This window comes from Dipodomys spectabilis, unplaced genomic scaffold, assembly GCF_019054845.1.
Source record: "Dipodomys spectabilis isolate Male_0828 unplaced genomic scaffold, ASM1905484v1 ptg000363l, whole genome shotgun sequence".
Lineage (NCBI taxonomy): Eukaryota > Metazoa > Chordata > Mammalia > Rodentia > Heteromyidae > Dipodomys > Dipodomys spectabilis.
The window spans coordinates 3,510,557-3,581,187 of record NW_024871040.1 but is presented as its reverse complement, the minus strand read 5'-3'; the positions used below and the strand labels follow the sequence as shown (position 1 = coordinate 3,581,187).

The following is a 70,631-nucleotide window of genomic DNA, read 5'->3' as shown; positions in this document are numbered from 1 at the left end:
GGACAGTGGGAACCCTGAGCTCCCTTAGTTTCTCTTTGAGCAACAATGTCCTCCTTGGAGGGGTCATAGCTACATGTCATAGGGGCACTGTGGGTGGAGCATGGCCAGCAGGGAAAAAAGCCCTGACCTGCAGGGGCCTGCTGGTGGTGAGTGCTCTCAAATTTGCCAGATTCTTGTCTTTCCATTGGTGGGGCTATCAGGAAGGTAGAGAGAGGTGCCTGACTTCCTCACCATCCCCATTCTGATCCAGGTGTCTTTGACTGCACACTGTAGGGGGCTGGGCCTTTGGCGCACAGTGGAAGCGTGTCAGTGGATGCTCAGAATCCCATCCCATCTTGGGGACTCAGCAGAGGCATCATGCATTCTGGGTAGGGTAGGGCCTGTGGGGAGCATGGAGATCAACCCCATTGTCAGGGCTGTACAGATGGGGGCCCACTGTTACAGTGCCCAGGTGTCTGGAGCCAGCAGGAATCTGGCCCTCACCTTCATCTGCCCATCTGTACATGTGAGTGTGGGAGTCATTGCTAGCATACATGGCCTGCACACAGCCAACAGCGCCCCTGAGTACGGGTGCATAGGAATCTACAGGGCACACATACACCTGGCTATACTGCCCCCTGTGGATGTGAGAAGGATTTTACCTGAGCTGGCTTGTGCTACAGGAGGACCCACAAGTCCCTTTGAGTAAATCTCCAGAGCTGTGGTTGGGGACACTTCCAGGTTGAACTGGGTTCCCAGGAGCTGCCTGGGCACATCCCCTCTCTCAGATACCATCCCACACCTTACATGGGTGTTTTTTTTTCTGCCCAGTGAGATGGGCAGCAGACCCAGCCTTCTGGCAGAGCAGCCAGAAGTGGTCATGCTTCCTGTGAAGCAGTGAGTTTTTCTGTGTTCACTAGACACAGAGGGCCAGTGGCCCGCCTGTTGCTGGCTGGGTTCCCACCTCTGCCCGTAAGTGCTTGGGAGCAGACTGGCTAAAAATGTCCCTTGGTCGGGCTTCCTTCCTGACATCTTACAGGCTCTCTGACCCGCACCTGGAGTGATGAATATCCTTGGCTGAATCCTGGAGATGTCTATTCATAGACCCCACTTTCCCCCGCGGCCTAGCCGATGCCACTGTGGCACTTGCTTTGAGCTTTCTGTTGCCTGTAGTCTCCATGCCACCGCCACCCTCCGCAGTGCCTAGCCAACACTTCATGTCCCACGTGCCCCAGAGGTGTCTAAACTACCCAGGAAGTAGACCAACTCTCATTCTGGTCTTCATGAGACCACCCCAGCTGGCTTGGTCCTGTTGGCCTGACAGTTGGTTACTAGGAGAACTCAGTGCATCTCACAGGGATTTGGAGGTGACATCGCTGAGAAGAATGGGGCTTGGTGGGCTAGCATGAGGGCTATGATTCCCTCTGCATAGGCAAAAACACTACCACAGGGAGTCCTGTTGGGAAGATGGGACTATACCTTGGTCTCTCTGGCCCCTTCCCCTGAACCAGTGGGTCTGTATGTGCAGACATGATTTGTGTGTATGTGTGGGGGGGGCATATTCCCTCACTGCTGGGCTTACTGCAAGCCTGCAGCCTCCTGGGACTGAGGTACAATGCTGTCTCCAGGGAGGTGAGATGAGCCAGAGAAGCACTCTACAAGAACAGCAGGCCTCTGGCGGGGCTTATAGCCATGTCTCCTAGATGGAAGCAGAGGCTCAGATCCAGGTTAGGGTGTGGGGATACGTATGCTTGCTCAGCATGAAAATCTTTTGTATTTTGGGTACACCGGATCCCAGGAGATGATTCGCCTGCAAGGTGCCCAGGTTGTGCTTGGGTACAGAGTAGGGCCAGCCCTGGCAGGTAGGGATTGTGAGCAGGGTGCCCTTGCTGCCCACTCTACTATTCCACCACCCACCCTCCATGCCTCTCCGGAATTTCTCCCCAGGATCTGCATCTTTGAAGCCATCGCCTCCCAGCCTGCCGCTTCCCAAGGCAGATACTGACAGAGGATTCAATGAATCGAAGGTCGCCAGTCAGGGCGTTGACAGATGCCTAGCCATGATACTATTTCTGATTTAATAACCGAATGGGAGGCTGGCCCTTTGTAATAATTAGGGCTAATTACTGAGGAGGTGTTGACAGACAGGCTGAGAGGAAACAAACTACCTTTATCCTGTGGCTTAGAGTCAGATTACTGGCCCGGTGCTATCTGCCCCTCAGAAAGTAGATGCTTCAATCACTCAACAAGGCTTCAAAGGGGAAAGGGCCCTTACAATGCATGGGATTTGGAAAGCAGCTATGAAGTGCGCCTTTGACTTCCAATTGCCAAACGGAGCCCCACTGTAGAAATGGATTCTTTGTGCATCTGAGTTACCACAGCCAGACCTACTTCCCGCGCGCCCAGGCTGGGGAGGGGGCTGTGTGGGCCTGGCCAGGCTGTGGCTGTGGCAGGTCCAGCCTCCTCAAGGCCTAGTAGGCTAGACCTGTACCAGATGACGCTAGCAAAGACCTGCTGCCCTTCATGGCTGACTCTGACAGCATATGACTCCAAGCAGGGAGGACCATATGTTTTCCTTGGCCCAGGAACATGTTCAGGTCCTTGTGGCCTCGAGCAGCAGGTAATGGGATAGGGAGCTTGCTATCCCAGCAGGCTTCACTGTTTTCATCTGGAGCACAGCTTTTCTGCAGCCCACAGGCAGGTCCTGCCTCCCTGGGAGGGGGCTGTGTCCTTGCATTATTTATGGCAGGATCTCTTCCCTTGGGGGCCTTGGCATTTCTCCACCTCCCATCTTGGGCCCAGAGCCAAAGCCATGGAAGCAATACTGACCCTCGAGCCTTGGCAGGCAGACAGCATGGCTGAGAGGGAGATGATGCTGAGAAGGGTGCTGGAAGCTGGTTTCTGATGCACAAAATGTGAGACCACTGACTTGCCCAGATCTCTCTGCTTTTCACCCAAGGAAAAGGCTGTGCTCAAGACCTGGACTTCCTGGTTTAAAGCAACAGCATTGGGCAGTGTGTTAGTGGGCTTGCCTGGACAGCCCAGGGATTCTGCTGTGATCTGGCTCCATAGAGTAGAGTGCAGGGCTGGTTGGGAGAGCCTGGATGCTGCTAAGGCCTCAGTATATCAGGGTCAGTTTGAGATTTGAGCCTTGCTGCTGTCCTCATCAAGAAGGCAGGGGTTCAACTAAGAATACTTTTCTCAGAATATACACGTCTATGGAGTAGTCTTTCTTGTTTTAAATGTAGCTTAAAAGGTGCTGGAAGAGCAGAAACTGAGAGGAAGCCTATTTTGTTTTGTTTCATTTTTGTTTTTTGTTTTTTAGTTTTTGCCAATCCTTTGGCTTAAACTTTGGGCCTGGGCATTGTCCCTGAGTTTTTGTGCTCAAGGCTAGCAGTCTACCACTTGAGCCACAGCTGCTGCTGCTGCTGCTCCTCCTCCTCCTCTTCTTCTCTTCCTCCTCTTCCTCCTTCTTCCTCTTCTCCTCCTTCTTCCTCTCCTCCTCTTCCTCCACCTTCTTTTGTAGTTTAGTGGAGATAAGAGTCTCACAGACTTTCCTGTCCTGACTGGCTTCAAACCTCAATCCTTAGATCTTTGCCTCCTTACTAACTAGGATTATAGACAGGAGTCCCTAGCACCCATTCCACGTATATTCCACCTGCATCCTATTTTATGCCTGCCCTGGCCTTGTGGTTTTGGTTTAGTTCCCACTGGCCTACAAGACCAGTGGATTGAGTCTTCCTATGGCAAACACAGATAAGTGGGTCAGACTGGAAGAAAACAGTTTTGACTATTTTTCTTTCCCTAGTGTGCTACTCTGCCTATGTCTGAAGAAGTTTCTTTCTTTCTTTCTTTTTCCTTTTCTTTTTCTTTCTTTCTTTCTTTTCCTTCCTTCATTCTTTCCTTTCTTTCTTTTTTTTGTGCCAGTCATAGGGCTTGAACTCAGGGCCTAGATACTGGTGCCCAGCTGGAAAATTCCTTTTGAAAGTAGTGATGATAATATAAAAAAATTATACTAGGCTTTACTAAATACTGACCAACTTAAATAATAAAATGATCACTTATTTTAAATGGAAGAAACATTTAAAGATTGGTGTAAAGTGCCAGGCACCAGTGGCTTATGTCTGTAATCTTAGCTATTAAGGAGACTGAGGTCTGAGGATTATAGTTCAAAGCCAGCCCAGGCTGGAAATTTCATGAGACTCTAATTTCCAATTAACCACCAAAAGTCAGAAGTGAGGGTATGGTTCAAATGGTAGAACACAAGCCTTCAATGAAAAAGTTAAGATACAACCCCCAGGCTCTGAGTTCAAGTCTTAGTATTGGTGCGTATACACACACACACGCACACACACACACACACACACACACACACACACACACACACACAAATGGTGTTAAGACTATGGAAATGCACACCTATAATTCAAGCACCTGGGAAGCTGAAGCAGGAGGATCATGAGTTTGAAACCAGCCTGAGTTACTTAGTGAGACCCTTTCTCAAAAAACAAAAGATGTTAAATCTTAATAGTCACCTTGAACAGAATTTGCAATTGCCTCTAAAACTAGAAATATCTAAGTAAGATCTGAGTTTTCTTTGTGTATGTGTGTGTGTGTTGGTCGTGGGACATGAACTCTGGGCCTGGGCGCTGTCCCTCAGCTCTTCAGCTCAAGGCTAGCACTCTACTACTTGAACTGCAGCACCACTTCTGGCTTTTTCTGTTTATGTGGTGCTGAGGAATCAAACCCAGGGCCTCATGCATGCTAGGCAAGCACTCTACCACTGAGCCATCTTCCCAGCCCCAAGAACTCTGTTTTCATAATACAGGAATAATAAACACCATTCACTATAGCATAGGAATAATACAACACACAAATGTATAATATATTTGTTAGAATATTGACTTTTTAGAAAGTTAAGAGAGCAGGGTTGAATGCATTGTTCCATTAACTTGCGCACAGAAGCATGTCTGAGTCCTCCCTCTTGTTCTAGACATCTTAAGTTGGGCAAATGAAGAAATCAGTGTCCATACATTGCTTAGATTGTATTGTGACTTCTCGAGGTGGTTTAGTTTTGTTGTTGTTTGGTATGTTTTCAGTTATGAGGCTGGAACTCAGGCCTGGGCACTGTCCCTGAGATTTTTCACTCAAGGTTAGCATTCTACCACTTTAAGCCACAACTCCACTTCTGGTTTTCTGGTAGTTAATTAGAGCTCATGGACTCACCTGAGTGACTTTTCTGACTTTAAACTGTGATCCTCAGATCTCAGCCTTGCAAGTAGGTGGGATTACAGGTGTGAGCCTTTGGCGCCCAGCTTCTTGGGTTTTTACTGGACATTTCTGTTCTGAGATCCCATGCTACATTATTCTCTTATACCCATAAGCTCTTCCTGGCTATAACATTTTCTTAAGTTTTCCTTTTTGACAATTTTGAGGCACAGTGGTCTTGTATTTTTAGAATGTCCCTCAGTTAGGATTTTCTCATGATCAGGCTGGAGTAGTGGCTTTTTTGGTTGTTTTTTTTTGGTTGTGAGGCTTGAACTCTGGGCCTGGGCACTGTCCCTGAGCTCTTCAGCTCAAGGCAAATGCTCTATAACTTGAGCCACAGCGCTACTTCCCATTTTCTGGTGGTTAATTGGAGATAAGAGTCTCACAGACTTTCCTGCCTGGGCTGGCTTTGAACCACGATCCTCAGATTGCTAGGATTACAGGTGTGAGCCACCAGTGCCTGACTGTTGTTCTGTTGTTGTTGTCCTTTTGTTTTAGAGAAGAAGACATGATGTTCTTCTATATTTTTACATCATGCCTTTGGTACGTGTCTTCCATATGACTTGTCATCATTGATGTTGACTTTGATCACTTGCTGGAGGTGAAATGCATCAAGTTTCCCCTGTAAAGTAACTCCTTTCCCTGTTGGACTATTTGGAGGGAAGACATTTGCAGAGCATGCACTCTTCTTTGAGAGTGGAGTGTATCTCCCCATTTATTGGTTCAATGTATTCAGTTTTCCACCATTTATTTATTTATTTGTACATTCAATCAATCATTCCTTTATCTCAGTGCTAACTCAAATATTTTATTGTTATTGTTTTTATGATTATTGTATTGTGTATGTATATGTGTGCATTTGTGTGTTTGAGTGATGGTACTAAGGCTTGAACTTAAAACCCTGGGTGCTGGGTTCTTCCTTTGGGCATTTTGAAGTTCTGTTGTTAAATATATACTTACAATTTTATGTCTTCTCTTTTTTTTTTGTTAGTCATGGGGCTTGAACTCTGGGCCTGGGCGCTGTCCCTCAGCTCTTCAGCTCAAGGCTTGTGCTCTATCACTTGAGCCACAGCACCACTTCTGGTTTTCTGGTGGTTTATTGGAGATAAGAGTTTCACAGACTTTCCTGCCTGGGCTTGCTTTGAACTTTGATCCTCAGCCTTCTGAGTAGCTAGGATTACAGGCATGATCTACTAGTGCCTGCTGATTCAATTCTTTTTAAGAAGCTATTTCTATTTTTTCCTTCCTTCCCATGCATTTCTAGTATGTCTACCTATGTCTCATGGCACATAATTAGAAAAACTACTTTAAAGTCTGTATCTTGGAGTTGGGGATTTAGCTCAGTGGAAGAACATTAGCCTGGCAAGTGCAAGGTCCTGAGTTTAGTCCTCTGGGAAAAAATAAATATCTTTCTTTTATTTCTAACATCTTATTCATCTCCATGCTTCCTTTCCAGGACTAAGTATGTGATAGGCTTGATGAAAAATGCTGTTTTGTTAGACTAACCAGGTCTGTCTGCATCATAGTAATTTCTTCTTCTCCTTCTCCTTCTCCTCCTCCTCCTCCTTCTCCTTCTCCTTCTTCTTCTTCTCTTCCTCTTCCTCCTCCCTTCTCTTTCTCTCTCCCCTCCCCCCCACATGAACACACAAGCACACACAAGATGTAATCTCATTTCCATTTTCAGATCTTTTGCAGTTCCACTTTAGTTCTGGGTATGAGCCAGGTCATTCTGTACATAAGCAGCTCAGAGCTTTTGGAGGTTCATCATGATTGTGGAACCTTGCTGGCTTAAGTGAAAAGTACTTGCCTAGCAAGCATGAGACCCTGAGTTCAAACCTTAGTATCATAAAGAGATAGATAGATAGATAGATAGATCTGGGAGGACTTTTATTTAGCTTTTCTCGCTTCAAAGTCACATATGCACCCTCTCTATCTTTTCTTTGATTCTTCAGGCCAGAAAGACAGAATACAGGGAGAGTCATCTCTTTGAGGTTCTGTGTCTGTGGTGTCCCTGTGGCAGCACCTTGAAAAAGTAGAAAAAGGCCATTCGAGTCCCCGCACCCACCTTGGACCACATGAAGACTTTTCTCTGTACCTCTACACGGAAGGTGGAATTTCTATTCATGTTTTCTCTGTTACCTTCAAGGCAGTGCTTAAGACAGACAGACACAGACAGACAGACACAGACAGACAGACAGACAGACACACACACACACAGACACACACACACACACACACACACACACATACACACACACACACACACACACACACACACACACACACCAGAAAACTCATCTCTGTTTTGTCACTACCCCAAGCTTTTGCTTGCCTCCAAATGTGGCTATTTACTTTTTAGGTACAAAGCTGAGCATGGGTCAGCCTCAGATTTCTTGACAACAATGCTAAAGCAATCAATACACATCCAATCAAAGCCATATTTCGGCTTGAATTGGCATCTTCTCCCAGGCTAGTGAGCTCACCAGACAATGGACGGTATTGAGCCCTCAGTTCCCAGGCTACTATGCCAGTCCAAAGGGTAAACAGCCATTATATTGTTGTTGTTGTTGTTGTTGTTGGTCATGGGGCTTGAACTCAGGGTCTGGATGCTATCCCTTACCTTTTGTGCTCATGGTTAGTGCACATGAGCCATAGCTTACTTCTGCGTTTTTGGTGGTGAATTGGAGATAGGAATCTCATGGACTTTACTGCCCAGGTGGCTTTGAACCAAAATCCTCAGATCTCAGCCTCCTGAGTAGCTAGGATTATAGGTGTGAGCCACTGGTACCTGGCTTCAATGTAATTTTGTGTTTGTTTTGATAGAGTTATTGTTGTGTTGCCCCAACTAGTCTTGCCTTCCTAGATTCAAGTGATCCTCCTGTCTCAATTTTCTGAGTAGTTGGTACCACAGGCATGTACTATCATGTTCTAGCTTTCCTTTCAGTTTTTTTGTGTGTATGCCAGTACTGGGCTTAAACTCAGGGCACTGTCCCTTAGCTTTTTGTTCAAAGTTGGCCTTTATAACTTGAGCTCTACTTCCAGCTTTTAGTGATTAATTAAAAAGTTTCATGGACTTTTCTTCCTGAGCTGCTTCAAACTGTGATCCTCAGATCTCAGCCTTCTGAGTAGTTAGGATGACAGGCATGAAGTGCTTGGCTTCAGGGTAGTTTTTTGTTTTTATTTCCATTTTCTGGAGTTTGTTTCAATAAAATTTTATATAATCAGCTGCACCTAGGCATTGTGTTCTGCTCCTAAGAATATTCTCATTTGGTCTCAATGTGTGTGAACGTGGTGTCTAGAATCCTGTATTTATCATGTTTTATCTTGTTTCAGTGTATATTAGATAATTTATCATGTTCCAGTGTATGTTAGCTCTAGCTTCTGCATATGAGAGAAAAACATGCTCCATTTGTCTCTGAATTTGGCTTATCTCACTTAACATGATTTGTTCTAGGTCCAACCATTTCCTTCAGGATTGTTTTAATTTTCATTTTGCCATATGTGAGGTTGAAATTGAGCATGCTTTGATATTTTCATACCTGTTTTCTGTGAATTGTAGTCAGATATTTTGTCCCTTTTCCTATTGGGTTTTAGTCTTTGTGTATATGTTAAAGACACTAGTTGTTTGTTTTGTTTGTTTTTTTGTTTTTTTACTGTCCTGGGGCTTAAACTCAGGGCCTGAGCACTGTCCCTGAGCCTCTTTGTACTCAAGCCTAGTTCTCTACCACTCTACCACTTGAGCCAGAGTGCCACTTTCGGCTTTTTCTGAGTAGTTTATTGGAGTTAAGAATCTCACAGACTTTCCTAACTGGGCTGCTTTGAACCATGATCCTCAGATGTCAGCCTCCTGAGTAGCTAGGATTATAGATGTGAGCCACCAGCTCCCAGCTTAGATTTTTTTTTTTTTTTGGCTTGATGTGAAGAACTTTTAAACTTTGAAAAATGTTTGGCCAGGTGTTGGTAACTTATGCCTATTATCCAGGCCACTTAGAAAAATGAGTTTTGGGAATCTTGGCTTGGAGCCAGCTTGGATAGACAAATCTGAATTTTATCTCTAATTAATCAGACCAGCAAAAAGCCAGAACTGGAGACATGGCTCAAATGGTAGAGCAATAGCCATGAGTAAATAAGCTAATTAAGAGGTACGAGGCTCTACATTCAAGTCCCAGTACAGCTGCACACACACACACACACACACACACACACACACACACACACACACACACACACACACACACACACACACACACACACACACACACAGAGTTTTATAAGTTTTTTCTATCACATCTAAATTTTGAAGCATAGCAAACTTTCTCTATAACCATGTTAATACAACAGTTCTCTCATGTTTTCTTCTGGTGTTTGAACAATTTCAATTTTTATATGCTGGTCCTAAGATCTCCTTTCACCTAATGTTGTTTAATTGATACTTTTTAATTTTTAGTTAAGGGAGTAGGGGCTTTTTTATTTCTGGTATGGGGCTAGTACCAGGGTCAAGTGCTTACTTGGCCTTGTTCACAGCTGATACTCTACCACTTGAACTACACCTCAAGTTGCGGATTTTTGCTCACAGACTTTTCTTCCTGGACTGACTTTAAACTAAGATCCTCCAGATCTCAGCCCCTAAGTAGCTTAGATTGTAGGTCAAGCCATTTTCATCCTTGCACTGTCTTCATGGAATCTGAGTGTGTGTGTGTGTGTGTGTGTGTGTGTGTGTGTGTGTGTGTTGGTAGTGGGGCTTGAACTCATATTCTTGCTTAGCTTTTTCACTCAAGTCTAGCACTCTACCACTTGAGCCACATCATTTCTACTTCTTGTTCTTTTGCTGGTTAATTGAAAATGAGTCTCTTGAATTTGTCTGCATCTGAGCTGGCTTCAAATCACAATCTTCATATCTCAGCCTCCTGAGTAGCTAGGATTATAGACTTGAACCACTGGCACTCAGCTAGAATCTTCTTTATAAGTATTTCTGACCAATACATAACCAGTGTTTACACACATTACATGTGCTCATCGGAAGGTGATGTAGGTCTGGATAATTCACAATCTCTGCTGTTGTGTAGTTTGGTAACCCCCCTTCCCTCCATCTCTGTGGTGGTACTGGCGTTTGGACTTGGCCTCACCCTTGCTTGGCATGTGCTCTACCATTTGAGCTATCCCTAGACCTGTTTTGCTTTCATTATTTTTTAGATAGGGTCTCCTGTTTTTGGTTCAGACAGTGATCTTCTTGCTTTGGCTTCCCACACAGCTGGGATTATAGGCATGCCCCACCATATCTGACTTCTTCTTTTTTTTTAATTTTTTTTGCCAGTTCTGGGGCTTGAACTCAGGGCCTGGGCACTGTCCCTGAGCTTCTTTTGCTCAAAGCTAGCACTCTACCAATTGAGCCACAGTGCCACTTCCAGTTTTTTCTGTGTATGTGGTACTGAGGAATTGAACCCAGGGCTTCATCCATGCTAGGCAAGTCACATTCCCAGGCCCCATATCTGGCTTCCTGATTGAGATTAGGTCTCGCTAAATTTTGCCTGGGTTCACCTCAAACCATGATCTTCCCAATCTCCACAGACATGTATCATCTCACTGGTCATCTCCTTTTTATTTTAAAGAAAAATTTTTTTTGATGGAATGGATTTTGAGCATAGGACCCTGCATTCATCAAGCAGATACTTTACCATTTGAGCCATATCCCTATCCCTTTTTGCTTTAGGGTTTTTTTTTTGTTAGTTTGTTTTGTTTTTTTCATAGCTTAGGACCAAACTCAGGGTTTTGCACTTGACAGTCAAGTGCTCTTTCACAGAGCTAAATCCCCAGCCTCTGCTTTAGGTTCTTCTGTTTATTTGTTTTTGTCGGTCTTGGGGCCTGAACTCTGGGCCTGGGCACTGTCCCTCAGCTCTTCAGCTCAAGGCTAGTGCTCTATCACTTGAGCCACAGCTCTGCTTCTGGCTTTTTCTGCTTATATGGTGCTGAGGAATCGAACCCAGGGCCTTCCAAGCCCCTGCTTTAGGTATTTTTTAAATAAGAGTCTCACATTTATTCCTGAGCAGGCTTGCACCTAAGTCCTTCTATTCATGCTGTCTGCATAGTTGAATAAACTTTTTGCCTTGGCTGGCCTTAAACCTCAGTCCTCTAGATCTCTGCCTCCTGAGTAACTAGTTGTACAGGTGCAAGCTACCAGACTCCTGGATTTTTCTTTTCATCTTATTCAACTTGGTGTAATCTTTAGTCTTAGAAGATTTCTTTCTGTGGGGCTGGGAAGGTGGCTCAGTGGTAGAGTGCTTGCCTTGCATGCATGAGGCCCTGGGTTCGATTCCTCAGCACCACATAAGCAAAAAGAAAAAAGCCAGAAGTGGCGCTGTGGCTCAAGTGGTAGAGTGCTAGCCTTGAGCTAAAGAGCTGAGGGACAGCGCCCAGGCACAGAGTTCAGGCCCCATGACCGGACCAAAAAAAAAAAAAAAAGATTTCTTTCTGTGACCACTTGCATTTTTGATAGCTTCTACCTTATTTTATTTATTTATTTTTTTGTCCATCGTGCAGCTTGAACTCTGGGCCTTGTTGCTGTCTCTCAACTCTTCAGCTCAAGGCTAGCGCTCTACCATTTGAGCCACAGTACCCACTTCTGGCTTTTTCTGTTAATGTGGTGCTGAGGAATCGAACCCAGGGCCTCATGCGTGTGAGGCAAGCACTTTACCACTCATCCACCTTCCCAGTCCTATAGCTTCTACTTTATAAGAATGATATCTGTTATTTAGAGCATTGGCACTGTTCTCTCTTTTTGTTGTTGTTGTTGTTGTGGAGCTTGAACTCAGGGCACTGTCCCTGAGCTCTTCAGCTCAAAGTGAGCTCTCTGCCACTTGAGCCACAGTGCCACTTCTGGTTTTTTCTGGTGGTTAATTGGAGATAAGAGTCTCATGGACTTTCCTTGCCTGGGCTGGCTTTGAACTGGGATCCTTAGAACCCAGCCTCCTGAGTAGCTAGGATTATAGATGTGAGCCATCGACGCCCGGCAGAACTGTTATATCTTTATTTTGGAGTACAATGAAGTGCTTCAGAGTTGTCTGGCTTTGTCAAGTCTAATGCTTTTTGGCCAGAATTCAACTTGGTCTAGTTTTAACATTTCAACCTTTGTTTTTGCACTGTTTCTGTGTACATTTGTATACCTTTGCCTATAGGCCCTTTTGGAACCACTGCTTTGCATTTTTCTTACTGACATATTCTTAGGCAGTGGGTATAATCTGAATATGAGTCCTTTAACAGATTTGTGGATTGTGAATATTTTCTCCCTGTCTGGAGCTTCCTTTTTTATTTCCTTTATGTCTTTTTTTGATGGGGAGAGGGGAGTCAGTCCTGGGAGTTGAACTCAGGACCTGGGCACAGTCCCTGAGCTTTTGTGCCTAAGGCTAGTGCTGTACCATTTGAGCCACAGCTCCACTCTGGCTTTTTTGGTGGTTACTTAGAGATAGTCTCATGGACTTTCCTGCTTGCCAGGCTTAGAACTGAGATCCTCAGGTCTCAGGATTAAAGGTGTGAGCCACTGGTGCCCAGTTTACTTAGTGTCTTTTGATCTTGATTCAATTCAGATTTTTGAGTTTTGTCCTTGTAAGACTGGAACTTGTTCATTTTCAGTTCTGTGGAATGAATTTACCAAATGTGTCCCATTCTGCAGCTGATAGTCACTTGGGCTGATTCTAGTTTTTGTTCCTATGCACAATTCTGCTAAGAACATTTTCATACAAGGCTCTCTGCACCCCTGAGAATTAGGGTGTTTATATTAGGCTTGCTGAGTCATGAGGTGCCAGATTGCTTGTAAAATGGTTGTTTCAATTTAGCTTCTTTCCAGCATGGGAGAGGGGTTCCGGTTACCCCCCATATTTCTCAATGTTTGGCAGGCTTAGTATCTTGCTAGTCAGCCAGGAGGGTAATTATATCACATTGTGTTTTTGATGGGTATTACCAAGATTATTAATGAGGTTAAACATCCTTTCATATATTTATTGGACATTTATATTGCTTGTGAAATATCTGATCAAGTCTTTTGCTCATTTTTTTTGTTACTCTTTTCTGGGGCACAAATCCTGGGACTTGAATTCAGGGCCTAGGTTCTGTCCCTGAGCTTTTTTGCTCAAGGTTGGCAAACCTCCACTTCCAGCTTGTTATTGGTTAATTGATGGTAAGAGTCTCACAGACTCCTACCCATTGTGGCTTCAACCACTCACCTTGGATCTCAGCCTCTTGAGTAGCTAGGATTACAGACACAAGCCACCAGCTTAGTGTTTATTTTTGAGACAAGATTTCACTCTGTAGCTCAAACTGGCCTCAAATTCATGAACCTCTTGCATCAGTTTCCTGAGTGCTGGCATTATTGATGTGTGGTACCACATGTTTGCTTTTTTAAAAAAACAATTACATTAGGTATTCTGGATACAAGTCTAATGTGAATTTATTTACCTCCCCCATCCTCTGGCATTCTGTTATATATATAGTTTTTTCTTTTAAAATTGTTATTGTTATTATAAAGGTGATATGCAGAGGGGTTACAGTTACATAAGTCAGGTAAGGAGTATATTTCTTTTTGGACAATATCACCCCTTCCCTCATTCGCTCCCATTCTGTTATAATTTTAAATATATTTTTATTGTTCTTATTAAGGTGCTGTACAGAGTGGTTACTATTTCATAAGTCAAGTAATGAGTACTTTTTTGGACAATGTCACCCCTTCTTTTGCTCTGTGTCCCCCTCATGTCCCTGCCCACAAGTTGCATAGTTCATTTTCCATATTGTGTACGACTGAAGACCGTGACTTCATTTGTCCCCATTATATTTTTAAACTTACAGAAAAGTTGCAAATGACTGTCATAAATGCCTGTATACCCTTCACCTACTTTCAGCAATGGTTAGCATGTTGCTTTACTTCAGTGTTTCCACTGACTACGTATAGACATTTTTCTTGTCATCATTGTCTGAGCAATACCTCATAACAGCATTTAGGTGTCATTTATATGATACTAGGCATTATATAGTCTATAGAGATGATTTAAAGTTTATTGAGAGGTGTGCATAGATTTTAAATGAACACTACACCATTTAATATAAGGAACTTAAGCATTCTTGGATTTTTTTTGTATCTGTGGGACGAGATGACCCCTAGAGCTGACCTCTGTGGAAACTGAGTGTTGATTGTAGTCATATGTGGATAGAGATTAAGAGAGACAATGTTTTTTTCTGAAACATTTTGAAAATAGAGTGCTGACAGGTTGACATTTTGGCCCTAAATCATTTAGCATTTGCCTTCTAGGAATAAAGACATTCTTCCAAGACAATTAATAATGTCCTATGATCTATAGTTCATATTCAGATATTTCCAAATGTCCAAACAGTGTTCTTGGCAGCCCTATTTTTCATCTAGGATGAAATTTAATGTTCAAGATCTCAGGTTCCATGCTGGGTTCACCTGTGATACCTCTGAAGTGTATTTCAAGATAGAAGGTTCTCCTGCCTTTTGTGTAGCTGTTTCTCTAGATCTTGCCATTTTCATGAGTATAAGCCTGGTCCAGCACCCTGTGTCCCATGTCTAGATGTGTCTGATGGCTTCTTGGCACGTTTGAGTTGAACCTTGTTGGCATGGCCATAGAAGGACGATGCTATGGCATTGCATCAGAAGACAAGTGATGCCGGTTTACTGTTTGTGGTGCCAGCTTTTATCACATGTGGCAACAGCCACATGTTTGCATGGTAAAGACTTTCTAGGCTCTCATGATGAGTATTATCTGGAGAGTAATACTTGACATAACGGGAAGAGGACTCGCAGCTACCATTCACCAAATTAGATCCTTTTCAAATCTGTGGTGACTTTTACATCTCTGACACTCTACTTGTGGCTTCAGTTCCGTTTTTATTTCCTTCAAAACATGAAACATCCTCATTTTAAATTCCTTGAATACTTTGCTCTCTGGGTCTAGTTCTGCCTCCCATTCTTTTTGACAGCCCTTACTCATAGTGTTATGTTCCCTTGTTTTGGTAATGTTTATTATTATTACTTGTTTTAGACAGGAACTCCTTATGTAGTCTAGGCTGGCTTCAAACTTGATCCTCCTACCTCAGATTCCTGAATGCTCAGATAACAGCTGTGTACTACCACACCTGACATTTTGTTGTTGGTGGTCATAGGGCTTAAACTCAGGGCCTAGGTCATGTTCCTGAGCTTTTCTGCTCAAGGCTGGCACCCTACCACTTTGAGTCACAGCACCACTTTCAGTTTTCTGGTGCTTAATTGGAAATAAGAGTCTCACAAACTTTCCTGCCTGGGCTGGCTTTGAACCTTGATCCTCAGATCTCAGCCTCCTAAGTAGCTAGGATTACAGGCATGAGCCACCAATGCTCTGCTCTGATATTGTTTTTGAGCACTTACTTCATTGATACCTTGGCAGGAAGGAGGTTCCTTCTAAGAAGAAGAAAGTTTGGGGAAGCTCCTAAAATGGTGTGAATTGGGGCTGAAACATGTATCTGGTATCTTTCTAGCACCTAGGGTGAAGGCTTAGTTCTGGTTCAACCTAAGAATGAAGTAAGCATAATGAGACAAGGCATTTTGGGAGGACCCTAGTTTTGTCTTTCATACTGGAGGCCATCAGAATTCAAATTCCAAATCAGTAATATAGCAAATCATCTCAGAGAAGGCATCAAGCTGCAAGCTACACAGACCTCATTTAGTGTTTGGCCAGAAGGTTCTAAATATTTTTTTCAACTTAGTGTTGCACAAAAGATCTTTTTCTTTTTTTCTTTTCTGTTCTGGTAGTTGGGCTTGAACTCAGGGCCTGAGCACTATCCCATAGCTTTCACTCAAGGGTAGCGCTCTACCACCTGAGCCACTACTCTAATTTCTGATTTTTTGGTAGTTAATTGTCACAGACTTGCCTGCCTGGGATGGTTTGGAACCACAATCCTCAGATCTCAGCTTCCTGAGTAGCTAGGATTATAGGTGTGAGCCACTGGCACCCACCTGTTTATTTTCTATTTTATCAACATTGTTATTTCTTTTCTGGGAGATTCCTACAAAACATTCATCTTACTGGAAAGTGACACCTGCCCAGTCTGTGGGATCCCAGAGGGTCTAATCTTATGTGAGCAAGGAGCTACTAGGTGCCCTGAGAGGTTCTCCCAACAGCCTGTGCAGCCTGTGTGGTGGTGTTACATACAGGCGTGTAGGCTCAGTGGACTAGGATAGGCAAGACAGTGTTAGGGAGTCTCCCTAACAGCTCCCCTGCTTCTGCTTCTTCCCAGGGCTCTTTTCTGATTTCTAGAATTTCCCAGTGACGAGTAGTCAGATTGTAGTAAGATGAGAGGATTTGAGGACAGGACAGGGCAGATGTATAGATCTGACCTTCAGCCTCTCTGTGGGTCAGGCTGTGGGATATAGATCAGTGCAACCCCTAGCAGCCCTAAAATATCATAGATCTTTTGGCACCAGCTACTCCCATGTAAGCCCCAGCCCTGAGTCATCTGACTTGAATTGCATATGGGTTCTATCTGAGCTGAGGCAGCTCAAGACTGGACTACCCAAGGTGTAAAGCCCCAGCACACCCAGAAGGGTTGAAGTCCCTCTCCATGAGGGCAGTTCTGAGGGGCACTTGGGCTGCTGCTGCTGTGATTAGCCCCAGGGAGATATTGTAGTCCATTTGTGGGTAGAGCCAAGGGCCTGTAGACTTTCAGGATGTGTACAGCACTCGTAGGAAAGACTGTCCCTTACACAAATTGTGTCAGATTGCCTTGCCTTTCAATTTTTGAAAGAATCTCTGTTGTTTTGACATCTCCAAGAACAGACAGAATCAAAGTTGTGCTCTGGATTAGGCTTCTCTTTTCTTCACCCTCTTGGAGGTAAAGATGAGAGGTAGAGCAGGGCAGCATGGGTAGAGCGGGGCAGCATGGGTAGAGCGGGGCAGCATGGGTAGAGCAGTACTACATGGCTGAGGCTGTACATGAGCTGTGTGCAGAGGCTGTGGCCTCCACCCCAGATGGCCCTGTGCCAGGCGAGATAGGATAATACGATTATTTTCAATTAGATTAATAAAGAATAATTAGATGTCATAAATCAAGTAATCATAGGATATTGTCATGGGAAAACTATGTAGGTAGAATTAATTAGTTTTAAAATAAAGCGTTTATTTTAATTGCTTGAAATGATGGAGCCCTTAATTGCCAATGCATCATTCTGGCCTGCATATTTCGGCTGTTGTAACAATGTGACGGGTTTGTTCCCTGCATTTCTGGGGAAACAATAGAGGAGAGTTGATTTCATCACCTCACAATGAGCCTTCTACTGTGAGGTTCTGGAAACTCCCACCAGGCCGCAGGCAGGTGGCAAGTGTGGGCTGGGCTTTGCCTGGCCCTGCCCATGGCCTCCCTGATGCTGGTGTATGTGTGTATCTTTTTTTTTTTTTGCTGGTCCTGAGGCTTGGGCTCTGGGCCTGGATGCTGTCCCTGAGCTTCTTTTGCTCAAAGTGAGTACTTTACCACTTGAGCCACAGCAGTATACAGCAGTATCACTTCTGGCTTTTTTGAGTAGTTTATTGGAGATAAGAGTCTCATGGACTTTCCTGCCCCTGCTGGCTTCAAACAACAATCCTCAGAGCTCAGCCTCCTGTGTAGCTAGAATTACAGTATGTTGGGTATCTTTTAATACATGTATGTGTATGTATATATGTGTATGTCCCTGAGTATATGTGCATGCATGAGTGTGTATCTATATGTGTGCAAATGTGTGCACACCTATATGCATATATGGGAATTGTGTATATCTGTGCACTCTGTGGGTTTGTACCTGAATGTGTGTATGCATGTATTTGCATGTCTGTGCACATGTGTGTGCATGTGTGTGAGGATTGTATGCATGTGCATGTATGAGTTGTGCATGTGTGTGTGGGCATATACCTGAGTATCTGTGTGTGTGCATATGTGTATGAAGCTAGACTGGCATGTCTGCATACATATGTGAATTGCATATGCCTGTGTGTCTTAAGCATGAGTTGTGCATCTGTTAAGGTGTATGTGTGTCCTCATGGCTATGTGTGTGCCTGTATGTGAATTACACATGGCATCCTGTGCAGGAATAGTCTCTCAAACTCTTTTGCCTGGAGCCATGTGATAGGAAGGACATGCTACCCTGGTCTTGATGTTTCCTGCTGGATTGAGGTGCCAGGCTATTTTTCTTGGCTCTTGTGGCAGGCCTGTAGTTCAATATATGGCAGGTACAGCATAGGCTACAGTGGCTTCTGAGGGTCCAGAAGCTGCCCAACTTATTCTCCAGGCTAGCCTGCCTGGGCAGGCCTAGGCAGTCTTAGGCATCTGAGTCCTATCAGAGCCCAGAGCAAGGGCCTAGGCCTGGGAGCCATCCCTGTCCTGCAGGAGCTACCCCTGCATATAGGAATAGTTTGTTCAACTTTTAACTAAACACCCTTCCTAGCCTTGGGGGGGAGTGGGGGAAGATGGCAGAATATAAAATGACTTCATTTACTTCAAAGGCTCCTGAGAGGCAGGGTCCGGTCCTGAAGCTGATGTTTGAGGTCTGGAAAGGTGGATCCTTACCCTGAGTCAGCCCAGGGAAGACCTGGCCCAATTAGTACACACACTAGGTCAATAGGGTCTAGGCCTGAGCACTATCCACCATCCACTAGCATGGGCACAGGCCTCACAGGCCTCACCTGGACCATGGCCTGGTCTTCCATCCTCCCCAGTCCATCCTGCACAGGCCTGGAAGTTTCCTAGGAGCCTGGCTCTCGCTGCTTTCTCTCTCCTTGCAGCGTGTGACTTGAAACACACTTTTGTGTTTCTTATGACAAAGGGGAAAAGGGAAGGTATAGGTAGCTTTAGGGGATGCCACAAGGCAGCAGAGTTGGTGGTGGAATGCATGGCTAAGGAGTGTTTTAGAAGGCCTTGTTCCTCTTCCTCCTCTTTGCCTACCCCTTGCTACATGGGCCTCAGCCTGGGCCCCTCTCTCCACACCCCATGTAGCCTCACCCCACCCAGCCAAAGTTCCTTCTTGGATGAATCCTTCCTATTGCCTTTGTTCTTGCCCTTTGCCTGTTATATTTTTCTGGTGACTGTAGCTGTATCTCTCCTGGTCAGGCTGTGCCTGGCTACAGGTGGGTTGAGTGGGAAGGGTAACTAAGCCAGTGGACAAGGGATTGTGAGAGGCTGCAGCAGCACCAGGTATCTGCTCTCCTAGATATGCCCTTGGCTTTTGGAGCAGCTCCCTTCTGCCTCTGGGGTCACCATTGCCTGTCAAGAGCAGACTCCTGTGAGACTGAGGTAGTGTGGGAGGTCTTATAGGTGGGATTGGCTCTGAGAAGATGCTGGAAGCTTTCTTAAACACAGGTCCTACGGTCTGGGGAGTGACTCTCATCTAGGACAGTAGCCTGTGAGGAGAAGCCAGGTGACCTACCACCTCACTGCTGTTGCACCCTTTGGTGATGGCTTGCAAGTTCTAGAGCACTTCATTTGTCAGCCCAGGTGCCTGGGGAAGTCCATCTAACATTTCCTGCCTCAGTTTCCCTAAAGTAAAGAAGGGTGGTTGTGATCATTAGAAATTGTGCTGTTTGCGGTGGATGTGAGGGGTGCACCATTTATTCAGCACCCCAGGTCTTCACATGATTCCTGCCTGTCCATCAGGCATCTGCCGAGCAGGTGCTAGTGCTGGAGGCTGGGCTGGAGAGAGCAGGTCAGCTTGGCTCCTATTCCTAAGCTAGCCTGGAATATCATTACTGTGCTGCAGAGAGGAGGGAAGAGGGGCTCTTGAGGGGAGACTGAACTTGCAAGGAGCGAAGAGAGGGCAGGGCTCCTAAGGGAGACACTGGAGCAATACCTGCACAGGTTGGACCCAGTTAGTGGCAGGAGCACTGCAAGTGTGCAGGGCTAGGGCTAAAAAACATTGGCATGGACAATGGGACCTGGGGAGCAGAGGACATGGCTGGTGTTAAATCAATTCAGTGACACTAGTTAAAGTAAGCACAGTGAGGAAGACTTTGTTCAGAGCCACAGTGAGAGAAGCAGGAACGGAGGCAATGAAGTTTTTCAGTGGTTAGAGATGGTGCTCAACTGCGACATGGATGGCTGAAGAGAACTTAGGGCCAGGGAATATGGCAAGGCAGTGATGGAAAGTGAATTAGAGGAGACATCAGGGTTTGAGGTAGCTGGAAGCAGGCCAGGGGATTAGACATCACCTGAGGGATGATGGAGGCTAGGAACATGACTAGGAGGGAGGGTGGGCTGTTGGGGGAGGGATGGTAGGGGGTGGGACTTGTGCTAAAGGACTTGGCAAGGTTCTTGCTAAAACTGGGTTTTATAGAGAAATGTATAGATGGGCCTAGAAGAACCATTAGGAGCCTGAATTGTTTGGCCAAGACAAGAATCATTTTTGGGTTTGTTTGTTTTGGGCACTAGTGGGGATTGAAACCAGGGCTTCATACATGCTAGGCAAGTGTTTGACCAATGCGTCCCACCTCCAGCCTCAAACAAAAGCTCTTTCTCATCGCGGTGATGGAAAGCTCTAGAAGCTGCTTGGCGCTCTGAAGAGGATAACCAGGGCCAGAGGAGCTGGTGTGAGAGCAGGGATCACTGTGATTGCCCAGAGAGGTTGGGACCTTGATGGTGCCAGCTGGGTACACAAGCTCTTAGAATGGAGGGGGGTACGTGAAAGGCAAGTCTTTTGTACACCACCTTCTAGAAGCCCACCCTGAGCAGCAACCAGAGAGGGTCCCAGCTGGGCCCTTATAGCTCATGGAGGGGCCTGGTTCCTCCACCGTCACCAGGCCATTCAGAAAGCAGAAAGTCTCCTCTCAGAAGGTGCCCAAGGTGAGAACCCCTGCCAGGATGCCTTTCTGGAGGAAGACACAGGGCTCTGTCACTCACCTATCCTTCCTTGATCCCCAGGTGACTATGCCCTGCCCAGCATGGCAACCCCCCTGCAGCCACCTCCAGACCCCCAGTTTGTCCTTCGAGGCGTACAGTCAGCAGTGAATGCGCTCCATTTCTGCAGAGAATCCCAGGCTCAGGGGAGCTCACTTCTCTTCTCAGGGTAAGTAGCAACTGCTTCCACCCAAGCCCAGAGGTAATGTTGGGGTTATGGGCTAGCATGATGCCCAGTGTTTACTTGGGGCACTAGAAGAGGGTTTCAGGCGACTTGGCATCTATGTTTATTGCACAATCAGAGCCTGCTTGGCAGTGTCCTTTTGGGGCCTCTATGGAGAAGCAGGGGCGTGCGTCCCTTTGTTATAGACCATGAAGCGTATGTTTCAGTGGTATGCGCCCCCCCCCACACACACACTCCAGAACAGCACCTGCTTTCCTGCAAAGGTTCCCCAAGCTCAATCTATTTCCTGCCCTCACTGGGAGGGAGGGCCATATATTTTGTGTGTAAGTTTGTCCATCCTGGGGCTTGAACTCAGGGCCTGGACACTGTCTGTGAGATGTTGTGCTCAAGGCTAGCACTCTACCACTTGAGCCACAGCTCCAAGTTCCGGCTTTTTGGTGGTTGATTGGAGATGAGGGTCTCACAGACTTTCCTGCCTGGGTCGGCTTCAAACTGTGATCCTAAGATCTCAGCCTCCTGAGTAGGTAGGATTACAGGCGTGAGCCACTGACACCTGATGGGAGGGCAAGTTTTATCCTGGGTTTAAGGAACTATTGGCTGAGGATCTGGAGTCACCATCAGCTTTGTGTGGGGTCCCGGTGGGCCAAGATGGGCTAAGCGTGGTCTCAGAATGGCCACGTGACTCCAGCACTTCCCTTCTCTCCTGTACTTGGCTCCTGAACAGGTCTCAGAGTGGCCTGGTACACATCTGGAATCTGCAGACACGGAGAGCAGTCACCATCTTGGATGGCCATGGAGGCCAGAGCGTGACCTGGCTGCAGTCACTGCCCCAGGGTTCCCAGCTCCTCAGGTAAATCATGATCGCAGTGAGTACTGTTCCAAAGGAGGTCATAACGTGGCCTCCCACAGAGGCTCTCATGGCTTTAGCTGGCTGTCAGAGCAGGGTGGAGGTGACTGAAGAAGTCAAAGCCATCTGGCTAGACTAGCCACAGCATGTGGAGGACACAGGGCTTAGCCCCTGTCTTGGGGAGACAGGCAGATCTGGCCTCTTACCTTTGCTGTCTTCGTGGAGACCTGGCAGTGCTCTGTGGCAGGGCTGGGAGGCACCACTTCAGGAGGCCAGAAGATGGGGCTGGTGACATTTGAGGGGCTGCTGCCAGCCCCGGTGTGAGACAGTAGCAAAGGCCAGGCTTCATGGAGTCCACAGAGTTGTGGCTGGGAGGTGGGTAGAGGGAAGAGCACTATGTACTAAGAGGAAGAAAATGGACTGAAGCCTGGAAGCACCTGGCAACAGCCAAGTCCTAGACTAGAGCTCTGGCATGTGTCCTAGCACTGAGTTCAGAAGCACAGTGTGTTTGGAAAGCAGGTATAGGATAAGGTTTTTACCTGTCTAGTCTCCTTCCTTCAGGCCTTGGCTGTGTGTTTGTGTGAGTATATGTGTGCGCATGTGCACACATGTGCACATGTATAAATGTGTCTGCTTTCCATCCCCCACAAATCACTTGTGCACCACCTACCTGGGCTAACCCCCATCTGGAAGGGACCACAGAGGTGGTTTATCCCCATCAAAGTGTTGGATGTGCAGAGGCAGAGTCTCCAGTGCTTGCCAGCTGCCAGACCTGCCCCCCCCTGCCCTCACCAGGGTGCTTTTTGGGCAAGTAACCTCTTGATAAGAGCCTGGTGGAGGGACAAAGATGGTTCTTTCTGTAGCATCAGCAGAGGTGGAAAGTCTATCACTCCTGGTGGTGTACACCCACCAGTGTCACCAGTGGCCTTGAGGCACTAGAGGCTGGACAGCCTGCGGGGATCCTGAGGTAAGAACTGCCTGGTAGTGGTGACAGATCCAGGGATACCAGGTGGGCCAGGAAGCATCAGAAAGTGGAGAAGACAAGAGACTTCTCTGTTTCACTTTAGAAAGGACATGGCAAAAACTAGGAGGGGGGGGGCTGGGAAGGTGGCTCAGTGGTAGAGTGCATGAGGCCCTGGGTTCGATTCCTCAGCACCACATAAGCAGAAAAAAGCCAGCAGTGGTGCTGTGGCTCAAGTGGTAGAGCGTTAGCCTTGAGCAAAAGAGCTGAGGGACAGCACCCAGGCCCAGAGTTCAAGGCCCATGACTGGCAAAAATAATAATAATAATAATAATTCAGAAACTAGGAGGGGATAGCATGGTAGGCCTGGCCATAAGCCTTCCTCCAGGGCCACCAGGCTACCAAAGCACCCATTATCCTCAATCAAGGAACATCAGTCCCTAAGCATGGACTGCTGTCTCCAGCACAGGAACCCAAAGTGCTGCCTGCCTGAGCAGCCCTGCCCCTATCCAGACCTGCAGTTGCTCTCCTGATGCTTGGCACTCTTTGTGTTTGGAGTATGCCTATGCCACTACCTCCAAGGCCCAGAGCTCTAGAAGCACAGGTTTGTGCTACTCTAGACCTGGTACCAGGGCTTCTTGGGCACAATAGAGTCCAGTCCCCAGAGGACAAAGCTCAGTCTGGCCCATAACAGCATGCAGATGAATTTTATGTGGAAGTATTCAGTGTCCACTACTCCAAAGATGGCTGGCAGGTAGCTGAGGGACCAGAGTTGCCCAGGAGGGTGGTAGCCCTAGCCTTGGGTGCTTTTAGAGCCTTCTCTGAACCTTGCTTCCATCACACCCTACCCTTGTCCTTCCTGGGGTGAGGTCTGTGTGGTCTTCCTTGATTATCAGACACTGTTTTCAAGTAATCCTACAGAGCCATTTGCATCCAGAGTTTGTACACCTTCTCTGAATCTCCCACCTAGCTGGGAGGTGCTCAGAGGGCAGCCTTGACCATGGAACGCAAGACTGGTGGTACAGTGTCCAGGTGTGCAATCATGTTGCACTAGAGATCTAGGGTGCTGAGGCTGCCTGCATTCAGACTATGCCCAGCTGTGTTTGGAAGCTAAGTTCCAAGGGCCCTTAAAGGGGCTGGGGACTTTCATGTCTAGAAGGACTGGAAGACTGCCCACTCCCCCTCCACCCCCCCCCCCCGCCCCTGCTCTATCTACACCTGGGCCCTATCAGCCCATTCAGCTGGGCATTTCTTTACATTTTTCACTGTGAAATATGACATACTTACAGGAAAGGGAGGCACAGAGCCTTGTACTAGCACAAGTAGCACCTGAGTAATCACTTTGCAGTCAAGAAGGCAGTATTACTGGCCCTCAGCCCCACCTGCCTTCCTCACAAGTACCACTTGCCTTCCCTAGAGGCAGATGCTGGCTCCATGGCTTATTCTTGTTTTACTGTCTTTTTTCTTTTTCTTTTTCTTTTTTTTTTTTTTTGGTCGGTCATGGGGCTTGAGCTCTGGGCCTGGGCGCTGTCCCTCAGATCTTCAGCTCAAGGCTAGCGCTCTACCACTTGAGCCAGGCACTACTTCTGTTTTTTTTCTGTTTATGTGGTGCTGAGAACTCGAACCCAGGGCCTCATGCATATAAGGCAAGCACTCTATCACTAAACCACCTTCCCAGCCCCTTACTTTTTTCTTTCTTTCTTTTTTTTTGGTCGGTCGTGGGCCTTGAACTCTGGGCCTGAGCGCTGTCCCTCAGCTCTTCAGCTCAAGGCTAGCTCTCTACCACTACAGCGCCATTTCCAGTTTTCTGGTGGTTTATTGGAGATAATAGTTTCACAGACTTTCCTGCCCGGGCTGGTTTTGAACTGGGATCCTCAGATCTCAGCCTCCTGAGTAGCTAGAATTACAGGCATGAGCCACCGGCCCCCGGCTTTACTGTCTTTTTTTTTCTACTGGGGTTTGAACTTAGGCCCTTGCTACTTGCCAGGCAGGTGATCTACCTCCTGAACTATGCTCATATCCCATATTGCTTTAGTTATATTTTTGAATAAGGTCTTATTTTTGCCTGCTGTTAACCTAAAACCACTATCCTACTACCTTCCGCCTCCTGCATAGCTGATATCTCAGGCATATGATACCACAACTAGGTAGGCTTTACTGTCTCAAAAACATATATTTCAGGTGGGCCCTGGTAGCTCACACCTGTAAACCTAGCTACTCTGGAGGCTGAGAACTGAGTATCATGGTTCAGAGCCAGTCTGGGCAGGAAAGTCTGTTGAAACTCTTATCTCCAATTAACCACCAAAAAGCTCCACGCTTTGGCTTAAAGTGGTAAAGCACTAGCTTTGAGCAAAAAACAGCTCAGGGACAGCACACCAGAACCTGAGTTCAAGCCCCACAACTGACAAAAACAAAAACAAAATAAGACCATACATTTCACTTAACCTCTGTGAGGTGCAGCAGGGATTGCACAGCCACAATTCCTTTCTGTCATTGGCCTCTTTAGTGTGGTGGCCACTGGATATGCTGCTCACCTGCACTGCGCTTCTGGCTTGCCCACTTGAGACTGTTAGAAACAAAGCTGCCAGGAGGTCTCCTGTCAGAGCCTCCTGGTGCCCAAGTACATACATATTTGTAGTTTGAACCCTGGACCCAGATCTGGGATGTCTGGGACACAGCATATGTGCATATTGGACTTGTCATATGCCATGAAGCAGGAACACCCACCTCTGGGGCCTGGGCTTCTGAGTGTGGCTTGATGTGAGTTTTCTAAGCATTGTGGACCCACTTGTGCTTGTCAGCCAATTGGATAAACTCTTAACTACCTCGGACCTCTTGCCCATTTCTTTTTTCTTTTTTTTTTTTTTTTTTTGGTTGGTTGTGGGGCTTGAACTCTGGGCTTGGGTGCTATCCTTCAGCTCTTCAGTTCAAGACAAGCGCTCTGCCGCTTGAGCCACAGCACCACTTCCAGTTTTCTAGTGGTTTATTGGAGATAAGAATCTCAAGGACTTTCCTGCCTGGCTTTGAACCACGATCCTCAGATCTTAGCCTCCTGAGTAGCTAGGATTACAGGCGTGAGCCACTGGCGCCCAGCTTGGCTTATATTTCTTGATTTGAACTCAGGCCTCATGCTTGCTAAACTGGCACTCTATCACAGAGCCACGCATCTAGCCCTATTTTGCACTGTTTTGTTTTGTGCTGATACTGGGGCTTGAATTTAGGACTAAGGCACTCTCCCTTAGCTTTTTGCCCAAGGCTAGCACTCCACCATTTGAGCCACACCTTTACTTCCAGCTTTTGCTGGTTAATTGGAGATAAGACACCCATGAACTTCTTTGCCAGGGCTGGTTTAGAACCATGATCCTCTGATGTTAGCCTCCTGAGTAGCTAGGATTACAGGCATGAGACATAAGTGGCCAGAATACTGGTTTTGTACCACAATCCTCAGATCTCACCTTCTTGAATAACTAGGATTACAGGTGTGAGCCACCAGCACCCAGGTGCTGGTTTTTTGTTGTTGTTGATGGTTTGTTTTTGTTAGTTCCTGTATGATCCTGGCCAAAATGAATGGACTGTCTGGGCATTATTATTGTTGTTGTTATTAGTATTACTGTTATTATTTGGGTACTGAAGATTGAACTCAGGACATTTCACTTGCTGTGCCTCTGAGCTACGTCCCAGCTCTATTATTATTAATTTAGTTGTACAAAGGTTACAGTTTCATAAGTCAGGTTGAGTATAATGCTTCTAGGTCAATGTCATTCCATCTTCCTCCCTTATTTCCCCACTTCCATCCCTACCATCAAATTATAGTTCATTTTTTATATAATGTACATTGAATATAATGATTATATTTTGCTCACCCTTCCTCCTCCATTCCTGTCCTCCCCACATTACCCACCCTGAAAAACATGTTTTCACTGCTGCTGTTTATTTTTCTTCCCGCTCAGGCACACACCCAAGTTGTCACCTGCCGACCATAGGCTTCCCAGTGTGTCTGGGATGACAGGTAGAGGCCACTATGTCTAGCTGAAATTTGTCACTGTTGTCATGGCACTTCCAATGAATAAAGTTCGTTATCTTAACGGAGCCACACTTGCCAGGCTATCCTCTGTGCTCAGTGTTTCTGGGTCTTATAGGGCTCCTGACACTGAGGTGTGGCCACACACCCCATCTCTCAGGAGCTCACTGTCATTCCTTTTCTTTTTTTTTTTTTTAACCAGTCCTGGAGCTTGAATTCAGGACTTGGGCACTGTCCCTAAGGGCTTCCTGCATGCTAGGCAAGCACTCTACCACTAAGCCACACCCCCAGCCTGTCACTCCTTTTAGCCCCATGGTTTCACTGGAACTTCCTATGGTATGGGATGTAGGCTGTGTCCACAGGAAATTTATTGGTTCTATCGTCCCTTCCCTCCTCCGCATTCAGCCACGCTGGTATCTGAAGTCGTGAGCAAGAAAGGAGATGTTGGGCAGAGGTGTTGGCAGCAGTGTGCCAGGTCTTTAGTCCTCTCTGAAATAATTTCTCTGTTTCTTATTTTTCATGATATGACTAATTCTTTTCTTTTGTCGGTATGGGGCTTGAACTCAGGGCCTGAGGCACTATCCCTCATTTTGCTCAAGGCCAGTACTCTATCACTTTAAGTCACAGTGCCACTTCTGTATTTCTGGTGGTTAATTGTAGATAGCAGTCTCACTGACATTCCTGCCTGGGCTGGCTTTGAGCCATGATCCTTAGATCTCAGCCTCCTGAATATCTAGGTTTACAGGTGTAAGCCACCAGTGCTTGGCTGATTCAACCACTTTTGAAGAATACTTTTCAGATGGCTTGTAGAATGTGCTAGGTTGGACTTGTCTGATATTTTCTCAGGATCAGAACAAGGTTTTGAGTGTGGAGAAGAAACCCAGAGAGGTGAACGCCCTTCCCATCTCATGGTACTACAGGCACATGCATCCCTGTGGCTTATTATAGGTGAGGCTGCCCTGGACCACTTAAGTGTCTGTTGGGGGTCCACAGTCTGTTAATATCTATCAGGTTAAACATTCCTAAACTGAAAATCCAATCCCCCAAAATCTGGAAGGTTTTTAATTTTTTTTGGTGCTATTGGAATTTGAACTCAGGGCCTCCCACTTGCCTGAGCCACATCCCCAGCCCTTTTGGCTTTAGTTATTTTTTAGATAGGGGCTTGCTTATGCCAGGCTAGCCTGGACCACCATCTTCCTGTAGCTGGGATGACAGTCATGGGGGGGGGCATCTGTACATTCCACCAAGATGGAGCAGAAAGCCATATGAATGGTGGATGATGGGAGCCTGGTTTCTCCCTCACAGAAAACGGTCACCAAGAAATAAAGAGCCAGAGGGAGCTGTGAAATTGTGCAGAGATGAGATGATAGGCATTCCACCACATTCAGCTTGTTGACATGGGAACCTTGCTAACTCATGCCCCGGCTGCCCTTGGACCACCATCCTTCCCAACTCTGTCTCCTAAGTAGCTGCCCTTGCAGGTACTGTAGCTGATTGAAATTTGGAATGTTTTGAGTGACATATCAGTTTTCAAAAAGCTTAGGATTCTGACTCATGCCAGTGGATCACGCCTGTAATCCTAGCTATTCAAGAAGCTGAGATCTAGGAACTGCACTTTAAAGCCAGCCCAGGTAGGAAAGTCCGTGAGACTGTTATCTCCACTAAACCACCAGAAAACTGGAAGTGGCACTATGGCTTAAGTGGTAGAGTGCTCCCCTTGAGCTGAAGAACTGAGGGGCAGTGCCCAAGCTCAGAGTTCAAGCCCCATGACCGACAAAAAAAGGAAAGCCTGGAGCTGGTGGCTAATACTTGTAATCCTAGCTACTCAGGAGGCTGAGATCTGAGGATCACGGTTCAAAGCCAGCTTGGGAAGGAAAGTCTGTGAGACTCTGATTCCAATAAACCACTAGAAAACCGGAAGTGGTGCTGTGGCTCAAGCGGTAGAGTGCTAACCTTGAGCTGAAGAGCAGAGGTACAGCGCCCAAGCCCAGAGTTCAAGCCCCATGACCAACCAAAAAAGAAAGAAAGAAAAAAGTTTAGGATTCTGGAACATTTCATACTGCAGATTTCCAGATTAGAGATAATCAACTGGTAAAGTCTATGCACATATTCCCAAATCTGAAAAACTCCCAAACCTGAGATACTTCTGGTCTCACATAGTTAACCCATTGCTTCCTGGGCTCTTAGGAAGCAAGTCACTGAGGCCTCCTCACACCCAGGAGGAGAATTAAACCTTGCCTCCTGATGTCAGGAGCCCCAGGAAAACTGTGTTAAATAAAGCCAGCACAGCAGTGAAGAAACATGAGATACTTCAAGCTGTGCAAATGCCCTTTTCTCTTTCAGGTTTCCTTCATTTTTCTCAGCATCTACAAGGGCTTCTGCCTGCAGTGGTTTGTCTCTGTGCTGTCCTCCTGGGGAGTTTATATTTCCCTATCCCTCCTCATTGTCCTCTTGGTGGAAGTCTTCCTTGAACTAAGGCATCTTCAAGAAGGGCTGACTCTTCTACTTCATCCACAAGGATGAGCCTAGACTCAAGGAGATTCACTTCCTTCTTCGGATTTGTATCTAATACTACTAGTATTTATCAGTAAGAGTGTTCTAGCTTGTGTCCTTTTGATGTGCCTCTACCCTTTCCTTTGTTTATTTTGTTAAGTATTTCCTTAGTCTCAAGGAAACTTCCCTTGTTTCTTTTTTTTTTTCAACTGAGTCCTTGAATCTGCCATTTCTCTGATACCTACTTGTGTTTGGAGAATGGGGTGATTCTAGCTCTGGGCACTAGATGGGCTCATTGCTTCTTGGTGCTTGCAGTGGGGCATTGCCTGTACTTTTATACATATCTTCATTGATCTCATACGCATTTTGTACTAACCGCTTCCAAAATGAGAGGCCAGCTCCCTCTGGCCTCCTGGCCTCTGATCCTGCTTGGCGGGTTGGTAGGATGTTTTTAACATGCACACAGTGTGCATACAGGTGGTCTTGCCCCTGCCTCCCCAGGGCCACATGGAGCAGTCTGTTGCCCTGTCAAGATCAGAGCTGCTGCCTGTGGCAGTTTTCCATGTGATTCTATGTCCCTACATTCATGGCTGTTTTAGCACGCCACTCAAGTGTTGCCTTTTAGACGTGGCTTTTTTTTTCACTTAGTAGATCACATCTAAGCTTCCTACAGACTGTCACATGTGTCAGCAGTCAGCCCCTTTCTGTCACTGGTGGTGTTCTGTAGTGTGGATGGCTATACTCCTTTCAAGGACAGTGGGATTGCATTTGCATGTTTGTGAGTAAATATAGGTTTAAAATTCACCGTGGAAAAGACCTGAGTGAGAATACTGGGTAAACCTAAGTCACAGGGAGCAGGAGGGGGACAGGACTTGGCTTTGGTGGTATGGGGAACTACAGAAATGTGATGAGAGGCAGGCCAGGGACTTGCGCTCGTGCTCTGCTGAGTGTCCTGGCACCAGTGCCTTGGATACCCACTTTGGTATGAATACAGAGACAGAGAATCCTTGGCTGAGGCTTCCAATCTGTAACGATCTGAAGGTTATCAAAGCCACTCTCTAGAAATGTAGAAACCGTACTTTGGGCTGGCGTGGGCCTGATGCTTGTCCTAGTAGTGCTCAGTGTTCACTGGGTTTCTCAGCCTCTTCCTTTTGCTTTGTCAGTCAAGGCCGGGACCTGCAGCTCTGCCTGTGGGACCTGGCAGAGGGCAGGAATGCCATCGTGGACTCTGTGCGCCTGGAGAGTGTAGGATTCTGCAAGAGCTCCATCCTGGCTGATGGACAACCATGCTGGATGCTTGCTGTGCCAGGGAAGGACACTGATGAGGTAAGGACCAGCCCTCCTGAGACTCCTGTTTCTGCGCATTCTGCCCCCTGGTGAGGAAGCAGACCATACCTAGGAGACCATATGACGTTGCTTGTTGAACTCTAAGGTCTGCTCATATGACTGCAGCTCCAGAGGCCTTGGGCCAATGCATGGCTGGTTCTACCTCTGGTTATATGTGAAGTAGGTGTGCCCATGAGCCATCCTCCCAGGACAGGCATGCCCAGAAGATGGAGAGCCAAAAGGTCACTGTCTGGTGGTGCCAGTGACCAGAAGTGTTGGTATCATAGTGACTGGTCAGGCTGCATTAGGGTGCCCGTGACTCCAGGGACAGAGGAAGAGAAGCAGTGCCTAGGACAGGGGGTGGAAGCAGGAATCCAGGGCAACAGCTGGCACAGATGAGGAAGACAGAGCTATGGCTCAACCCTGGGTCTGCCAAAGGTAAAGTAGAGATGAACCAAGAGTGACAATTGTTGGGCCTTGTGAGTGTGCAGGGCAGTTTGCCCCAGGGAGCTGTCAGTCAGGGAGGAGGGGGAGGGGGCCTCCTGTCTTCCACTTTGCCCCCCGCAGGCCTGGGGCCCTTTGTGGCTGGCAGCCCTGGGCAGGGCGGCTCCTGCTGGTGCTGGCAGATGAGGCCCATGTACTACGTTAAGCTTGGCCCCCACCCAAGAAAAGTCATTTTGTCTTCGAGCAGATCTAGTTCATAAATAATGAGATAGGAACAGGCATTTATTTGTTCATGATTGCATTTAAATCACCAATTAGGAGCTACATACATTTTTCTTGCCAATTTGCCAGAAACCTGTTAAAAGTTTTTATTAATGTGAATGGGAGGAGCCTGCTTCTTCCTGAATGGCAGTGTCATCCTGAACTTCGGGAGGATTTGTTCTGTCCCTGAGGGTAGTTGCTAAACAGTCCTTCATGTGCCCCCCTCTCGATACCCCCAGGCCACTGTACTGGCCAAGATCAGCCTGTCACCTCCTTCCCTCGAGGCCACAGGTCCCCGCCTGGTTTTAAGCCACTTCCTGGCCCTCAGCTCTCTCAGAACAGGCGACATCAGTATTTTACAGGAGCTGCACCCTAGAGACCTTGCACTTCTTGGGAAAATTGTTGTTTTCCACATTCCCACCTGGAATCTGCCTAGACTGGGCCCTGGAAAAGCATTGCTGGCCTGTGCCCAAACAATGCCCGGGGAGCATGCTCCCGCCCTGCTCGGCCGTCTGGGTGGCCACACTTGCCCAAACCCAACATTTTCCTTCTGGAAACAAAAGTTGTAGTTGGGTGCCAGGTGGAAAGCTGGTGTCTGTAGGAGGCTGGGAGCACAGGGAGGCCAGGAGCTCCTCCTCCAACCCCCACAGAGGCCTGTGCAGGGAGCCTGGGCCAGGCAGTCATGGGTCTGGCCTGTGCTCTGTTCTCTCGCACATAGGGTAGGATTGAAGTACCACAGCTCCCTCCTCAGGTCTCCGGGGCTGCCCTGGCTTTTCACCCCATCCTTCTTCCCAGACAGAAAGCAGATCTTATCAACCCCCCCCCCCCCCCCCCCCCCCCGGCCTGCCTAAGACCCTTTTCCTTGAGCCCCTCCTTACTGCCACCAAAGGGGTCTTCCTGAGCTCACAGAGGGCCAGGACTCCATTCATCTGTGGACTGGGCAGACTTGTGACTTGGGCCTCCTCCAGTGCCACCCTCACCCCCAGAAACATGTCTGTGCCCAGGGCAGCTTTTCCTCTTCAAGGTGTTTGGGTCACCGCTCAGCCCTGGTTTGCTGTGCTGTGGTCATGCCTCGTACCTGTGGCTCTTCTCACAATGGTGCTGGTGGGACCCGCAAGGAGATCCCTGCAATGGAGTTGATGTTGATATTACTCTGTGTGTGTGTGTGTGTGTGTGTGTGTGTGTGTGTGCGCGCGCGCACGCGCGTGTGTACGCTAGTCCTGAGGCTTGAAGTTAGGGCCTTGGACACTCGCCCTGAGCTTTTTTTCTCAAGGCTAGCACTCTACCGCTTGAGCCACAGCTCCACTTCCAGCTTTTTGGTGGTTATGGAGATAAGAGTCTTATAGACTTTCCTGCCCAGGCTAATTTCACGAATTTCAAACAGGTGAGAGCCACTAGGGCCTGGCTTGCTATTACTTCTATAGAAAGCGGCAAGGATCTCAGAGCACTCTGTCTTTTTCGGATTCCCCATGTTGCTCTGGCAACTGGGACTCGATTTTTAGACGTCCTTTTACCCATGTTTCTTTCCACTTTGTTAAGTTTTTTTTTTTTTTTTTTTGGTCGGTCATGGGGCTTGAACTCTGGGCCTGGGCACTGTCCTTCAGCTCTTCAGCTCAAGGAGAGCGCTCTACCACTTGAGCTACAGCGCAACTTCCGGTTTTCTGGTGGTTTATTGGAGATAGGAGTCTCACGGTCTCTCCTGCCCGGGCTGGCTTTGAACCACGATCCTCAGATCTCAGCCTCCTGAGTAGCTAGGATTACAGGCGTGAGCCACCAGCACCCGGCTTAAGTTTTTTTTAATATATAATTTTAAAATGCATTGTAGCCAGGTACTAGTGGTTCATGCCCGTAAGCCTAGCTATTCAGGAGGCTGAAATCTGAGGATTGAAGTTCAAAGCCAGCCAAAGCAGAAAAATCCCTGTGAGACTCTTATGTCCAATTAACCACTCAAAAACTGAAAGTGATGTTGTGGCTTAAGGTGGTAGAGCACTAGCGTTGAGCAAAAGAGTTCAGTTAGAGAGTATCTAGGCCCTGAGTTCAAGCTCCATAGCCAACAAAATAAGTAATAAAATACAATGCATTGTGGAAAAATATACATAATTTCATTATTATTATTAAAGTGGCAAGTAATGAGTGTATTTCTTTTTTTTTTTTGGACAATGTAATCCCTTTCTTTGCTTTCTGCCAGTTTTCCCCTCCTGTCTCAGCCCACAAGTTACATAGGTCATTTTCCACTGAACAGTATAATTGTATTTGTTCACCCTTCTTCTCTTTCTGTGTTCCCCCTTTTGCCCTCCCCTAAAAAACTCAAATGAAAAAACAAACACTACTACTACTACCAACAATAACAACAACATTAAACCATGTTTCCATTTCCTGGAGTTCATTTCAATAAATAGTATTTTAAATGTGCAGAAAATTTCATCTTTGAGTTTCTCTCCTAGGTCTGACTGTTGGTGTGTGAATGCCTAGAGTCCTGTGTACGTTACTTTGTCCAGTTATATTTTAGATCTAGCTTCCACATGAGAGAAAACAGTTGCCGTTTGTCTTTCTGAGCTTGGCTTGCCTCACTTAGCATGATTTGTTCTAGGTCCATCCATTTCCTTGCCATTTTACTAGAGGTTTTTGAATTTCTTTTCCCATAAGGAGTCCTGGTATCCATACCTGCCTCCACACTTGCCATCAAATTTTCTTGTCATTCCCCCTGACCTTTAACCTCCGAATTCCAGCAGTGTTTTCCCTGTCCTCATGGCTCCTTGTCTGGCAGCCCCTCCTTATTCTGCTTCCATTACTTAAGGTTTTTTTGTTTTTTTTTCTGTTCTCTTCATCATGTCACTGGATTGGTGCCCCTGCTGCCTCTTCTGTCCTGCTGGCAGCTCACCTGGAGGCTCCTGGATTCTGTGAGGGAAGCCTTCTCTGTGTACACACGTGTGCATATGTGTATCATGTACATATGTGCATATGCCTGTTTGCTCATGTGTGCATGTGTATAAAAAGGCAGGGACTCCAAGACTCACTTCTGCAGCAGAGGAAACTAAGAACTATGAGTGTGCACTAGTGCTCAGCAGAGGCAAATGCCTGGCCATTTGCAGCCAAGCCACATGGGGACGCTGGTGAGAGCATCCTGCTCAGAGAACACCACATTTTGGTAGAGTAGGTGCCTCTGTCAGAAGTGGGCCCATCAACTGGACACTCACCAAGGACCAGACCATGTCCCTGGCTAGAAACTGCCCCCCATAACTCATGTGGCTGAGTTAGAATTTGAACCTGAGTACCTGGGTATGCTCTCCAGTGTGAGTTAATGAGGGCCTTGCAGCTTTTACCTGCACAGGCACTGGCTTCTCAGACTCTGTCCCTCAGCCTACACAGTCACACCAGCTAGCACATCCAGTAGACACCCCAGCCTCTCTGGACCTCTCATTTCTTATATACAAATTGGGGATTCCTTATGTCATGGCCTCTCTTTCCAGGCTGCCTGTACATCAGTGTTCTTGTGGGTGATTGGTAGAAAGCCACTCCACTGATCAAGGCCAGCAGAGCCTCTTCAGTTCTCAGCCATAGCAGAGGGCACAGATTGGTTAGCCTAGAAGCACTGGGGCAGCATAGACTCAGGGCACAGAAAACACTGAACAGGCCCTGCAATGCAGTGTGTCATGTGGGAACCCTCTACTCCTCAGCTCAAAGGAGGGGTGCTTGCCCTCCCTGGCAGCCCAAGCACTCAATGTATAGAACAGCTAGGGGCCCAATTCTAGCTTGTGGTGTGGCAGCCTGGGCCATCCCCTAGGGTTGGTGCTGAGCTAAGCCAAGCTAGTCACCGGATGAGAGGCCCACTCAGGTTGGCAAGTTGGCATGAGAGCTGGACTATAAGGCATATCTCCAAGCCAGGCACAGAGGAGCCCAAGGCTAAAGCAGCCTAATTATGTGGGCCAGACACTTGAGCACTAGAAAGCCAGGATTCAAACATGGCTGCCTCAGGCCTTGTGTGCTATGCTCATATCTTAGGCCACGGTGGGGCTGGGTGCCATTTGATATATTCAAAGTAGCTTCTGTGTAAAACCTATACCGGGAAAGAGACAGGAGTGAGAGAAAGAAAGGGAGCGGCCAAAGTCAGGTCCAAGTGCTCCAGGCCTGCTCTGCCCAGATGGCAACACAGGAAGGGGCCAGAGGCAGCCACCAGTTGGTGACCAATGGTCACTCACAAATGATGTGAGCATTGATTTCACAAGTCCCAGCAGCACCCAAGCCCTTGAGCCTATGCAGCCTAATTAGGAGACATGGAACTCTATAGGGAGAAGAGCAGACAGAAACTCGCAGCAGCCTTGGCTAATCGTCTTAAAAGTCTCTTGTTTGTGTAGCAGAGACTTGGCTTGGCATGGGCCCAAATCAACTTGTTTTCTCACTGTCAGGTTCAGATTCTGGAGATGCCATCCAAGACGTCAGTGTGCACCCTGAAGCCGGAGGCAGACGCCAAGCCAGGCATGCCCATGTGCCTGCGGCTGTGGCAGGTAAGGTGAGCGTGCGCCAGCCACGCCCTGCGGCCACGCCTACTAGGCCCTGAGTCATGCCCCACTCAGGGTTTGATTTGTCATCAAACCAATGGGTAATAGCCCTTCAGAGGACATATGCACACTGCTGTCTGTGGCTCCAGTGGCCCTGACTGGGCTTCTGTTTTCCCCTCACTGCTGCTGCTGCATCTAAGGAGCTCCTGTAAATGCCCCCCAAAACCTGGCTTTGAGGATTTTCCTCCATAGGCCCCACAGGGTCCCCTTTGGCTGGTGGCAGTGAGGAGGGGACAGTCAGGCCAGCTGCTTGTCCTCCCCCTCAGCACCCTGGTTCCAGACTCCTCTGGAGCTGGGAGGGACATGGTGACTCACCTGTGCAGGTTTGAAGAGACAGGGCAGGATCTACAATTTGGAAGTGTTTGCTCCCAAGCACTAGGAGAAGAGCATCCCCCAAGGATCCTGGCCCAGGCTTTTTTTTTTTTTTTTTTTTGGTCTGTCCATATGAATAGAAAGATCACTGGCCCTTATTGCTGTCTGTCTCTGTTTAACCTCGCCCCCCGCCCCACTCCAATTTCTTTTTCTTTTTTAACCCCAATTTCTTGACTGAAGTTTCAGGATCTTCAGTAAGCTGATCCTGGGGTGTCACCTCTGCCACTTCAGCCTCATAGCGAGAAACCACTGGGGAGATGGAGGAGGTGAGGGCTTCTGAAACACCAGAAACTACAGAATTCCTGGAGCAGCAGCTTGGACTCAGTTGGGCTTCAGAGGCAGAGCTTGGGTCCTTGGCCTCTTTGGGTCCAGATGGGGCTCCCCTGAGGGTTCTTGGCACTTCCTCTGGGAAATGAACATTTCCCCTCCTTACTTCCTTAGCCTATCCCTGCTGGAGTGTCTGAAGGGGGTGAGCACAGTGCTCCCACATCCTGGGACAGGACTCCCATGGCGGCCAGCACCCGCTCCTATTCTGCTCCCAGGGAAACATGGCTTGTTGCGCAATCGCGTAGAAATTCCAGCAGAAAAAAGTGTGTAGAAAGGGATGTACAAACTTGTTATGGTAATTAATCGAGTTGACAGAAGGACAAATCAGTTTTGATGGTGCTCTGGATCTAGGTAAAGTGCTTAGCTACAGTCACCTATGGTAACTAGGAAGACTCCTTTTTTTTCCCCTCCCTAAGGTCTGGATTGTAAGTTATTAATCTGAATGTAGTGATGGTTTGATCTAGTATTTTTTTCTCCTTGAAACACTCAAGTACATTTTTATTTTGCTCCTCAAAGTAACCAACCTACATTGTTAGAAGCATTATTGCCAGGACTTAAGATCAGGATCTAAGTCACACCTGAGGTCGCAGTGTTGGTGTGAGCCTTCAAATAAAGCTTCCAGTCCCTGAATCTTGGGGCCACTTTAGGAAGCCCCAACTCTGGCCTGCTGTGGTGCATTTAGCTGTACATAAAGGAACAAGAAGGGCTTCAGAGCAAGTCCTTGCCTCTAGATCTCAGCTGAAGGTCAGGAGAGATGCCAGAGACCAGATCAAGGATTTAGGGCACAGGTAGCAAAGCACAGGGTGACTAGCCAGGTGCTGGGCTATTGATGGCAGCCTGTAAGGACTACAAGTACCAGCAAGACCCTCCTGACTAGGCTGGTTCCTCCTCTGGTCACTCCATGGCACTACCACACATAGCCCTCATTGCGGAACTCAGAGGCCACAGGCTTCATGCAGACTGGCCAGAACCATTGTTCATGATGAGAGGAGCCCATTGCCATTTCTCAGTAAAACTCAGCCTCAGCTTCTAACACTGAGCCCTGGCTCCTGTGCTATTAGAGTTGCTTGTGGGACACATGTTATAGGCCTGCAGCTAATTCAGACCTCCGTGCTCAGCCATGTGAACTAACTTTCTCTCTCTCCCTCTCTCCCTCTTTCCCTCTCCCTCTTTCCCTCTCTCTCTCTTCCTCCCTCCCCCCCTCTATCCACCCCCTTCCTTCCTTCCTTCCTTCTTCTTCTTCTTTTTTTTTTTTTTTATTGCTGTTGTTGGTTGCGGGGCTTAAACTCAGGCAGGGCCTGGGCTCTGTCCCTGAATGTTTGTGCCCAAGGCTAGTGTTTTACCACTTTGAGCCACCAGCACCACTTCTGGTTTTCCAGTGGCTATCTGGAGTTAAGAGTTTCATAGACTTTCCTGCCCTAGCTGGGACTTTCTTGCCCCAGCTGGCTTTGAACTGTGATCCTCAGATCTCAGCCTCCTGAGTAGCTAGGATTAAAGGCATGAGCCACCAGTGCCCAGCATGAAGTCTCTCTTAAACCACTGCTCAGTGCTGGGACTGATGGCTGTATCCCCTAGGATGATTTGGATCCTGCAGCACTCTTCTGTAGTTATTCCAGAGGCTAAATAAACGAAGCGTCTGCCTGGGGCACAGAGCCCTCTGACCCTCACCCTCATTCATCATGGTAGCAAAGGCTGCTAGAGTCTCACACACACCAGGCTTTCAGGGGTGGGGGCTTCTGCAGACACGCTGACAAAGCCCAGAAAGTTCATTTTTCACCAAGTTAGAGCTTGTGATTTTCCTGCCTGGGAGTTCTACAGGTGACCAGCCTCAACAAGGAGTGGCCTTGAGTCTTGGCCCTGGGGAGCAGGCAAGAGGATGGATCCCTGGCAACCCAAGGGATGATGGGTACCCAGGGCTTCCCCTTGGCTCCTGTGCAAGTGGATGTAGGTTCTCAGAGCTGGTAAGAAGTGCTACAGCCATGTGAGTCTGGGGCTCGGCTGGCCTCTCTGGGCTGTGCCCTCCAGCCCCCCAGCAGCTCTGCCAGACCAAAGCTGATGGTGTCAATCATCAAAGGAGATGTGTGGGAAGGCATTGTGGGGGGAGAGGGGGTGCAGAGCAAGCCTTAAGGCTACCAAGCCATGTGGGAAGCAAAGGAAACTGCTCCCTGACAGGGCCATGCTGCTCCAGACCTGGCAGAAGATGCAGCCCAAGGCTTGTCTCCCCAAAATACACTGGAGTCAGGGCCCTTCTGGAAGCTGTTCACTCTTCTATTCTCCACAGGCCAAGTGCAGTACCCGGCCCCTCCTTCTGGCTGGGTATGAGGATGGATCAGTGGCCCTGTGGGACATCTCGGAGCGGAAGATGTGCAGCCAAGTCTCCTGCCATGAAGAACCCGTTATGGGCCTTGACTTTGACTCCCAGAAGGCCAGGGGTGTCTCGGGCTCTGCGGGCAAGGCTCTGGCTGTCTGGAGCCTGGATGGGCAGCCATCCCTGCAGGTCAGTGCACGGGCCCTGGGTCTCATTTATCCTGCTCTGCACTAACAGTCTGATAGGCTGAAACAATATTTAGGCATGAAGAGGAGCTGCCGCAGATCCCTGGCTAATTAATCACTCGGAGGTGGTGCTGGCGGGCCTGTCCTCAGCCAGTACAGGAGGAAGGGCATGTGGGCGTGGCCCTGCACTCACATGGTTTGGGTTTCTCCCAGACCACGAGTTCACAGATGACATGTCAGTCTGTCTGGAGAAAGGCACGTAGAGTCCAGGCAGATCCAAACCCCTTTGTGAAAGCTCAGAGGAATTGGGTCAGTAAAGGAACTGATTAATCAAAAAACCCTCCACTATGGAAAGCACAGAGATCTAGCCCCCCCAGTGGTAGGCTTCGAGCTAGCTCTAGGGAAGTTGTTACTCAGGGGTAGCAGGAAGGTACCCCCCTCAAGGCAGGTGTGAAGCCTCAGAGCTGTGGGATTACTAGAGGTCTCCCCCAATTTCTTGTGCTTTATCCAACTGGTATAGCTGAGAATTGCTAGATATCCAGGCCTAGGCCTGTGGTTGTAGTGTGCAGTTACAGGGTTGTCAGGGTGGCAGTTTTACCCAGTAGGGTCTGGGGCATTGGTTCAAGGTGGGGCAGTATGACACATATCCAGGCCTTGCTTTGGTGTGAGTCTATCATGCTACAGGCCATGGGGCCCTCAGAAAGTGGCCTGGTGACTTAGGGAGTCTGGTGTAGGCACAGAATAGTCATTCGCCTCAGAAGATAGATTTTGACCTCCCAGTGCCACTTGGGAAGCAGCCCTGGTAAGAGAGGGTGGCAGGTGGGAGTTGTGGCTCCTGTATGGTATCCAGCAGCAGAAACCACTGCAGGCCCACTCCTGGCCTTACTAGGACTCTGGGCGACAGCTCTGAGGAAAGGATCTGGGTGTGGTGGTCCACATATTCCATATACAGCCTTTCCCAGTAGCCTTGGCATTCTCTAGCCTGGACCCTGCAGCTGGGAGGGTGGGTGCGCCTTACCTTTGGCTGATCAGATATCCTGAGTGGGTACCACTTGAGTCCCTGAGGCATGTGATGGGTTAGTATCCTAGGTGAAAGTCTGGACTTGGGTGGTACTGAGCAGGACCTGGGCCCTGTGGATGTTCACAAACCCATGGTACAACGGAGACTCATCATAGGGCCATGCTGTGAGAGGGACAAGTAAGGACAGTGGACAGAGGGGGCAAGGATTGCAGCAGAGGAGGAGTTCTGAGCAAGAGAGAAGAGCTAGAAGGGGTGCCTGAGAAGATGAGACACATGTCTGGGTCTGCGCACTGAGGAGGATGGAGTGGAGGCAGACCCTGAGTACTCCAAGTGTCAGAGAACAGAGGTGAGAGACACAGCAAGGCCTCAGCATGGAGGCAGTGAGGCTGGCCGGGTATCCCTGCCAGGGTTTCTGCAGAGCCCAGTAAAAAAGGGGAAGAAGGGTAGTATGGAGTCTACCAGCCAAATAGGCATCCAGCACACCTCCTGGGCATTGACTAGCCTAGGAGGCAGACAATTGTTTACCAGGCACACAGTAGATTGGGAGTGGAGCTGTCCTGTCTGTCCATCCATCCTTCCATCAGTGTGTAGTGAAACCCACAGAGACCCTGTTGGAAGGAACAGTTTCTCACACCTCTACCCAAGGCAGGTGGTGTCTCTCAGCCCTTGGATCTGTGGGCTTTAGTGTGAGAGGGGGTGGGGTGAAAGCCAAGATGCTTATAGAACACTGGACGGAGCCACTCTGGGTGCAGAATCCTGAACTACTGTGTCTAGATGCTAAGCCCAGCCAGTGGGCATGGGCGTCTCCCTCATACCTCTTCCTTCTACTCCTCAAGCCTGATGTGGGGACACAGCAGCACTGACCCATAGGGTCCAGTGTTGGTCCCCCTATGGCTTGACCCTCATCTGTCTGACTGTGAAAGGTTGAACCCAGGCAACTTTCCCAAGAGAGCTGTGCAGTTCCCTACCCAGGCTTCCTGTACCCAGCACAGGCTCCCTGGGAGGGGGCTCTCCTGGCCTAGATCTGTTTGGTCTCTTCTGGAGTGTTTGGGAAACAGCTGCTGGAACTTAAGATTTAAATTTATGAGGCACGTTGCAGTCCAGAGATGAACTTTTACTCCACTAATGAATTGAAAAGTTAAAGCAGAAGGGAAAGCAGGAATTGCAGCCTGGAAGTGGTTGGGGTGATGGCTGGTGCTGGGTAGGGTCTGGCTGAGCCATACACATCAAAGGGGAGGGGAACCCTCCCCCCTGCAGCTGAGCACACTGCTGTTGGGAGGGAGAGGGTGACCCTGCAGATTGGATAAAGGCCTGGTGTAGTTTCATCCGGTGTCATGTCTAGCCCTAGTCCCAGAGACCTTGGAGATTCCAGGTTCTGTAAAACCCAGGCCTCTGCGGAAAAAGAATTGGGGTATGTTGCCAAGACAAACCATCTGAGGGGGTTCTTGATTCTTGGGGCTGTTAGGAAACTGAGTCACAAGGATATTGGAGTAAAGGAAGAAAAGAATATAATCTCAACAGACCAGATCATCTTTAATAGAGTTAAAGAGGGACTCCATGGTGGCCTGAGGAGAGTCAGGAGACATGAGGCATAAAGGTTGGGGGGCAGGGTCACAGGTAGCTGAGTGTTCAAAGAGTCTGAGTTTATTATGGTGTAAGTTTGGCAGGTCCAGGAAAGAAATCTAATGTTTGAACAAGTCTCCTACCTTGTTTGCAAGGAGCTTGGGCACTTAGCACCTGGGCATGGGGTGGGCAAGTAGATTAAGACTCTGGGCTGGAGACTAGGCTGGAGAAGTTTGGGAAAATCCCTTGGTGGAACAGTAATCAGTGGGGCAAGCCATGGGAGCAATACTGAGTTATGAGAACAAAGCAGATTCCCATCAGGGGCAAGGGAGGTGGCCTTGAGCCCTCAGCATTCATAGGGTCCTCACCCATGACAGAGCACTGCAACATGGCTGCCTGTCTTGGCCTAAGAGCCACGTGGGTATAGACGTGCCTCCCTTGTGTCCTCTTGCTGAAACCTCTAATGAGCCCAAATCAATCTCTCCTGGGCGGCGCTGGGGAGCAGAGCCGTGGACGCGGTTCCCGCAGCAGAGCGTGGGTAATCAGAACCAGATGGCCGCTGCTCTGCGCATTCCTGGCACCTGAGGTCATGTGCTGTAAGAGCCACTGGTGGCCAGAGATCCTTCCTGGAGGGTCCTAGTCCAGGCCAGGGCTCCACCAGGGGCTGTGGCAGTGACCAGGAGGCTACCTGCTCAGGCCAGTGCCCACAGATGGCTCCGAGACAATTGATGATGCCCAAGCCCCATGCCTGCCTTATGAGGTGGCTTTACCACAAGCCACTGGGTTTGAGCTTGGACTGCTGTTGGCTACAGGTGGTCCGCAGGCCCCATTCTTCCTCCCACGCTTGGGGCAGGGCCCACAGCCTTGAAGCAGGGACTGATTTACAGCTAGTAGTATTTTTAGGTCTTTAAGTAATAATGAGGCTCCCCCTACCCCAGTCAGCCTTGGGCCAGAAGTGGTCCTGCCACGCTCTCTCCTCACTGCATTTAGCCAGTGTCCTGGATGTGTTCCCATCTGCAGTCCCATCTGGATCACAGTGTGGCCGGCTCTACAGAGGCCTCTACTTAATGGCCACCACAGGGCCTAGAGGCAGCCAGACACTGCAGGCAGGTCTCTTTCATTGCCTTTAGGGGAGCCCGGTCCTCTGCCTCCATGCTTTTGTTTCCAGGAGTGGCTGTGGTGGTCCCTGAGGACAGTGGGGCCACAGTGGTCAGTGGTGAATCTGCTCAGCCATGCCCCTGGGCAGGATCTGGCACCTCAGCCGCTCCCAGGTGAAGGCACTAGAGGCCACGAGACAGCAGAGGCACCGCTGCCTCTGTCTACACCTCTTTTTCTGGGGAGTTTGAGAGCCAGGACTGTCCATGTGTTGACTTGCTGGAGCTCTGGATCTTCAGCCGCAGGGTATAGGTTTAAACACAGCTCTCTCAACCAGGTGCTGGGTGAGAGCTGGTTCACACCTGTAATCCTAGCTACTCAGGAGGCTGAGATCTGAGGATCACAGTTCAAAGCCAGCCTGGGCAGAAAAGTCTGTGAGACTCTGACCTCCCATTAATTACCCAAAAACTGGAAGTGGAACTGTGGCTCAAAGTGATAGAGTGCTAACCTTGAGCACAAAAGCTCAGGCCCTGAGTTCAAGCCTATGACCAACCTCCCCACCCCCCCCCCCCCAAAAAAAAAAACCAACCCACAAAAAACCTTTCTCCTCTCAGGAAATGCCACCCTGGGGGTGGGGTGGGGGTGGGGGGTAGGAGAAGTCTCATAAATAAGGAGTAGCAAGGAATTGACCCTGAGCTAGGTCCAGTGCTCAGTGACCAGAAGTTGCCTTTCTACCACTGAGCCAGGGCAAAGTTCCCAGGAGATGGGGCTGGGAAGGTGGCTCAGAGGCAGAGTGCTTGCCTTGCATGCATGAGGCCCTGGGTTCGATTCCTCAGCACCACATAAGCAGAAAAAAAAGCCAGAAGTGGTGTTATGGCTCAAGTGGTAGAGCACTAGCCTTGAGCTGAAGAGCTGAGGGACAGCGCCCAGGCCCAGAGTTCAAGCCCCATGACTGACCAAAAAAAAAAAAACAACAAAGTCCCCAGTAGAGATGAGGATAAACTGAAGTCAAGTCAGCCTCCCACCCTGGTTCCCGCTGCCAGTTCTCCCAGGCCAGTCACGTGCTGGGCCCGGGGCATCATAAGGAGGGTTCAAGTTTGTATCCTCAGGCAGGTGGCTCCGCATTGCATGCACACGGGCACTGTGGTGTCTGCCTTATGACCTTGCTCCGGTGCGGGCCTTCAACTGAGTAGTGGGGATGCTGCTATGGATAGCTTGTGGGGGGAGCAGAGTAAGGAGGAGGCCCCAGCAGCTGGGCCCTACAGCCTGCCCATGATGCTAGAGTAGACAACTGCTCATGGTACAGCCCGTTCTGCTGCTCACATGTAATTGCAGGGATCTCAGAGATAAGAGATCCCAGAACCACAAGTTCTGCCATGTAAGAGCAATGCAAGATGAACAGGGCATACAGGACACAGTACTGGCCTCTGTAGGCAGCAGGAGAAAGGCAGGGCCAGGAGTCGGCAGGGTCAGGACTTGCTAGAGCCTGGCACCGAGAACCAGCGGGAAGGGCAGAATGTCAGGCTGGTCAGAGCCTTGGCCGTAATATACAAAACAGGTGGCAAAGGGACTTGAAGAATCAGAAATCCAGACTCTGATTTTTCTGGCTGAATCCTAGATCTGTCACATACAAGCAAGGCAGTGACATCGTGGGCTGGGCTGGGTAGGCAGGGAGGCTGCATGGCTACAGGTTATCCACAGGTACTCAATGTGTTTATTGCATCCCTCAGACTGATAACAGGTTTTCTTCTTGAATCTGTTAATTTAGTGAATTGGATTATTTCCTTTAACATCAAAACAGCAAAATAAAGTCAGATATGGTAGCATGTGGCTGTAATCCTAAACTACTCAAGAGTCTGAGATAGGAGGATCACTTGAATCCAGGAATTCAAGACCAGTCTGGACAACCTAGAGAAATGAAGTCATCTCTAAAAGTTCAAGGATATCCCAACACATAGCATGTTGCCTTCTCACTCTACTGGGCTTGGTCGGAGTTGTTCAGGGTTGTGGACTGACCAGCATCTGTTCCCTGCTTCTACTTAGTTCTGCTGATGTGGAGATGCCAGGAGCCTGGGAACTAGCCTTTCTTTCCTAACTGCTGTATGAGTCTGGACAGGCTGTTGTATTTGGTTTATTTCACAACGTTTAGGTTTGAACTCAAGGCCTCACACTTGCTAGCCAAGCACTCTACCGCTTGAATTACACCCCTAGTCATTTTTGCTTTAGCTGTTTTTGCAATACAATCTTGCATTTTTGCCCAGGCTAGTCTTACATCTTGATTCTCCTATCTCCATCTCCTGACTGGCTAGAATTATAGTATGCTCCACCATGCTTAGCTTATTGATTGACATAGAGTCTTTTCTAACTTCTTGCCTAGAACAGCCTCAAACCATGATCCTCCCCTGGTTGCTTCCCATGTGGCTAGAATTATGAGCCATTTCCTCCCTCCCTCTCTCTCTCCCTCCCTCCCTCCCTCCTTCCCTCTCTCCCTCCTTCCCTCCCTCCCTCCCTCCCTCTCTCTCCCTCCCCCCCCCCCTCTCTTTCTTGGGGGTCCGGTAGTGGTGCCTGAACTCTGGGCCTGGGCGCTGTCCCTCAGCTCTTCAGCTCAAGGCTAGCGCTCTACCTCTTGAGCCACAGTGCCACTTCCAGCTTTTTTTTCTTTTTGCTTATGTGGTGCTAAGGAATCGAACCCAGGGCCTCATGCATGCAAGGCAAGCGCTCTACCACTGAGCCACCTTCCCAGCCCCTCTTCCTTCCTTCCTTCCTTCTTTCCTTCCTTCCTTCCTTCCTTTCTTCCTCCCCCCCCCTCTTTCTCTGACCTAGAGCTTCTTGAATGCTAGGCAAGCTCTCTACCTCTGAGTTCTGTCAGCTCCAAATCCAATGGGGTCAGTCTTTGCCTACACTGTTATACTGTGGGTGTTTGTTCCCTGGAGAAGAAGTTCCAATTTTGTTTGTGGACTTACTTAGGTTTCTTTGGGAGTGGGGAGTTGTGTTTTTCTAGGAATGTGACTGTAGACATAAAAGTTTACAAAGTATTTTCCTGAGGACCAGGTTGTAGCTGTCCATGGCTGCTCATTTCTGCCATACTACAGCACTGTTATGGTTCTCCTCCTTCCCTCCCCGCCTCGGTCTCGGGGCTTAAATTAAGGGCCTAGACACTATCTTTGAGATTTTTTTGCTTGAAGTTAGAGCTCTATCACTTGAAAACAGCTCCACTTTTGACTTTTTTGGGGGTAGTTTATTCAAGATAAGAGTTTCACAGACTTTTCTGCCCAGACTGGCATCAAATGGAGATCCTCAGATCTCAGCCTCCTAAGTAGCTAGGATTACAGGTGCAACCCACTGCTGCCTGGCTTCCTTTCTATTCTTGATTAGTCATAATCCTTGTTGATCCTCAAAGTCTGTATTTTTCAAATTTATCGTTCATTTTTGTTATTTTTGTGTGTGTTTTCCCCCCCAATACTGGAGTTGGAATTCAGGGCCTCGGGTTTGCTTGGCAGGTAGGTACTCTACCATTTGAGCCATGCCTCCAGTCCTCATCTTTTGGTCTTTCTCTTCTTTTCTCCTGTGTTCTCTGGGTTCACTCTGTCACTCTGTTCACTTAGTTGGGTGACCAAGCTGTCAGTTCACAGCCTTTGTTTGCCTGTGTGTTCCCACTAAGTGACATTCTAGCTAGTTCCAATGTTCTCACTAGTTCTCTCTAGTTCTCTGTGTCATCATCTTCATCCCTCCCTCTGGATGGACCTTGTTTTTATTTGTTCTCTGGCCAGTGATTAGAGCTGATTAGAGTTTATGGTTCCAAATGTTTCAAGCGTTACCCACCCACCCATTATCTTTTAGTTTTCAAATTCTAACTTAATTACTTGGTGGTTAGAGAACAAGGTTTGAATGATATCAGTTCTTTGCAATGTGGAGGGCTCCGCCAATTTGCCTAAGTATTCCACATGTGCACCTCTTTCTGGTGGAGACTGAGGCACAGCTGCACATGTAGGTGGGTCACTGGGTCATGTATCTCCACTGGATTACAACCCCACTCTGTCATTGTTACTGGCCATGGTCTCTGAAGGAGCAGTGATGTTGTTGGTGCTGGCCTTCTCCTTACCTTGCCCCTAGGACTGGCCCCCATTTTGCTTTATGCATTTGAAAAACAGCTTAGGAACAAGCATTTATAAAATGATAATCTCTTTGTTAATTGTCTTTTGACATCCCTTTGTTCCTGTTGATGTTTTCAACTATTCCTATGCTCAGGCTGTTTCCTTCTGTTACATTTCCTTCTGTAGCTTTTGGGGTTTTTAAGCCTTCCTGGCCCTTTAGATGGAGACCTATCTCTTCTTAGGCTGGGTCTCACTCTCCTGGCTGGATCTGTACATCTCCAGCCTTTCTCCTCTAAGCCAAGGCTGCCCTTTAGGGTCCTTTGGGGCAACCTCTTAGTGTTTAGTGCTGGTGATTGCTGGGTATGTATGAGTGGGTACTGGTGGTGTTCATGCTCTGGAGAGGTAGCCACGGAGCCTGAATTTTAGGGGTCGGCCTTATGCAGGACCATTAAGAAGTCAGTTTCCAGTCTAGTCATCGTCAATGTGGGAAGAGGTACTGTTTCTTTTAGTTCTGTTCCAAATATTTTCCCCTGGGTGATTTCCTCTTTGATCCATATATTTGTTAGAAGTAGATTAATTTTCAAATCTTTGTTGATTTTGCAGGTATCTTTAATCTTCTTTAATTTTGTTGTCAGTGACTATACCCTGTACAGTATCTGCGTAGGAACTTCTAGAGGCTGCTTTAGGCTCAGCACGTGATGTATCTTGGGAACAGACCATATGTGCTTGGCTAGGACGGGTGTTGTGCAGTTGTGGGGTGGAGTCTTCTGTCAGCAAGACTAACTTAGGTCACTCCACGTGGTCTATAGTTCAAGTCTTCATTCTTCCTTATGGATTACCTTTGTCTGGTGTCCTCTCCGTTCCCAATGGAAAGCCTTAGATTGCTAGCCTGTCGTGCCTATTTCTCCCTTTAGTTCTGCCAATGATCTTTAAAGTTCAAATGTTAACTGCATGCTAATGAAAATGACCATTTTTATCATGAAATGCTCTTAGGTGTATTTTATTATTTTTACAATGCTGGGGCTTAAAACCAGGGCCTTGTGCATGTAAGGCAAACACTCTACCACTGTATGCCCTGAAGTCAGCTGGTATAGAATAGCAGCCTCATCTTCTTTAGGTTTGTCTTTTTCCAGGCTTCTACTTTAGTCCTATTTAAGTCTCTCCATAGATAGGTAGATAGACAGACAGATAGATAGATTTGAAAAGCATCCTTTATGGATGACATATACTTGTGTTTTACTTTTTATCACTACCTCTTTTCCCTCCTCCTCCTCCTCCTCCTCCTCCTCCTCCTCCTCCTCCTCTTCTTCTTCTTCTCCTTCTCCCTCTTCTTCTTCTTCTTCTTCTTCTTCTTCTTCTTCTTCTTCTTCTCCTTCTCCTTCTCCTTCTCCTTCTCCTTCTTCTTCTTCTTCTTCTTCTTCTTCTTCTTCTTCTTCTTCTTCTTCTTCTTCTTCTTCTTCTTCTTCTTCTTTTCTTCTTCTTCTTCTCCTTCTCCTTCTTCTTCTTCTCCTTCTTCTTCTTCTCCCTTCTCCTTTCTCCCTTTTCCTTCCTTCTTCCTCCTCCTCCTCCTCTTCCTTCTCCTTCTTTTTTGTGCTAATCCTGGGGCTTGAACTAAGCCTAGGCACTATCACTAACCTTTTTCACTCTAGGCTAGAGCTCTATCACTTGAGCCACGGCTGCATTTCCAGATTTTTATGAGTTAATTGGAGATAATTGGAGTTAATTGGAGATAAGAGTCTCACAAAGTCTGCCCAGGCTGGCTTTGAACTGCAGTCCTCAGATCTCGGCCTCCTAAGACGCTAGTATCACTATCTTTTAATTGGAGCATTTAGTCCATTTGTGTTCAGTGTAGTTTTATAGATCTAGAATACCATTTTTCCTATGCCTGTTTGCATTCTTCTGATTCATCCCCCGGTCCATCCTGTGGAGACGTTTGTTATACGTAGCACAGAAATGGATTTAATTTTGGAATCCAATCAGAAAGCTATTGAGTACATTTATATTTTTACTTCATGTTATTCATATTGCTTCATATTATGAAGAACAAATGCTAAGGAATTAAGGCAACCTTGTGTCCAGAGAGAGAAGAGAGGGAAATATTTATGGTGGTGTCAGATTATCTCTCAAATATAAGATTGGCTGTTGCGTCTTTGGCCCCAAATGACAAATGAGCAAATCAGTTGAACTTAACCAACATCCCTTCTTTCTCATTCCCCTCCCATATTCTGTTGGTTGCATAACCAGCTCTATACCCATAATCCCCATATGTTTTAGACCTAATCCTGCAGGTAAGTAGATTCAGAGCTGTCTGCCAGACCATTTGCTAGAGTTCTCTGGTTCTCTCTTCCAAGACTGGAGTTAATCTTCTTGTTCTTCCAGAAAAACTTAAGGGAGCAATATTTTTTGAGTTCTTACATGTTCAAAAATGTCTGTCCATTGTTTGTACAATTGAGTGACAGTTTGGCTAAATATAAAGTCCTTGGACTTCCCTTCTCAGCCTCTGTGAGCATCACTCCATGGTCCCTGGCACAGATATGGCTCTGGAACATTCCGAGGACAACAAACACTTTACTCTCATTATCAGTACAGTCTTTTTTTTTTAAACCTTGCTAACAAAAGGACTTTATTGGTCAGAAGTCTAATTCTGCTAGAGCATATCTTTTTTTTTTTTAGTGGGTCGGGGGGCTTGAACTCTGGACCTAGGCACTGTCTCTGAGATCTTCAGCTCAAGGCAAGTGCTCTACCATTTAAGCCACAGCACCACTTCTGGTTTTCTGGTGGTTAATTGGAGATAAGAGGCTCACGAACTTTCCTGCCCAGGCTGGCTTTGAACCTTGATCCTCAGATCTCAGCCTCCTGGGTAGCTAGGATCACAGGCATAAGCCACTGGCACCCAGCTAGAGCATATCTTAATATTGACCATTCTATAGCCTTTCTTTGGACTTAAATTAGAAGACTTCAATTTCAACAACATGCCACTTCTCTCATTTCCCTCAGTATTCTCTCCTGCCCTTTTGTCTCCAGTCCTAAGCCTTGAATTCTAGGCCTGGTTGCTATCCTTGAGCAGCTTTTGCTCAAGCCTAGCACTCTACCACTTGAGCCTCAGCTTTTTCTGTTATTTATCTGGAGATAAGATTCTCACAGACTTTCCTGCCTGGCCTGGCTTCAAACCATGATCCTCAGATCTCAGCCTTCTGAGTAGCTAGGATTACAAATGTGTACCAACAAATCCTGTCCTTTTTTGTTGTTGTTGTTGTTGGTCGTGGGGCTTGGACTCTGGGCTGGGGCACTATCCTGTCCATTTTTGACTCTTAGTTTTCCTCTCATTTTGCTCATTTCATTCTTCCTGCCCTCTACCTCCCTTCCTGTTTTATTCTGAGTCTTCTGCTCTTCCTTTCATTTCAAATAATTTCTTCTAGATCTTTCCTGAGCTCTGCCAGGTTGAATCTCCTTAGAGTTTTGCTGCTCTGGATTCTGGTTTTGTAGAGATACTTTGTAGAGATAATTTATTAAGCTTTGTTTTGTTGATTTATAGCTAAATTGCCAAGTGACCCTTTCCACTGGCTTCTGGGTTGCCTTTCATTTCCCCCCTTTCTTTCCTTCTTTTTCCATGTGTTATCTCTGTAGAATGAGTAATTTTCAACTGAGGAGGCATTTAGAAAAAAGTAGGAGCAATAGAAATTGCTTGTGGTGTTTGGGTCAGGCTATACACTGGTGAAGAAAATGCCTGTGCTTAGACATCATCATGATGCAAGATGCCATTGATGGAGTGGGTAGTAGCTATTGCCCCACAACAAACAGGCCAATTCCACATAACTGAGAATGCTATGTATTGTCAGTTTTTCATTCCTATAGCAAAATACCTATAGCAAAAACTTCCTTATATCAAAATTTGAGAAGAATGAAAAGTCACATTTATTTGGCCTCTGGTGAGGGCATAATGATGGATGATATCACATCATGACAGGAATATATGTAGAGGAATAAATTACATCACCAGATAGGAAGCCAGTTTGGCTGTAGGTTAGACCTTGAAGGTTAGATCCCTACTTCTAAAGGTTCCATATTATCATTGCCACACTGTGGACCAAGCTCCTGACACATAAACCTCTAGAAGGGAGCACTTAAACATATTTAGACCATAGCATCCTGTGACCAGGAAGGAAGCCCTGACCCTTGGAGGGGTGAGGGGGGCATCCCAGGCAGGAGCCTTTCTGTTCCTCCAGCACTGAGTGGTCCCCAGAGAGAGGCCAGCCCCCAGATCGCTCCATCAGACAGAACATGCCTGTGTGAGGCCTTATCTTGTCCAGTGTCCAGTGTCCAGCTCCTTTCTTAGAACCAGGCTAGGCACTAGGTCTTCCTGCCACCTCTATTGTTATCATACTCCATTTTGTTGCTATAACAAAATGTCTGCAACTGAGTATTCTATGAAGAATAGAGGTTTATTTAGCTCACAGTTCTGGAGGCTGGAAATCCAGGAGCATGGTGCTGGCATGTGACAAGGGCCTTCCTACTGCTGAAGGACAAGCTCATTTCCTGACAAGATGGGGCAAGCAAGCGAGCTCAGTCTCTCTTTTAGGAAGCCACTCAATGCTGTCATAGAGACCCCATTCTCTGCCCTCATCAGACCCTAGTTGCCTTCCAGAGGCCCCAACACCCAGATACCATTGATAGATGAATTTGCAAGGGTCATATTGAAACCAAAGCACCCTGTCCACAACCTGGGGCTTCCCGTTACATTTTTCAGGGTTCCACTTACCTCTACAGAGTTTGTATTTCTCGTTCTTCTCAAGCTTTGGGGTGCTGGTCAAGGCGCTGTATGTCATCCTTAGGCTAGAAATATCACCTCTGTCCAGATGCTGGATGCAACATGTTCCCCATGTTCACGGCCTCAAGCCCCAGCCCCAAGCTCTCCCCCAGGGGCTGGGCCTCCAAATCTACTGTTCAGAGAGCTACTTACTGATCAGGGCTGGCCCAGGGCAGCAGCCCTGCGGGGAAGGGCTGAAGTCCTGCATCACAGATGAGGAGGCCAACTTGTCATCCCAGAGTCTGTCACTTTCCTGGGCAGGGCAGGGAGGGATGGGAGCTAGCCATGGCTGAGTACCCCATCCCCGGGTCTAGTAGTACCCTCACTAATGCTTCTCCCTACTTCCTTGTGTCTTACAGGTGTGCAGCACTCACGAACTCACTAATCCAGGGATCGCTGAGGTCACAATTCGGCCAGACCACAAGCTGCTGGCCACAGCAGGCTGGGACCATCGTGTCCGAGTGTTTCACTGGAAGACAATGAAACCGCTGGCCGTGCTGGGCTTCCACAGCGCTTCTGTCCATTGTGTAGCCTTTGCTGCCAATGGCTTGCTGGCTGCAGGGTCCAAGGACCAGCGTATCAGTGTCTGGTCTCTGTACCGACCACGTGACTCAGCCACACCCTTCTTGGGAGAGTCAGAGGTGGGAGGCAGGCATTTCACTGCAGCCTGACCTGTCCTGTGGAAACTGACTCTCAGCTGGGCACCATGTGATAGCTGGATGCTAGTGATGCTGAGATCTAAGGATCAAAGGTTGTTTGTTAGGGCTGGGAAGGTGGCTCAGTGGTAGAGCGCTTGCCTTGCATGCCTGAGGCCCTGGGTTCAATTCCTCAGCACCACATAAGCAAAAAGAAAAAAGCCGGAAGTGGTGCTGTGGCTCAAGTGGTAGAGCGCTAGCCTTGAGCTGAAGAGCTGAGGGACAGCGCCCAGGCCCAGAATTCAGGCCCCACAACCGGACCCCCAAAAAAAGAAAGAAAGAAATCCCTGAGGGAAGCTGGATATGTCCCCAGGTCTGTGGGATCCACCCTTTCTTCACGAGCTTCCCTCTTCCCTCATGAGCTGTGTCATGCATATGATCGTGAACTTGATGCCCAAGCCAGACACCTGGCACCTGTGGCTTGGAAAGAGGCATAGCTTGGGCCTGGCACCATTGCCAACTGGAAGGTATCTTATAATAAACTTCTACTGCAAACCTGTAGGTTCAAGGTGTGAACTCTCTGAGGAGACATCCCCAGGGCCCCTGCATTAGGGTCAGAGTCCTTGGATGACCCCTGAATGGAGCCTTCCTTGGTCTTGCTGTGGAATGAGTAAGCCTGAGTTCAGGAGTCCAGGGCTGGGCCTCTACAGGCTGTAGACTCCAATCATGGCCTCTGCCAAAGTCTCCCTGGCAAAAATGGTCAGGAACTCCTAATACCTAGGACCGAGGCTACGATTAAGAAAAGGATGTTAGTGAACTCCCTAGAGATCAAGGCAGAAAGGGGACCAAGAAGTAGGTAGGACCGTGGGAGCCTGTGGTGTACAGAGAGGGACCAAAAGGAGGTGCCTGTTCCAGACAGGGCAAGCTGAAAGGGGTTGGAGCTGTCTCCGGTGTGCCTGGCAAGCGGGACATGGGCCCTCTGATGACCAGGGGCACAAGCAGAGCTGTGTGCAAGCACTAAGTACCAATGCCATGAAAACTAGGGACAACTCCCAGAACTGCCTTCTGCCCTTGGTAGCTGGCTAAGATCCTGACAAGTAGGTAGTGAGAGGAGAGGAGTAGGACCCTAGAAGTAGGGGTGCAGCCTATGGACAGATCCCTAGAAAGGGGAACCCCTTTCGAGACCCCTATTCTTCCATGATGACCAGAAGAGCCTCCTTTGCTTGAAGAACTGGAGCCCCTGCCCTGGGGAGGGGGTGGTGCTGCCCTCTAAGATGCTGCTGACCTCACGTTCCTCCCCCGCCTCCACCCCACACCATGTCTCTAGCTAGATGTCACAGCCAGCATGCAGGGTTGGGGTATCCATGCAGAGAGTTAGCAGCAGACAGCCTGATGTCTCCAGCTTAAATCAACAGAAATCTGGGGAGCATGTGTGGGATGGAATGAAAGGTATGGGGACCAGGTGGTTGGAGTGTGAAACAAGTCAGGTTATTAATTGAGACAACCGCAGTGCTGAGGATGTGGGCTCAGTGTTGGAGCTCCAGAGCTAGAAAGAGCTGATAGCAGGGTTGGTGGCAAGTTGTCTTAAACATACTCCAGCTGGGTGCTGGTAGGCTCATAACGTGTAATCCTAGCTATTCAAGAGGCTGACATTTGAGGATCATGGTTTGAAGCCAGCCCGTGCAGGAAAGTCCATGAGACTCTTAATTGTGCCTTCAGTGATAGTTTCTAGCTTTGAGCAAAAAAGCTCAGAGACAGCCCTCAGGCCCTGAGTTCAAGTCCCAGGACCAGGACATACTCATGTTGTTGCCTTGTCTGCCTGCCTTGATACCCAGAAGAGGAAGGGACCCTGCAGCTGGGGGACAGAATCTTGGGAGGAATTTGTTATGTGAGGCCTGCGCATCCCCCATACTGAAGGTGGAGATGCTGGGTGAGCCCAGACTTCTCAAAGAAGGCTTGGTGGTTATTCTCTGACCATCAGAAGTTATGGGGGGAGAGGCTGGAGGTATAGCTTAGGGATAGAGTGCTTGTCTTGCAGATATAAAACTCAGGATTCCAATCTCAGCACATGCGTACACACACACACATGCAAAGTTACACACACAAGACAAAGTTACCATGGAAACTGTTGTCCCCAGCCTATGGTCACTGAAGGCAGTGCGCTGCCAGGCACCAGTGGCTCACCCCTGTAATCCTAGCATCTCAGGAGGCTGAGACCTGAAGGACCACAGTTCAAAGACAGCCCAACCCAACCAGAAAAGTCCACAAGACTCTATCTCCAATTCTCTAGCAAAAAGTAGGGCTGAAGGCATGGCTCAAATAGTAGAGCACCAATTGTTAGTAAGCAAGCCAAGCAAGTATGAGGCTGCTGAATGCAAGCCTTGATACTGGCAAATAAGTGCAATGGAAATCACTGGCCTAGCATGGCAGGGGTCAAGGAGGTGGGATTTAATTGCCAAAGACAAAGCTAGAGTGAGCCCCACAACAAGCGTGGATTCAGAGTCTAGACAGAAGAGTCTGAGTGGCAAAGACCTATGGCAGAACTGGCAGTCAGGAGTCTCTAGAAATGGAGTGAATGGGCCATGGATCAAAGTTGACTTGGTCTGCAGAAGCAGGTGCTTTGGGGATCTGGTAATTAGAAGTCAGCCTGGCTCACCAAAACAGGTGTGGCCCCTCAGCTACCAGCCCACACCCTCCAGCAAAGTGTTGGGAGGGTGGGGGGATCAGTTCCTTTGAGAGAAGACCTCTGCTACTATGCCAGCAGCACACACTGCCATCCTCCTCAAGCCTATCTAGGACCCCGCCCTGTCCCAAATGCTCTCCTGTCACTGGGTCTGCCTCTCCTCAGACCCAGGAGCCCCTGGAACCCCTAGAATCAGGACAAGAGCCCGTATTTCTCTCAAGAAGGTGGAGGCTGTACCTCACCCCCATCCCCTAATACATTCCTGTGTCACAAACATGAACTGGTAGCCATGAGGTATGTTTCATAGGTCCAAGGTGTTGTGAATTGATCTAGGTTTGCTAAATGCAGAATTGTTCCTTTCTAGAATTTATTTTATTTATGGAGATATTTGTTGGTTCATTCACTAATTCATTTTGCAGTGCTAAGGATTGACTCCAGAGCCATTTACACACAGGGTAAGCACTCAGTCACTTGGCATGCTCCCAGTCCTGATAGATTGATTGACTTGAGCCAGTACTGGGACTTGAACTCAGGGCATAGGCATTGCCCCTTAACTTTTTTGCTTAAATCTGATGATCTACCACTTGAGCCACAGCTCACTTCCTGTTTTTTGTTGTTGTTGTTGTTGTTATTGTTTTTGGGTCCGGTCATGGGGCCTGAACTCTGGGCCTGGGTGCTGTCCATCAGCTCTTCAGCTCAAGGCTAGTGCTCTACAACTTGAGCCACAGCGCCACTTCTGGCTTTTTTTTCTTTTTGCTTATGTGGTGCTGAGGAATCGAACCCAGGGCCTCATGCATGCAAGGCAAGCGCTCTACCACTGAGCCACCCTCCCAGCCCTCACTTCCTGTTTTTTGGTGGTTAATTAGAGATAAAGTTCTCATAGGCTTTCCTGCCCTGGTTGGCTTTAAACCACAATCCTCTGATCTGTCTCCTGAGTGTGTGTGTGTGTGTGTGTGTGTGTGTGTGTGTGTGTGTGTGTTGATCTTAGGGCTTGAACTGAGGGCCTGGGCACTATTCCTTAGCGCTTTTTTTTGCTTTTTTTTTTTTTTCTACCACCTGAGCCACAGCCCCACTTCTGGTTTTTGGTGACTAATTAGAGATAAGAGTCTCACAGAATTTCTTATCTGAGCTGGTTTCAAACCTTTCCGATCTCAGCCTTCTGAGTAGCTTGGATTACAGGTGTGAGCCACCGGCACCCAAACTGGCTTTCTATTTTTTAATTTTTTTGTCAGTCATGGGGCTTGAACCCTTAGGCCTGGGTATGTCCCTCAGCTCTTCAGCTTAAAGCAAGCACTCTACTGCTTGAGCCACAACACCACTTTCGGCTTTCTGGTAATTCACTGGAGATAAGAGTCCCACAGACTTTCCTGCCTTGGCTGGTTTTGAACCATGATCCTCAGATCTCAGCCTCCTGAGTAGCTAGGATTACAGGCGTGAGCCACCAGTGCCTGGCTATTTGTTGATTTTTTTGAGACAGGGTCTTAGCCCAGGCTGGCTTAAACTTGAGATTCTCTTGCCTCTACCTCCAAAGACTGGGATGACAGGTGCACACACACCATGCCCAACTTCTTCCAGAATGTCTAAAGAGAGATGTGGAACATGAGCTACCGTGTCTTATCTGGAGAATATGAGGCAGTGGAAAGGGGGTATAGGTAGGGGTGCAGTCTGCATCAGGTACCTTCTCCCCATTTTTGATAATACTGGGGTAAAGCTCAGGTCTCACCTGTGCTAGGGCGATGCTTTGACACTTAGCAGCACCCCTCTCCCACCTTACTTCCTAGGTATAAGAGCATAGATGGCCAACATGGAGCCCAGGTCCAAGTGGCTCCATGCCGTTAGGTGTATCTTGACTTCCACATGCAGATAGTCAGGCATCAACAGCCCTTAAGCTCTGTGTGTCTGAAGCAGCCCTTGCTCCTCAGTTCATATGAGCCATGAACCCTGAGGTGGATAAGGGGGCTGGTCCCCAGCCAAATTCATGGCCCCTGAGACATTACCAATATTATGTGGAAAGCTGGTAGCCTGGTCATTTATCTGAGCCAACTCTGGTAGAACACTAGAGTCCAAGGGTCTGGTCTGACACATATCCAGACCTGACCTGGGGTAGCCAGGAACTTTTTCTTTTTCTTTCTTTTTTGGCAGTTGTGGGCTTAAACTCTGGGCCTAGGCCCTGTCCCTGGGCTCTTCAGCTCAAGGCGAGCATTCTACCACTTGAGCTACAGCACCACTTCCAGTTTTCTGGTGGTTAATTGGAGCTAAGAGTCTCACAGGCTTTCCTGCCTGGGCTGGTATTGAACCGTGATCCTCAGATCTCAGCCTCCTTAGTAGCTAGGATTACAGGCGTGAGCCACTGGCGCCCAGCCAGCCAGGATCTTTTGATGGGAGATGCAGCTTGGGTTTTGTAGGGGGGGGGTTGGGAGGTTTTGTTTTTGGTGTGTGTGTGTGTGTGTGTGTGTGTGTGTGTGTGTGTGTTGGTCAGGGGCTTGAACTCAGGGCCTGGATGCTATCCTTCAGCTTCTTTTGCTCAAGGCTAGCACTCTACCACTTGAGCCACAGCTCTACTTTTGGCTTTGTGTGTGTGTGTGTGTGTGTGTGTGTGTGTGTGTGTGAGAAAGAGGGGGGGATAGATTAATTAGAGATAAGAGTCTCACAGGATTTTCTGCCCCGGTTGGCTTTGAACTGCAATTCTCAGCTCTCAGTCTCCTGAGTAGCTAGATTGTAGGCGTGAGCCACTGGTGCCAAGCTTTTACTTCTGACTTTTTGCTGGCTAACTGGAGTTAAGAGTCTCTCAGATTTGGTTGCCTCTGCTGGCTTCAAACTGCAGTTCTTGTATCTCAGCCTCCTGAATAGCTAGGGTTATAGGTATGAGCTACCAGTGCCCGACCAGAAGTTACTTTAATATCGCACCATATGCAGTGGCCAAACTGAGAGAGGAAGTGTGGCCCAGAGACAGCACTCAAGGGTCTGTGTGCAGCATTCCTGGGGCCAGGCTAGGGGATGGTGGCTCTAGAAGGCAGGCAGCATGGGATCCCTAGCCCCACTGGTAACAGGTGGTCATGCCCACAGCAAGACATTTTTCAGTGAGTCCAGTCCCATCAACTGAGAGGGACACATTTCATTCGTCTACCTCCACATATCCATCCGTTACATACATTTTCTTTTTTTCCTTTTCTGTTTTTTTTTTTTGGTTGTGGATCTTGAACTCAGGTCCTGGTTACTGTGCCTGAGCCTCTTTGTGCTCAAGGCCATCTAGTGCTCTACCACTTGAGCCACAGCACCACTTCTGGCTTTTTCTACGTAGTTTATTAGAGATGTTTCACCTACTTTTCTGCCCAGGCTAGATTTGAACCACAATCCTTAGAGCTCAGCCTCCTGAATAGCTAGGATTACTATTGTGAGCTATCGGTGCCCCGCTTGTAACATTCTTTTCTGTAGTGAGGTAAATAACTCACAGCCATAGGAAATCTGTGTCAGAAATGGTGATGAACATTTCTTCTTCAATGGTGACTCTGTTCCATGTATTCTGCCAGCATGTTCTTTCTGATTTGTATTGTGTTGTGTTGTTGTCTGTTTTCTGTAGTCCAGACTGGCCTGGACCTCAAGATCCTCCTGCTTCAGCCAATTGAGTACTGAGATTGCAGGCATCCACCACCACACCCAACCTTCCATTATGTTCTCATTGGAAGTGTTTCCTGAATCAGGAGGCAGGAAGGAAGTGGCCATTCTCTGCTTGTTGCCTCCCAGGGCTTTGGTTAGAGTAGAAGAGGGGCTAAGTTCCTTGCCTATCCCAGTCCAAATGTTGCAGCTATGCAGCAGAACTGAAGCCTAGAGGGGCTACTCAGGCATTGTCCCATGTCCTGTTATCCCCCCATTCCACATAGTAGTGGGCCTTCATGGCCAATTGAGGCGACCTTGCAGTGTTCCATTTAGTAGCATTGGTGGTGACCTAGGGTGGGATTCAGTTGCAGCTAAAATGCCTGTAAAGTCCCCCAGAACCGTCCAGCCCACGGAGCCAGTGCCTCAGGAATGGGGAAGGGCACCCCTGACCCAGGAACATTAGATCAGAATGGCCCCGTACATGCAGCCAGAAGCTTGGCATCTTAAGCATGTCCATCTATGGCCCTGTGCTGATGGCTCTCACCTGTAATCCTTGCTACTCAGGAGGATGAGATCTGAGGATCATGGTTCAAAGCCAACCTGCGGAAGGAAAGTCCATGAAACTCTTCTCTCCAATTAACCATCAAAAAACCCGAAGTGGAGCTGTGGCTCAAAGTGGTAGAGTGCTAGCCTTAACTGAAAAGCTCAGGGACAGTGTCCAGGCCTGAGTTCAAGCCCCAAGACTCACACATACACACAAAAAGAGTGGTCCATGTGGTAAAACGCCAGATGTCACCTCCAGAAAGGAACCTGCCACCAGTACTGAGAAACACCCACCTTGATGAGTGCCTCCATGGACAAAACTTATTCCACAGCTACCCTGAGAGACAGGTCCACCCAAACCCACTCAGCACAGTGGGTAGCCACTGCACAACAGCTCCCTGCTGGTGGGTCCCTTGGGATAAGTGAGAGCATCAGAATGCAGACAGTCTAGCAGCAGGTGACACGGAAGGGGGCCTGGACTCACACTCAGACACGGAGGACTCATTGGATGCCACCAGATTCCCCAAGGAAAGGAAAAAGTCCCTGCACAAAGCACTTAGGGGAGCTGCCGCCATGCCCGCGGCTGGCTGTGCTGACGTGCACTGCGTGTCTCCACACTTCTCAGCAGTGGTGTTCTCCCAGGTGTTTCCCACCTCTGTCTGCCAAGAAGCCACAGAGCTCCCTCTGCACAAAAGGACTGTTTGCACAAAGCGCAAACATCCCTTCGGGGGGTTCTTTAGAAACGCTTGATTCTCAACTAGGTAGAACTTCATGCGGAACCTTAGCATGGCAGATAATCTGGCATCGACGACAACATTCATGCTGAACTTGCCATGCACCTGTGCCCCGTGCAGGTGAGTTGCTAAGCTGAGCCAACCTGCCAGGCCCACCAGCTCTGACAATTCTGGAAGGGCACAATGGCTCCATGATCTGCCTAGGTTCCCTCTGCTACAGAGTCTCCGTGTGCATGCCTGAGTTTCCAGCATCCCACCCCCCACCCCCCATTCCTGTGAGTCATTTCTGAGTCTGTGTTGGGCCTGGAAGGTCCTCTGTGTAGCTCACCTGATGAGGGCCTTCCAAGACTCCCACAATGCTTTGTCAGCAAGCTGTGGTTTGGCCCCCACCTTCCAGCTCTTGGGAGGCCTATGGGGAGCCAGGCAGGGGGGAAGGTGGGACCAGCCAGCCAACTGCTGCTAAGAGAGGAAGATGGTTCACCTGACCAGCACTGGCTAACTACAAAAGATAATAAGCTTCTGTTCAGGGCATCTCCATAGACCCAGCCACCAAGTGAGGGATAGAACTATGGGACATGAGGAATATGAGAACCATTAGAGGCAAAAGAGAGAGGTGGGGAGGGGGAGGGGGCGGCGAGCTGGGTGTTGGTGACTCATTCCTACAATCCTAGCTACTTAGGAGGCTGAGATCTTAGGATCATGGTTCAAAGCCAGCCTGGGCAGGAAAGTCTGTGAGATTTATTTCCAAATAACCAGTTAAAGGCCAGTGTGTAGGCATGGCCTTTTACTTAAGAGAAAAAGCTAAGCAAGAGAGTAAAGGCCTTGAGTTCAAGACCCAGTACCAGTACACACACACACACACACACACACACACACACACACACACACACGTAGTGGGTGCTCTTGGCCTATTTTCCCTCCCTTAGGCTATTTTTTTGTACTGGTCCCAGGGCTTGAACCCAGGGTCTGGGCACTGAGTTTGATCAAGGCTAGCATTCTACCCTTTGAGGCACACCTCAGCTTCTGGTTTTTGTTGTTATTGGTGGTGGTGGTAAAGGTTAATTAGAGATAGGAGTCTCATGGACTTTGCTGCCCAGGCTAGCTTCAATCCACGATCCTCAGATCTCAGCCTCCTTAGTAGCTAGGAATACAGACGTGAGCCACCAGTGCCCAGCTCAGATAGGTTACTTTTTTTGATGGTGTGGTAGTACACATCTGTAATCTCAGCATTTAGGAGTCAGAGACAGGAGTATTGTGAGTTTGAGGCCAACCTAAGCTACACAGACCCTGGTCTCAGGAAAAAATAAATAAATAAATAAATAACAGCTTCCTAACAAAATCTGGAAGTGTGGCTCAAGTAGGAGCGTCCCAGGCTTGAATAAAGCCAAACAGTAAGACTGCAACACCCTGAATTCAAGCCCCAGTTCTAGCACAAAAATAAAACAAAATCACGGGGCTAGGATGGTGGCTCAGTGGTAGAGTGCTTGCCTTGCACGCATGAGGTACTGAGTTCGATTCCTCAGCACCACATAAGCAGAAAAAGCTGGAAGTGATGCTGTGGCTCAAGTGGTAGAGCATTAGCCCTGAGCTGAAGAGCTGAGGGACAGCACCCAGGCCCAGAGTTCAGGCCCCATGACCAACAAAACGAAAAAAACAAAAAACCATTCCGGCCTTACCGGGGACCTGGGAGTGACAGCATGTCCAGACACAGCGACATTCTGTATGCATACATACATCGGTTAAGTCTACCCTAGGCTCTGTTCTGGGCATCAGCATTGGGATTATGAGAGCCACAGACATCCGCAACTCCGCCATCTATGAAGTAAGTGTGTCAATTCTCACCTCAAATAATGGCTACTTCCAGCTAGGCACCAGGGCTCACATCTGCAATCCCAGTCAGACAGGAGGCTGAGATCTATAAGGATCATGGTTTGAAGATAGCCTGGACAAAAAAAAAAAATCATAGGAGACTCTTATCTCCAATTAACTACCAAAAAGTCAGAAGTGGAGCTGTGACTTGTGGTGGAGCACCAGCCTTGAGCACAAAGCTAAGGGATAGTGCTCAGGGCCTGAGTTCAAGCCCCAGTACCAGCACTAAAAAAAAAGGCTACTTTCGAGATGCCCACCAGGGCTGAGCTCCAGAGCTTTCTGTGTGGATCCAAGGCAGACATCAAGGTGTCCCCACAGTCTGTCCAAACGGGCCACTCAAGGAAACATTTAAGTGGTGTGTAGGAAAGATAATGGTATTTACGCAGCCCACAGGGCTGAGGCATGTGCGTTGTGTGACTTCTTGAATGTGGAATGTTGAGAAATTGGGTCACTTGGTCTCAACTTATTGCCATGATCTCTTACTGTATTCATCAGCCAGCCAAACTGACAGACATGACACAGCCATTATGCACCTGGAGGCTCCAGGCCAGGAACCCGGAAGGAGCCTGGCTCTGCGGTTTCTCTCCGCCTCATGCCAGCACCAGGGCTGAAAGATCCACTTCTTCCCCAGCCTTTTAACCTGGCATGGCACCGTGGCTAAGACCACCGGAAGAGGGTGGTACAGTAGGAACTTGTGATACAAGTGCTTTTCCCTCCCTCCCTTCCTCCCTCCCTCCTTTTCTTTCCTTCCTTTTCTTCCTTCCTTCCTTCCTTCCTTCCTTCCTTCCTTCCTTCCTTCCTTCCTTCCTTCCTTCCTTTTCTCTCTCACCTTCCTTCCTTTCTTTCTTTCTTTCTTTCTTTCTTTCTTTCTTTCTTTCTTTCTTTCTTTCTTTCTTTCTTTCTTTCTTTCTTTCTTTCTTTCTTCCTTCCTTCCTTCCTTCCTTCCTTCCTTTCTTCTTTCTTTCCTTCTTCAGGTACTGGAGCTTGAACTCTGGGCCTGGGCACTGTCCCTGAGCTTCTGTTTGCACAAGACTAACACTCTACCACTTGAACCACAGCACCACTTCCTACTTTTTTGTCTATGTGGCACTGAGGAATCCAACCCAGGGCTTCATGCTAGGCAGGCACTCCACCACTAAATCACATTCCAGCCCTGTCTCTTAGCTTTTTCACTCTACCACTTGAGCCATAGCTTCACTTCCAGCTTTTTGGTGGTTAATTAGATAAGCCTCATGGACTTTTCTGTGTAGGCTGACTTTGAACCTCAATCCTCAGCTCTCAGCCTTCTGAGTAGCCAGGATTACAGGCATAAGTCACCAGCATCCAACACAAGTGCCTTTCTTTCTCAGTGCAGTAGTTTCACTAGTGAAACTTCTCAGATAGGGTTCCAATATCACATTCACAAAACCTGGGTTAAAAATATGACCATTCCTGGAGTTGTAGGAAGGAATACAGACCCCATCTCTTGGTGGAGGAAGGTCAAGGAAGGGTTTTCTTTCTTTCTCTCTTTCTCTGTCTCTTTCTCTCTCTTTTTCTCTCTTTCTTTCTCTCTTTCTTTTCTTGTTGGTTGTGGGGCCTGAATGCTGGGCCTGAGCGCTGTCCCTCAGCTTTTCAGCTCAAGGCTAGTGCTTTACCACTTGAGCCACAGCTCTGCTTCTGGCTTTTTCTGCTTATGTGGTGATGAGGAATCAAACCCAGGGCCTCATGCAAGCAAGGCAAGCACTCTACCACTGAGCCAGCTTCCCAGCAGGATTTCTTTTATAAAATAAAAACCCAAAACCCATCCTTATTTCCCTTTGGACAGCAAGAAACAGCCACCCCAGAAGCAAGTGAGATCCAGAAATTGAGGGAAGGAGCCAGGAGCAGTGTGGAAGGGTCTCATGTACAGCCATTGGAAAGGTCCAGGCTTGTGCCTGCTCATGCAGGACAGGCGTATATGCCATATGCCATATCCCTCACTCACCCTGCTGGATGGGACAGGCAAAGGAAGGAAGGAAGGAAGGAAGGAAGGAAGGAAGGAAGGAAGGAAGGAAAGAAGGAAGGAAGGAAGGAAGGAAAGGAAAGAAGGAAGGAAGGAAGGAAGGAAAAGAAAGAAGGAAGGAAGGAAGGAAGGAAGGAAGGAAGGAAGGAAGGGAGGGAGGGAGGGAGGGAGGGAGGGAGGGAGGGAAAGAGGGAGAGAGGGAGGGAAAGAAAGAAAGAAAGAGAAAGAGAAAGGAAGAGACAGAAAAAGTGAGGGGAAAAAGGACGAAGGGAGAGAGAAAGAGGAAAAAGAAATTGCTTGGTGTTTGGGAGGCTAAGATCTGAGGATTGTAATTCAAAGCCAGCCCAGGCAGAAAAGCCAAAGATAGTCTTATCTTCAATTAGCAAAATGCCAGAAGTAGAGATCTGGCTCAAATGGTAGAGTGCCTATCTAACAAACACAAGGCCTTTGCTAGGGAAAATTGAATGTTCACATGCAAAAGGGTAAAGCCTGATCCTTACCTCACACCATAATAAAAAAAAATAATACAAAAAAGAATCAATCAACTCAACATAGGTCAAAGATCTAAACTTAAAAGTCTTAGAAGAAACCCATAGAGCAGAAGCTACATGGCTGTATTTGGCAGGGACTTCTTGGATATGATACCAAAAGGCCAACAAAACACAAATAAACAAAGTGGACTTGATGAGATTTGGAAAATTATATGCATCAGGGAAAGGAGTGACGTGCCTGAAATGCATTGAAATCCCGAACTGGCATATTGGTGAAACCCCTTTGTGCAACTACTCAAAGATAAAATGAAGAAAGACAAAATATACATCAAATGACACAGTAAAAATAGCACACACAGAGGGAGAAAGTATTTGCAAATCATGTGTCTGATAAGGATTAATATCCAGCGAACTCCACAAACTCAACAACAGCAAAAATTTTGACTTGACAGTGGCGGAAAAAGAAGGCTAAATGTAGCTTAAGTGATAGAAGCTGCCAGAAAGGGTACAGGGTGAGAGATGCACATTTATAAAAATAATGATTTTTGTGTGTATGTTGATTCAAGAGCTTGAACTCGGGGCCTGGGCGCTGACACTGAGCTTCTTTGGGTCAAGGCTAGAGCTCTACCACTCTGGTTTTTTCTGAGTAGTTTATTGGAGATAAGAGTTTCATTGACTTTCCTGCCCGACCTGGCTTTGAACCACAATCCTCAGATCTCAGCTTCCTGAGAAGTTTGGATTACAGATATGAGCCACCAGTGCCTGGGCTCTTATCTTCAAATAACCACCAAGGATCTGTGGCACATGTAATAGAGTGATAGACTTGAGCACAAAGCTCAGGGAAAGCACACAGGCCCAGGACAGATAGACAGACAGACAACACACACACACACACACACGCAAAGAGGTGTTGGGGGATGTTTCTTTTGTTATGTCCATAACATTTGAACTTGCAGTCTCAGCTGAATTAGGCTGTGACTATAAAAAGATCTGTGTATTACATACTTACTAAACAAGTGTTTTGGTTTTGGAAATTTCAAACAAATCAAGGGAAAGCAGCGGTTCACACCTGTAATCTAGCTACTCAGAAGGCTGAGATCTGAGGATTGTGGTTTGAAACAAGCAGTAAAGTCCATGAGTCTCTTATCCCTAGAAGTAGAGTTGTGGCTCAAGTGATAGAGCACTAGACTTAAGCAATAAAGCTAAGGAATAGCAACTTTTCCCTGAGTTTAAAGCCCTAGTACCAGCACAAAAAAGAAAAAAAAATATTCAGTAAATTTACCTCTTTGGTATTTAGTTATGTGAGTTTGGGCTCTTTGTTTGTTTTTGGATTATTTTGTTGTGTGTGTTTTTTGTGTGTGTGCCAGTCCTGGAACTTGAAGACAGGTCATTGTCCTTGAGCTTTTGTGCTCAAGGCTAGTGCTCTACCACTTGAGCCACAGCTCCCCTTCTGGCTTTTTGCAGGTTAATTAGATCAAACTAACCTGTACTAGTTGGGATTATAGGTATGACCCACTGGTGACCAGCTGAGTTTGGGTAAGTTTAAACAAAAGATCCAGTAGGAAGCTGGGTCATAGAACTGGGAGCTCATATTTGTAATCCAAGATACTCAAGAGGCTGAAGCCTGGAGGATGGAAGTTTGGAGCTAAACTAAGCAAAATGTCCATCACCAAAATAGCCAGCAAAAAACTTGACTGGATGCGTGGTTCAAGTGGTAGAGCACCAGTTGAATGAGCAGACCTTGTAAACTCAAGGCTTTGAGTTCAAACATCAGTACCAGAAAAAAGAAAAAAAAAGAACAAAGAAAAGTTTTATTACCTAGTAAAATCCTCCCTCCCCTGTTGTGGCTGGCCCTTCCCACACCTGCAGCCCTTGGCTTTGCTGACCAGACCTTTTTTTTTTTTTTTTTTGTCTGCCGTGGGGCTTGAACTCTGGGCCAGAGCCATGTCCCTCAGCTATTCAGCTCAAGGCAAGTGCTCTACCACTTGAGCTACAGTGCCACTTCTGGTTTTCTGAGTGGTTTATTGGAGATAAGAGTCTCACAGAGTTTCCTGCCTGGGCTGGCTTTGAACCACGATCCTCAGATCTCAGCCTCCTGAGTAGCTAGGATTACAGGTGTGAGCCACCGGCACCCTGCTTGATCGGATCTTTAGTCACTTGACCTTGCCCTTTCTAAGTGGCATATAAATGGAGTCCGACAGTGTTGTGCCACTTGGGCCAGGAATTCTTTACTCAATTCCTGGGGCCTCCCACAGGTCGCCTGCATCAGCACTTGCTCTGTGGGCAACATTCTCTACTTGCCAGAGGCACACTTGGGCTTTGCTTTGGTTTGGATTGAGGCTACTGTGGCCATTGGGCACATGTCTCTGGGTTTCTGTGCTTTTGTGAGATGTGCTTGCTGCACACAACCAACTTGATCACCTGCATTGCTGCATGCCAGCCCCAGAGTTATCCCCAAAGAGCCACCGCCTGCTCCCAGCATGACAGTCAGGCCTGAGCAGGAGAGCAGGCAGGCTGGGCCTGAGGGAAGCCTGAAGTTGTCAGTACCACTTTACTACTGCTGAGCCCTTAGGTCTACCCTACTGCCTACAGAAGCCTGGCCATCCTGTGGGCATCTTCTGTCCCTCCCTGAGGAAACATCAGTGCTTCTTGAGAAGATGCTATGACTTGTCACCTGGCCAGTGTTGAAGGGCTCCTGAGCTGCACCTTAACCTGCAAGGGCAGACCCACCCCTAAGCAAGCATCTTTGTTGACTTTGTGTGTGTATGTTCCAGTCCTGGGGCTTGAACTCAGATCCTGGATGCTGTCCCTGAGCTTTGCTTTTTGTTTTTTTGGGGGGTATTTTGCTCAAAGCTAGCGTTCTACCACCTGAGCCACTGCTTTACTTCTGCCTTTTGGGGGATTACTTGGTGATAAGAGTCTCACAGACATTTCCTGCCCTGGCTGTCTTTGAACTGAGAATCCTTAGACCTCAGCCTCCTACGTAGCTAGGATTACAGGCATGAGCCACCAGCACCCAGCTCTTCATTGACCTCTTATTGAACCAAGTCCCTAATAAAACTCTAGAGTACCATACTGCTGGGAGGAAAAGACTCAGAGTCAGAGCTAGAGAGGAAGGTGTGAATGTCCAGGAAGGAGCCTGGGTACTGAGCAGCTAGTGGGGCTTTCCAGCTGGTATTGGGGTGCCAGGATAGTGGGGATACAAACTCAGTTCCATGCAGACCTGTCTATGAACATCTCCTGAGTGCAGCCAGCAGAACAAGAGTGGCTATCTCTAGGAATGGCCCCGATATCTTGTCCCCTATCTCCATAATACCATCCCCAGCCTTCCTAAGCTCCTTGAGGTCACCACACTACAGCTTGTCAGTTCCCTCAGACACCAGAGCCATTGATGCAGGCTGGCCAACCCCACCAGTGAGTCTTGGTCCATCCAGAGGGCTATACAGAGGACCCAAGGAACTCTCAGCCCAGAAGAAGCAGCTCCACCCGCCAAGGGGCAACTTGGAATCAAGCAGGCCTTAGGAGTTCCTGAGCTCAAAATATTTGGAGCTAGCGGGGTGCCAGTGGCTCATACCTGTAGAGTCTAGCTATTCAGGAGGCTGAGAGCTGAAGATCATGGTTCAAAGCCAGCTCAGTCAGGAAATTCCACAAGACTCTTATCTCCAGTGAACCACCAAAAAGCCAGAAGTGTGGGAATGGAAGGGAAAAACTGGAAGACAGACAGGGAAGGGGTGACATTGTCCAAAAAGAAATGTAATACCTGGGTGCTGGTGGCTCAGATGTGTAATCCTAGCTACTCAGAAGGCTGACATCTGAGGATTGGGGTTCAAAGCCAGCCTGGACAGGAAAGTCCAGGAGACTCTTATTTCCAATTAACTATTAGAAAACCAGAAGTGGCACTGTGGCTCAAATGGTAGAGCACTAACCTGAGTGAAAGAGTTCAGGGTCAGCGCCTAGGCCTTGAGTTCAAGCCCCATGAATGTATTCATTAGCAATGTACTCATTACCTGACTTACGTAACTGTAACCTCTCTGTACATAATCTTCATAATGAGAATTTTTTAAAAATTAAAATTAAGAACAAAGCCAGAAGTGGAGCTGTGGCTCAAGTGGTAGAGTCCCAGTCTTGAGAAAAAGAAAAAATAAAATAAAAGCTAAACGATCGTGCCCAGGCCCTCTGCTCAAGCTCTAATACTAGCACACACAGAACAAGTTGTGGTAGAAGGCGGGTGGGTTGAGGTTAGAATGGCAGGAAGGAGTGGGGAGGGGTGGGGAAGATGGAATTTGTCCGGGAAAGGATAGAATCCATGTCTCAGAAGGGTGGGGCCCCCTAAGGGGGCTGAAGACAGAGGGGGGGGGGCATTTGCAAGAGGTGTCCCAAGGCCAGATGCCACAGCAAGCAAGGATACACAAATATGCAGCTGAAAGAGAAGCCGCGGTGCTCAGCTCTGTCACTCATCAGCTCCATGTGCGCCCAAGAACTTTCCAAACAGACTGAAGATCCTCCTCTCACTTTTGATAAAAAGGTGCCCCAACTCCAGAGCTGGAATGTGAAAGAACAAAATCGGGAGGCCTTCTTAGCATATGCAAAGCCCTGACTTCAATCCCCTGCTCCTCAAGAAATACCTGCACACCTCAGAATTGGTGAAATAGGGTGATGCACCCTGACCCCTCCCTGATGGGGTCTGCGCTGCAGGCTTGGGTCCTGGGCTGGCCCTGAGCACAGGAAGGAGGGCAGGGGCTGCTGAAAGGGGAGATTAAGTGTGATCACTCGAGTGACTGAAATCTGATAAAGGATGTGCACAATGCCATCTCCCCTTATAATTAAGATGATCATTTAATTACTGCTATTAAGACCTAAACAGAGCCCCACATGGGCTGCTTTTAGATGAATACCTTTGGTTCGGTGTCCCACCCGTAGACCTGGCAGCATTACATAGGGACACACAGGCTGAAGGCTGTATCTCTTAGCCCATGTGGCTTGAAGTAATACAACAAGCAGGAAAGGGAACTGAATCAAAGCACAATTTGTGGGTTCTTTCTTTCTCTTTCTTAAATGTTATTTTGCCTGTACTAGGGCTTCAGCTCAGGGCCTGGATGTTGCCCCTTAGTTTTGTCACTCAAGGCTAGAGTGCTCTACCACTTGAGCCATAGCTCTACTTCTAAGTTTTTGGTGGATTTTCCTGCCTGGGCTGGCTTTGAACCACCTCAGATCTCAGCCTCCTGAGTAGCTAGGATTACCAAGTCTGAGCCACCCATACATGAACTCATTTGTGGTTTTTGAAATAAAGAAAAAGTATGAGGTATCACCAAAAGAGGTCTACCTGACCTCCCCAGGGCTGGAGGCAGCCTGGGCCTGTGAGTCTACTGGTTCACATCTGGGCCAAAGGTAGGATGTAAGAGTGGCTTGAGAGATGGAAGAGGGGCAGATGGCGTAGCTAGTGCCCTAGACAAGGATATGATCTCACTGGAACCCACATGGAGAAGAGGAATGTGCAATATGAGTGGTCCAGCTGGCTTGTGGCTCATACCTGTAATCCTAGCTAGTCAGGAGGCTGAGATCTGAGGATCACAGGTTGAAGCCAGCCCAGGCAAGAAAGTCTGTGAGACTCTTATCTCCAATTCAGTACCAAAAAGGGCAGGTAGAGTAGCTCAGGGATAGGGCTGAATCAAGCCAGGTCCAGCACCAAGAAAAGAAAAGAAAGGTCTAGTGACAATGGCTTCCATGCCCCTCCCCTACTCACAGAGAGCTTTCCATGCAGCATCATAATGTAAAAGGGAAACTAAGGCACAGAGCCTCCAGACACAGGCCATACCAGGTAGGCTGTGTTGGTACCTTGGCATCAGCCCCTGTAACCTAGAAGAGGCAACCTGGCACTCACTCTCCACTCACCAAGGTGAAGCTCTGTTCACTCTGCTGCTTAGCCCTGGGCAGCTATGGACATGAGGAATTCTCCAGTGGGAGGGCTGCTTTGATCTGCAGCACACCTGGGGCTCATCTTCAATCATCTGTCATCAAGGGAATCCCACACACTCTGGGATTTCCCGTGCTGGAGAGCACTTCCCAGGGAGCCCTCTGAGCAGACA

The 70,631-nt window shown here is 47.9% G+C and overlaps 1 protein-coding gene across 2 annotated transcripts; it reads left to right on the top strand.

The window, feature by feature from the left end:
• The first annotated feature begins 21,188 nt into the window (after positions 1–21,188).
• Gnb1l (G protein subunit beta 1 like) lies at positions 21,189–53,235 on the top strand. Of its 2 annotated transcripts, XM_042666299.1 has the most exons (7): positions 21,189–21,313; positions 22,053–22,178; positions 30,814–30,976; positions 36,088–36,186; positions 39,221–39,436; positions 52,372–52,720; positions 53,112–53,235. In XM_042666299.1, exons 1-6 carry the CDS (start codon positions 21,189–21,191, stop codon positions 52,681–52,683), a joined length of 1,041 nt encoding a protein of 346 aa, XP_042522233.1. In that variant the 3' UTR covers positions 52,684–52,720; positions 53,112–53,235. The 2 variants fall into 2 exon arrangements, with proteins under 2 accessions (XP_042522233.1, XP_042522232.1); XM_042666298.1 differs by lacking the exon at positions 53,112–53,235 and having other exon boundaries at positions 52,372–52,815.
• The last annotated feature ends 17,396 nt before the right edge of the window (positions 53,236–70,631 follow it).

What these genes read in the sequence shown, in the direction of transcription:
- Gnb1l (XM_042666299.1), top strand. Translation starts at nt 21,189, where the DNA reads ATGGCAACCCCCCTGCAGCCACCTCCAGACCCCCAGTTTGTCCTTCGA. An exon ending in AGCTCACTTCTCTTCTCAGG is followed by an intron (nt 21,314 to 22,052) that starts GTAAGTAGCAAC and finishes GCTCCTGAACAG; the next exon opens with GTCTCAGAGTGGCCTGGTAC. An exon ending in TGTGCCTGCGGCTGTGGCAG is followed by an intron (nt 36,187 to 39,220) that starts GTAAGGTGAGCG and finishes TATTCTCCACAG; the next exon opens with GCCAAGTGCAGTACCCGGCC.